Source organism: Pelodiscus sinensis, chromosome 15, assembly GCF_049634645.1.
Source record: "Pelodiscus sinensis isolate JC-2024 chromosome 15, ASM4963464v1, whole genome shotgun sequence".
NCBI lineage: Eukaryota > Metazoa > Chordata > Testudines > Trionychidae > Pelodiscus > Pelodiscus sinensis.
In genome coordinates, this window is record NC_134725.1 from 13,180,488 (window position 1) to 13,252,264 (window position 71,777).

The 71,777-nt window shown below is 45.0% G+C and overlaps 1 protein-coding gene and 1 long non-coding RNA gene across 3 annotated transcripts; both read left to right on the forward strand.

Annotated features, from left to right (window-relative positions):
- Positions 1 to 11,418: 11,418 nt before the first annotated feature.
- LOC142818476 (uncharacterized) lies at positions 11,419 to 19,949 on the forward strand. Its single transcript, XR_012895956.1, has 3 exons — positions 11,419 to 11,688; positions 17,650 to 17,768; positions 19,378 to 19,949. It is a non-coding gene; the product is annotated as an uncharacterized LOC142818476 (long non-coding RNA).
- A 3,070-nt stretch (positions 19,950 to 23,019) lies between these two features.
- TBX3 (T-box transcription factor 3) lies at positions 23,020 to 36,502 on the forward strand. Of its 2 annotated transcripts, XM_075898191.1 has the most exons (8): positions 23,020 to 23,129; positions 24,167 to 24,309; positions 26,028 to 26,295; positions 27,344 to 27,490; positions 29,599 to 29,675; positions 30,889 to 31,046; positions 32,229 to 32,896; positions 33,894 to 36,502. In XM_075898191.1, the coding sequence occupies exons 2-8, from the start codon at positions 24,287 to 24,289 to the stop codon at positions 34,326 to 34,328; spliced, it is 1,776 nt and encodes a 591-aa protein (XP_075754306.1). In that variant the 5' UTR covers positions 23,020 to 23,129; positions 24,167 to 24,286; the 3' UTR covers positions 34,329 to 36,502. The 2 variants fall into 2 exon arrangements, with proteins under 2 accessions (XP_075754306.1, XP_075754305.1); XM_075898190.1 differs by having other exon boundaries at positions 23,045 to 24,309.
- The last annotated feature ends 35,275 nt before the right edge of the window (positions 36,503 to 71,777 follow it).

Consider the following 71,777-nt stretch of genomic DNA (forward strand, 5'->3'; position numbering starts at 1 on the left):
GCAGGTCAAGTTGCACACAGCCCCTACTTGGATCCTGCAGCATTTGTACCAAGAAGTTATCCCCAATATTCTCCAAAAACTTCCTGGATTGCCTGTGAACTGCTGTATTGGTCTCCCAACAGTTGTCAGGGTGATTTAAGTCCCCCATGAGCACCAGGGCCTGAGATCTGGAAACTTCTCTCAGTTGTCCAAAGTCCACCTGATTTGGTGGCCTGTAGCAGACACCAACCACAACATCACTGCTGTTGCTTCCACCTTTAAACTTAACCCATAGACTCTCAACAGGCTTTTCTCCCTCTATATACTGGAGTTCTGAGCAATCATAGTGCTCTCTTACATACAGTGCAACTCCTCTTTTTCTCCCCTGCCTGTTCTTCCTGAACAGTTAATGCCCTTCCATGACAGCGCTCCAGTCATGCGAGTCATCCCACCAAGTCTCCGTTATCCCAATCAAATTGTAGTGCTTGGACTGGGCCAGGGCCTCCAATTCTTCCTGTTTGTTACCCAGGCTTCTCACATTGATGTACAAACACCTTAGATAACCAGTTGATCGCCCTATCTTCTGCATTCAAATCAGGGGTCCTCCTTTGTTGCTCGTTCCTCTTTGCATTTCTTCCCGGTATCCGATTTCCCCACTCCACTCAGGGTTTTGGTCACCATCCCCCAACTAACCTAGTTTAAAGACCTGCTGCAAGCCCTCATGGACCAACGAGGCCACTTCAGGGACATCATCGTTGGATGGTTGGGGAAGGGGCACGACGCCCACATCTTCAGCCTGTTTCAGAAAATAAATGCCAGCACTTTTTTCCCGACTGCACGCTCAGGGTTGGAGACATAGAAATGCCCATGTGCATCATGGGGGATGCATCCCACCCTCCCCTGGCTGATGAAGCCCTACGCTGGACACCTGGAGCTCACCAAGGAACATTTTAATTCCAGGCTCAGCAGCACCCTCATGGTTGTGGAGGGCAACTTTGGATGACTTAAAGGGAGCTTCTCCTGTCTTTTCATGTACCTGGACCTCAGTGAGCAGAACATCCCCCAGATGGTGGCAACCTGCTACATCCTGCACAACCTGTGCAAGAACAAGCGGGAGATGCTCTTGCCAGGGTGAGGGACAGAGGCCAGGTGGTTGGCCAAGGGCTTTGAACAGCTGCCCATGACTGCCATCCTTCAGGCACATTAGGGGGCTGTGCGCATCAGGGAGGCAATAAGGGAGAGTTTCGGACAAAGACGCTTGTGACACTCCCCTGGGCCTCCCCACAAGGAACCTATGCAGTGCCCCTCTGTGCCTGTCCTCCCACACCTCTCCCTTCCCCTGCCCTCCCTTGCCACCTTTCTCCCCCACTCTCTCCCCTACTGATAAAATAAACAAGACCTTTTGTTTTGGAACAATAAACTCAGGTTTTTTTTTTTAAATTGGGGTAAATGTAACTGGAGAAGAACTGGGGAAAGAACCTGGGAGGGGGAAGGAAGAAGGTGGAAGGGAAAGAGGGCAAGGAGAGGCTATGGGATGGGGCTAGGACTGGAGTCTGACTTGGGCATTCCCACCGCCTCGTGTGCAGGACACTTAGTGGCCACAGGGTGGGCTAGGAGGAGAAACCAGAGGGGCAATGGACAAGGGTGAGGATGAGAGCTGGAGCTGGGGCAGGAGCTGGGGCAGCAGGAGTGGGGGGAGGGGAGGACTGCCACACTGCTGTATGACAACCACCAGGCCATCAACAGCAGTGGTGAAAGCCGCCCACATGGTCTGGATCTGCTGCAATAGCTATGCCAGGTGGGCTGGCACAGCTCCAGGTCTGCATCTATCCTGAGGTCCTGCCACTAAAGAGACAGCTGCAGGGCACACAGACAGGCAATGTGCTCCTGCTGTAGGTGTTTGTGGGGTTGCCGGTGCCTGCAAATCTTGCAGGGTCAGGAGGATGTCATGAGAGATGTGACTCACGCCTTACAGCTGGTCCAGCTGTGAAGAAAAGTGACAAGGCCAGTTATCGCAGGAGACAGGGTGCGTGAAGCCTAATCCTCATCTCTGGGGTAACGCCAAAATGTCTTGGGTCAGACAAAGGTGATGTGCTTTGAGCGAGACTATCTGCAGTCTAGACTGCACATCCCGGGGGAGCCTCACCATCCCCATGTCCTGGGGACAAGCAGGCATGGGAAAGTGCCAGCCAGGCCAGGAGCCAACAGGTGGGAGGGGACAATGAGGCAGCTTGGCTTCCCTCTGTGCCATGCACACACTGGGTCTGGCAGTGGTGGTGTCCCTCAGAGAGAGGACTTGTATCCCTGCCCACTGGAGGATGCACGGGGAGGGTTTTGGGGGAAACGTGTGTGAGCGGCAGATGCCACTTGCCAGGAAGGGCATTACCCAGGGTCCCCCTCCACTTTCTCCCCTTCCTGGCAGGCTCTCCTGGCAGGGGCTCACCACTTTGCTAGGGAGCAGATGCTACTCCCTGAGTCTGTGCATGCCCAGGTGCAGCACTACTGTGTGTGCATCCATGATCCCAGCCTAGGAAGGCGTCCCACCATGGGGTCAGGAGTAAGGAAGGCCTGTGCAGGAACCCTGTCAGCAGGAGCACAAGGTTCCTGTGTGGCAGTCTGCTGTGCAATCCCCAGGCCCAGAAGACCAAACCAGGAGCATTCAGTCCCTCACTGCCCGCTGCTTCCCTCCCCCTCACTCCATGTGTCTAGGGATAGTAATGGGACTCACCTGGTGGTCCTTCCCCAGCTTTGTCCCATCCCTGGGTGACATTCTGGGAAGGGGTACCACATCCAGGGATAGGTGACCTCCTGGCTAGTGGGCATAGTGTCGGTGCTGGCTTCCTTGCTTTCCTCCTCCTGCACCTCATCTTCCTCCTCCTCATCCACAGCCATGCCCTCCTGGAGGCTGATGACAGACATCTCCTGTCCTGAGGCCACAAGTAGTGGGGCAAAGGGACTGACCCCCCCCCCCCAAGATGTGAGGGAGGTGCTCAAAATAGGGGCAGGAGGGGGGTGCTTCCCCTGAACAGGAGCTGCACTCCCTGGCCTTGGTATAGATCTGCCTGAGCTCCTTTACCTTCACCCCCACCTGCTCCTGGGTGTGGCTGTAGCTCTTCTGGCCCAGGCTGTCGGCCATCCGGCTGTAAATGTCCACATTCCGGTGCCTGGTGTGGAGACCCTGGAGCTTTTCCTCCTCTCCCCAGACCTCAATGAGATCCAGGATCTCCTCACCAGACCAGGATGGTGCCCTCCTCTTTAGCCCCTGGGCAGGGGCTTGGGAGCTGACTGCAGCTGGGCTGGCAGCTGTGGGGGCCTCAGATGGGGTCTACTATGGCAGAAGGGAGGGCAGAGCAGGATGCTGCTGTGTGGCACAGTGCGACCAGGGCCCCTCTGTGAGCTGCAAGCCCTTTCCCTTTGGCTGCAGCTTTAAGGACTGCAGGGGAAGAGGAACCATAGAGTTCTGATGAGTATGGAGACAGTGGCCACCAGGGCACCTGTAGGAAACCCTGGAGGCCCCTTATTTTGCAATAACCACAGCTGTCCTGTCTACACATGCCCTCCTTTGAAATAGGTGTTATTCCACAGGAAATCGGGGTTGCAGGTCTCGGAATAAGAATCCCATTATTTTGAAATAACAGGTTTGCTGTGTAGATGCTCACTTTGTTATGTCGAAATAACGCTACTTCCCACTTCTTCAGATGTGCCCAGGAAAGCTCATGATACTCTCTCTCTCTCTGTCTCTCTCTGCGTGTGTGTTAGTTTCTAAGGTGCTACAGGATCACTCATTTTTTAAAGTTACAGAATAACACGACTGCTCCTCTGAGACTTTATTACTGTGGGACTGTTTTCCTCCCTCCCAAGACTTTTTTGGTATGAAAGTGTCAGCTGTTGAAACTTGCTTTCTCGCTAGCTTTAATGTATCTGCTGATCCTCATCCGTCTTCTTCATCTGTATGGGGAGAGAGGGCTGGCATGTGTTGCATGCATTGGCTGAGTGGCCCTTGGCTCCATATACTCTACACTCGGGACCAGCCTGAGGACAGTTTTCAACAGGCACCCGCAGCTGGCAAAAGGTTCTTGGAAGAAGGGAATGTGGTCTTCCTCTTCTTGCCACTGCTGAAGATCAAGCTTTAGTCAGTCTGGATTCCTGAGGTGTCTGGATAGCTTCTGTCAGCAAGGTGCAATATTAAAAGGGTGGGGAAACAGAAGGGGTTCTCTCTCTTGGGTGGGGGGAGCTGTAGGATGAGAAGGGCCAGCAATCCAGACAGTTTTTCTGACTGTCTCCACACAGGTGTAGAAGACTGTATGTGTAGCAAGTGTGCTGTCAGAGACCTTCAGTAGCAAGAAAGCACACCCAAGGTGTTTGATGTGAGCAGTTGTGCATTGCCTCCCTAATGTTAGGAAGGGAACAGGGCAAGGGAAAAGCTGGGGTGTCTCTGTGTGTATCAGCTTTAGTAATCTCTTTCCATTTTGTGTAGTGCTTTAAAAAAAATAGACAAGTTAACCTACTGGCTTTCCCCAGACTGCCTGGCACCAGTGGTCATTTCTGTAGGCTATAAGGGCTGTCAATTTAAGCTGTAAGGACAGGTGTAAATCTGTCGTGACATTCCACCCTCCAAGCGTCTCCGCACCTGAAGAACTCTCATTTATTACAGAGAGCAAGCAAATAAACTCAACAATCGCTTTGCCTTTCAAACGACCCCCACCCCGCCGGTTAACATCTCTCCCGCTCCCCGCACTGTTTTTTATAGCGTGCCTTAAAGTAAACCCCCTTTAGCTGTTTGTTAAAGCAAAGCAAATAAGGGCAATTCCAGCTGGCACGCAAATCCACTTGTTTGCTGGAGACGGCGTTTCAACAGGAGGCAGAAATATAGTGAGGGAACGGGATACTTGCCTGCTATATTGGTAATAGACTCATCACTCCGAAGGCGGACAGGCTGCCCAGAAGTAGAGCCTGTAGAGAAATTTTAAGTGATGTTAAGTGTTTTTTTTCCTCCCGTGAAACAATTCTGACAAATTGTAGGGAAAGAGAGACAACTACCAGGAAGTTTTCTGTGGGAAAAAATGCGTTTTGAGAAATGTGAAATATGTTAAAATGCATTTCTTTAAAGTGGTGAGGGTGATACAACTTTTCTCTTCGTTGTTAAATCAATTTTTTTACTGAGAAAAATTGCATTTTTTCCTCTTACAAGTGTTGGAAAATCACTTCAGAAAAGTTATCTCTGAAACTTCAAGAAGTGCAACGTTCGACCAGCTGTGACCATCTGCATGAGAGACTCTTAGTTTTGCCACTTCCCACGTGACCTGCTACTACGCCCCTCTTTCCGTCCCTCCTCCCCCCAGACTGGACCTTTATCCCTCAGTGGAGTCCTTCAGAAGCCTGGTAAACTATTTTTGCTGCTATCTCAAGAAATTGTTGACCCTTTCTCAATCCAAAAGTTGTCCTGGTTTTCATGAGGACACTTGGAGAGAGAGGTTTCTCGTCAAAAATTGCTTTAATCTTGACCAGTTCTGAAAACCAAAGGGTTTCATTCCCCTAGGCCGCCTTTTGACTTATTTTTTCAACTCAGCATTATGGATCCTACCTACAAGCTGAACTTCTTACTGGCCGGATCTTCTCCAAAGTAGCCATTCTGTGGATGTAGCAAGCGCTAATTAATTATAACTTATCTCAGAACGTGTCAGCATCAGAAGTTTGATCCTGTTTAGAAACCATATTCCCAGGTGACCAAATACTCTGGGAATAGATTGATGAGGCTCGATAGTGATTTAATGGACGCATTAATGCAGAGTTAGATAACTATATAGGCGTGTTAAGAAATACATCAGGAATACTTCCCCAGAAACAACTTTGCAGCTCACTACAGACCTGCTAACTGATTTTTATCCCCCTTACTTTGAGCTGATGAAATGGACATTGGGAATTTCCCTACTCACACTTATGCTTAAGTCTGTTTTCTGCTTGTATTCTTGTTCGCTTGTTCTCTGTGTTCTTTTCTTTCTGTCTCGACTTTTTGGGCCCCCTGAGAGAAAGTATTTCACCAGATACACCACATGTTCTGTTTTTAATCTGAAAAGAGTGTGAGGGATCTTCTATGCCTAACCAAAAACATTGGGCAGTGGGGGGATGGAGGAGGAGAAGCATCGCCTAATAACAGGGTTTTTTTAACAAACAAACAAAACAAACAAACAAACGGGATTATTGATTTCCTTTGGGTGACGGGGATGCCGTTACAGTTTAACATGGGTCGCCTCTGGATATATATTAGCTCTATTTCTAGTATGCGGGTTTCAGGGTGATTTTGCAATGGCCGTGCCCCATTTGGACCGGGAACGCTCTGTCTCACCACGCTTCCCGCTGTCAGGAATGTGGATCTTCCCAAAGAAGCAGTGTGCCGAAGGTAAACAGCTCTGCGCACCAATTTCTTCTCAAGTCAGAGTCTGTTTCTCCAAGGGCCAAGTGTTCGCGGCCGAACAGCAGGGCTTACAAGCCTCCCCCTTACCCCGTGGCAGAAGGGAGTGTGAAGGGAACAGGAGAAGCGCAGCGGGACTTGCTCCCATTTCCAAACGTTTCCTTGCCCCTTTCAGAGGAGCTGGAAGGGAGGGTTTAGGCGAAAAGTTGCAACAGACCCTGGGGGTGAAACCGGCCTGCGAGCGGAGAGTTTGTGCGGGCGTTGCGAAGTAGCAGGCGGAGGAATTGGGGACATTGATCCTCGCGCCTGGTGGCGAAACGCGCGCACCGGCGGGCGGCTGGGTGGGCAGCACCGGGCTTGAGCGCTTCTACGCTTTCGGCGCTGCTGGACTCCAGCGCTCGGGCCGCGGGGAGCCAAAACAGCAGCATTTCCGGTGCGCGACCCCAGCGGGCGCGGGTGGGGCTGAGAGAAGCGACTTGCGGAACGTGGAGAGGGGGAGAGCCCTGCGTGGCCAGCCCATCCCTCCTGCGGGCCACACAAGCCAGCGCGCAGCAACCTGGCGAACTGGCTGGGAGTCAGAGCCACTGCGGCGCCCCGAGAGGCGGTGGTTAGCCCTCGCCCACAAGGGGATGTTACTGCTCAGACAAGCGCGGAGAGCGGGGCGAAGGAGACGTTAGTTAGGTCTGCAAATGGGAGGAGGAAGGCGTTCGGTTTGCGGCGTTCACTCCCTGCACCGCTTCAGCAGGGGGCAAGACCCGGGGATTCACAAACACTAATTCTGCTAATGCCTGTGCAGAATTAGGAAGATTCCCCGTCACCTCTTTGCTGTGGTCTCCAGCCCTGCAGAAATGTTCCAATCCCTGGCAATACGTGACGAGCTGAATCTCCTACCATACAGGAATAGCTCAAGTGTACTTGGTTAACTGGGGCCCCTCTCATACGATGACACTCCTGTGACACAGTGCCATTGGGTGGGTAGGTAGCTCCTCTCACCTGGCATAATATCCAACAGCTAAACAGTTGGGTCTCTCTTGCACTTTCCAACAGACATCAGAGCGCAAGTAACCCCCCGAAACCCTTCCACTAACTTTTTAGGTGACTCTGTTTCATCACACTCACCCCCAGCTGTGTTCAATGAGCGATGGTCCAGTTTGCACAGACAGGTGCCGAGCGCAGCCGAAATGGATTGGCTCTTTTCAGATGGTCTCAGCTCAAGTGTCTAATTGTGACCTTGGAAATAATCACTTCCATGAAAAATGGGTCGGGGAGGAGAAACTCCTGGTAATTCAGTCCTGAATTCTGTCATTGGATTCCACGTAGAATAAGGTCTCCCACACTACACACACACACACACACATACACACACATTTCCACCGCAATTGTGCTTTACCTGCCCGGGCTGTGAAAATCTAAAAAGGTAATTTCTCAAGCGCTTCGGACAGGGACCGTCAGTGACAGACACATATTTATAGATTGACAAAGGTACAGTTAGTGCAATTTCCTTCTAAATGAGACCCTCATTGAAGTGCCTGATTCCAAATTGTTTTCGTGGGTGGTTAAACCAAAAAGGTAATTTTGCTTTAATTACAGGCAGGAAACGGGAGGTGAGGTTGGGTGCTTTAATTTTTTTTATTTGGTTACTTATTTTTTTCCTAATCCTAATTTTTCCTAACTACTAATCGGTTTAGATGATCGAGTCCTTTCTTTCCTCATTGTCAGCTCGGAGATCCCCACAGCAGAATCATGAACAACTCTTAGTCTTAGAAACCAAATCTAAGGGTATAGGAAAATTCTGCCTGGAGCTCATAGCCCTCGGTTCTCTGCAGAAAGTGAAGTCCTGCTTGTCTTAACCCTGCAGGGAAAACTCAGATTGGTTCAATAAGCATCGGGCAGGAAAAAAAAGGCGTGCAGAGTTTGGCCCAGAGAAATTCAAATGAGAACTGTTTGTTCTCTTTGGCGCATGAAGCTAACACACCGGTGCTAAACACTTGTTGGATTCTTGAAAGGGGGCATATACCTTTTTGTGGCCCGAGTGGAGTTTCGGGGTGCCCCTTTTATCATGACAAATGTAAGCCAGCGCTCCTTTTCTGGGAGTGAAAAGGTACATGAGGAAAGCCTGTTTTGAAAAAGGTAGCCTCCTATTTTGCAAAGAGCCGGTCAAAAATACCAACAATAAACCCACTTTGCACGTTGATTTGACTAATTGAGGAGACCTTGGAACAATTTTTATAGTGCGGGTGCTGAAAGTCATTGAGCCAAACTGTAAACCCTGTGTGGAAACCTCTTCAAGGTAACATTCTCACCACCCTTATTTCCAGCATCTGTGCGAGGGGTTGATGGCTATTAGTATTCACTGCCTCCTTTGAACTGAAGGAAAGGTCCTACTTGTTTGAGGAAAGATGCACTTCATATCTGGGGTCTGCCTCTGACCCCAAATCAACAGTAGTCACTGCCAAGCCTCCTATCTACTTCTGCAGGTTTTCAATGAATAAATCCCAAGGCTATAAGGGAACGCTGTGCATCTAGCCTTATCTCCATAACCACAGACTGCAGAATGTTCTCAAAATAACTCCTGAAGCAGACAGTGATGGGGAACAACAAAAATCTGATCTTCATTTAGAAATGGCCAGCGATCAAACCCTTGGTCCAGTATTTTGAAAATGTGTGTCCTGCAGAACCTCCTTTGGTGAGAAGACTCCTTAGGGAGACACCATGTTAGTTCTTTCCCTGACTTCGCCACACTTCGACGGAGGAGGCGGGAGAGTTTAAAGGTGAGGTGGCGGAGGGAGGGGGGGGAAGGTGTTGTGGCTTGCATGGGTTCCACGTTGTTAGAAGCCTGGCCCTGCGCGGTTGTGTGTGCCACTACTGATTAAGCACTGTCCCGGAAAGATGGGATCAGACATGAGATAATGAGGCTCTGTGACAGCGCAAGGTCCGCTTTAAGTTTTCCCATGGACCAGAGCTGTCGCCAGTTCACAAAACTATAGTGTAAGGCAGCCGCACGCTACTCACATCCAATTTGTCCTGCACAAAAGCTGATCCCCAAATCTCCACTAACAACCCGGGACCCGGAGACAATTCCTATAATGTTTAGTTTTATTCGTTTCTAGACTAATTAACTGGCATCCCACCTCCCTCCTTTTTTACAGTGCCCAATTAATCAGCAATGCATGTCAAAGGTCTTTAGCCCACTGCAAAGTAGTGAACCTTTGTTAAGATGTGTAGCCCCCTCTATATTGATCTTATTAGGCGTTCCCCCTTCTGTTGCTCCGTGCAAGTAGTTGTGGGTTGGGATTTATGCGTGTAGCACTTCGTTTTCCAAATGTTAATAGGATTTTTCCAGCTCCTCCTCCCCGCATCCCTTTGGAGCTTGCTACAAGACATGGTTTTTAGACGGTTTGAGATGGGCTCAGAAGGGATACTCGCCAAATGAAGTTATCTGGACAGAGAACGAACCAGCTCATTTATGCAGCTCTGCATTTGCTGTAAAATGTTCCACATTTTAAAACAATTGGGAGGGAGGAGCAGAGGGAAGGAACCCGAAGGAACTTAATAAGGAGAAAAAGAAAAGTTTGAAGCTGACAGACTAGTGGATGCAATATTACCTTTGATTCTTCCGATTGTAGCGATTTATCGGAGTGTAAGGTGCATGGAGGTGCAGTGACAGAGTATTTTATGGGACTTCTCTACTAAGCGCTGTATCACTTTATTTTTTCATTAGCTACGGGTAGAGAAATAGTTTTTAAGCAATCGGAGGGAAGGAATATAAAAGAGGAATTTATTAGCTTTCAGCCCATCAGAGGAATAAGGATTGATTTTATTGACCTAATTATGCACCAAATGACCCCGGCCATCGATCATATAAATTAAGGGTTTTTAAAAAAAGGAGTTGGAGGAGGGAGAAATAAAGGGTATTTAAATTAAACTTGCAAAAGAAGGAGGAAAAAATAAAACAGAGAATTCATTTTAAAGCCCTCAAACAGGGAATATAATACAATTCTCCCAGGCAGGAGAGATGGAAAAATTACACTGAATGTCTTTTGTAAACTAAGGCTCTCATGCTGAATCAGATCCGGTCATTTTGGCTAAAATATCATTAAACAAATCGACACCAGTTTATTTCTCTTCTCCCCTCTCCCCCAATCCCCCAACTGCATTGTGAAGCCAGAGAAGAGAAGTAGCTGAAATGTAACAGGCAAACCACAATGCATAGAGTCAGTGTGATTGTAGCGGTTTTTCTTAACAAGGTTGTACCTACCAAGAACCAAGCATTCGCTTCCTTGTATGATTAACGTCCCTAGAATTTTTCTACGGGATCTAATCCGCGTTTTTTCTTAGCATTACAGAGGGATTAATTTTACTAAATATACACTTGAAAAAACACCTGTCCTACGTACGTAAATGTCTGTTCTTGTCCCCCCGTCCCCCCCCCGATTTCATCTTCAGTTGTGTGGGTTTTTTTTTACTGACCCTGCTCACTGGAGTGCGTGATCGGGTACTTGATTAGAAAATAAGCACATGATGGGATTTCGGTGTTGGTGCTGGTAGGTGTTGATCAAGGTCATTGCGATTTTTTATTTTGGATGATGGTAGGGTTACACCACCCAGGCGCGCGCACACACCGAGGAAATAATCCTATGCATTTGGCAGCTCACTTGTCCTCCGTTGCAGCGCTTTTAAAACAATAATCAGGTCCCATACACTGTCCTTGTATAATTCAGCCTTCAAAGAAAGGAATGTATCGGCCTTTTACATTCTTTTATCCATAATTCTCATTCTCTCCCCCCCCCCCCCCCCGCCTTTCCCCATTTCTCCGAGTTGGCCTAGAATGTGCCTCTTATCACACAAGCTCTTATTTCATACCGATGTTAAACTTAGAAACCATTCTTGTCCAGCTCTTGCACACTTTAAGTTTCTGGCTCTGCGTTCGGTCTCCTGACCTTCCTCCCCCACACAACTCCCTGCCCCGAACTCTGAAATAAGTTGAATAACTATTTTGCACGCCCCTACACCGCCTGGAGCGGCAAGGGGAGTGTGTGTGTGCGTGTGTGTGAATGGAAGGGCAGACCTATCCAGTATCGCGCCCGTGATTTCAGTACATTAACGCCTATGTCTCACTTTAAATAGACAGTCTATAGGAATTCCTGGAGATGAGCGGTCGCCCACTTGGAGCAAACAGCGTGCATACCAACAAACAAGCAATTCCTCCAACCCAGTTCTGCTGGGAGCCAGTTCCTTACAAGTGTTTTACCCCCTCTTCCTAGCCTAACAGTTGTTGCCGAAGAGGAACCGTTCAGGTAAGAAAAATACTTTTTTTTCTTGGAGAGACATGTACAGTGAGGGCCACTGGGGCGCCATCAAGCGGTCAGAGATGTGCAATCTCAAGGGATTAATTGGGCCCGCAAACAACACTCCAGAGAATAAGCAGAACTGCTCTGGTCACTAGAGGTGGTGAAGCAAGACAAGAGAAGACCCTCTTACAGGGTTTTGTGTCTGCACAGAACTTCTGCTTGTGCTCTCGGCTCTAGGTTCAGCCAGCGTTCATTCACTCCCCCTCATTAAGATAGGACTTTATGCAGAACATCTGCAAGGGAAGGCAGAATAAATGACAACACTTTTACACCACTTCCTACTTAACTTTTTCTTTTATGTGGCTTCTCTGGATTTTCCGTCCCTTTGTAGTATTTGACTCTTGTTTCGATGTGTGTACGTGCTATACTATCCCCACTAATTTTTGGGACTGCTTTTTCCAGTCTGTAAACACAATGTTTCTCAATGTACCCAGCTCAGAACAGAGCCTCTGTACTGTGTGTGTGAATGGTAAAAACACAAATACACCCCCTTTTACACCAGACGTAATACATACGTTGTTGCATAGAAAGACTACAAAACACTTGAATTTTGTGTCCAATGCCACACTCCTTAAAATCGTTATAATCCCATTTTGTACCTGAAATTTAAAGGATTTTTGTCTCAGGGTTGACACTTTTCCTGATGGCATTTAAATAAAACACCCATTAATCATGTATTAGCCTCTTTTCAATTATTTATAAATGTAACCTTAATATCTGGTATGACCTACATGTCTGATATATTACCCACGTGTCTTGCCTTTGTATAACCATGTTGTCATTCCTGTGTGAGTGAAGTAACAGGTAATTTTTTTGGGCCTATTCTTTGCTTTTCAGCACTATCCAACACCTATTTTACCTTTCCTTATCTGGAAGTTCATGTCCAGTACTTGTTTCCACCTGTATATTTTCTCTCCAGTGTACTGGGGGATCAGGTTTTGCCCATCTACCTTTGGGAATGTTACTAAGAGACATGATGTTTCCTTTCCCCATGTGTTGAACAGAATGGAAATGGCTACAAGGATGTAATTCTGGGAAGTAAATTGGCAACAAGTGTTATGTCTAGGTGAGGACTAGATACAGTGTGCATCGACCATTCTTGATGGTGGTCTGTAATGCTGAACTACAGACTTGGAGCCATAGGAACTCAGAAACATTCCCATGCGCTAATACAGTCAGATTCAAGGAGTTTACCAGGAAATAGGTATATATTCAGAACAGCAGGGAATATAGAGGAGCATATAAACCTTGGATTTAATAAAGAAAGAAGGCAATGCTATGTGTGTGCCTGTGTGTATGCTACCTCATAGTATTTTATTCTCCCAATTTTAAACAATACACTAAATCTTAAACCTGTAACTTTTCTCATTCAGATCAGTACAAACACGGCGTTGGGGGGGGGGGGGAGTGAAGGTTTGTATAATGTAGTGAGCACATGCATGACTCCTTTAAGAAAGTACTGTTTACACCTGCAATGGGAGGACGACTATATTCTGCTCCAACTGACTTTAATTGTAAATCTTTTCCTTATGCCCCATCTCCTGAATCATCTGTGTTTAATAAATTTTCACAACACCCCTGCTGCAAAAACTCCATGGCAGGAACCGACTCTGCCTATTCCACTGAACCCTAGCAGAACTGTAATTACTCCAGGCACACTAATGGCCTGCAACTTGCTCAAGGTACAGGAGTGGGGTGGGGTGCTGTGGAGTTTTTAGGCTAAATGGCTACTTTTAAATAATGTTTATCAGCTGAAATGCAAGGAGCAAGTGCAAGAGCAAATGTAAAACATGTCCTTTCTCCAAATTAGAGGGCTGTTTCAAATGGGGGAATTAAAGGTGGTATTTAACAATATAGATTTTTGAATCCCTCCCTTCCTCTGTAACCAATCTACCTCTTTCTCCCCTCCTAATTACCTTGCATTTTTCCACACTTGTATGCATTTTGGCCAATTCTTTCCAAAACGTGTTCCAAAAAAGCACATGTTTTTAAAAAGCCCACCTCCCCTAACACACAGATTAAAAAGGGAGATCTTTCCAATTCCCAGGACATAAATTTAAACTCCTCTTACTTTGGTTATCCATTGAATGGTTTTTTGGGGCGAGAGTAGGAGGTTGCCTTTGTGATTTTTTGTTTCTTAAATAAAAAACACAGGGTTAGCTGTGACCAAGATTTGGGGCCTTGGAAAGATTTCAGACAAAAGGGTACCCATATCGAGGAAAGATTTAATAGATTCCAACAAGAGACAGCAATTACCAGCGTCATTTTCTGTGATTCCACATAAAACTTACGCCTATGAAAATGAATTGTACACACCTCTGGTGGTAGGGGATCTGGGCAGATTCGAAAGCAGGATGAATGTGTCCCGTTCCAGAAGCTGGAACAGGCAGAGCGTGCAGGAAAAGTGGTGGGAATTGTATGTGCACAAGTACCGCTCCCAGACCTGGCTGTCGGGCAGCATGTCATCGTGACAATGTCGAGACACAAAAGCTTTCACAGACCTGCCCATTCCCCGTTTCTGTGAGGATGTTCTATATTTGACACTGCCGTCTGGATCCGTTTGTGGCTGGGAGACAGCAGGGGAAGCTGATACTATCACAAACCTTCACGCTTCCCAGTAATGGGATGGTGAACAATACAAATGTAGCTCCTGCGTCTTTATCTTAAATCTTTCCCCATGCTGCTCCCCTGGAGTCCCGTGATGGAGAAAAGTTCTTTCCTGGAACATTATACAGTGTGGCTCTCTATGCATTTAGCCTTTAACATGCAAATTGTTCATGTGCCTCAAAGGGGAACAGAATTCATTCTGACACTAAAAGTTTCTAAAGTGAAGATTTTATAAATGATTGGATTCCCTCCCCAATGATGTATGTAGGATTTTTAAATTAGAATTCTGACAATATGTTTTCCTTTTATCTCTTGATAATATATATAAACGTTTAGACTTTGGAATCATGTAACTGAAAGTCCTGTAAATTATATGTTTTCTATTCACCCTATGGCTCAAATGAATGCATCGGTATAATTGTAGCTAAATAAAGAATTAAGAGAAGAACACTTTATATTATATTGTTATATTATAAGAGCACTGATACACATAATAGAACAAGAGTATGACAAGTACAGCACGTATGTCTTATTTATTTATTTATGTGGTGGAGGGAGCAACTCAAGTAGTTAAGTTGAAATTGATCAAAGTTTTTTGCGTTTAATAATGAGCAGTTTTAGGTACATCTTATACTGGCAATCTAGATACATTTTTAATGATTTGGGGGGAAACTCCTTTGATACTGGACTCTGGAAGTCATATGCTTAATTAAAGACAGCTCTGGAGCTCTGAATCTATCTGTTCTACACAAGGCTTTCTGGTTTGTGTAGCTATACTGTAAATCTTAGATCTTCAATTACAGTCCTGCTTTGAAAACATATACAGTTTAAAAGGCTGACTTGAAAAAAGAACAACCGCTCGGTTCTCTATTAGTAAAAAACTTACAACTTTAAAATGCAAAGATACTAACCACTGAGATTCTTTTTTAAAAAGTTCATGACTTCTGGGCATTTAACTGCTCTTATGCAAATAGATTAAGGAGCATTACAAGGAACGGGAAACAAATATGCCTGTTAAAACCGTTCCTCCTTTGACTAGTGGGGCAGATTCTTGCTTCTTCTCAGTGACTTATTTGTATCTCTCAGAGTAATCCAATTGTTGATTTAACCGGAGCGAACAATGTATAAATATGGTGGAATCAAGAAAGAAAGTTAGTTGCAATACTTCAGGAGGGGAAATTGAAGTTCTCTGAGTTTAATGAAACTATTTAATTATCTGGCAGTGAACCCGTCTTCATTTTACCAGACATATTCTAGGCCTTGCATTGTATTGTGGTAGACTTCCCCTCCTTTCCCCCCTCAAGCGCCTTCCAGTCCTCAGGATAGATTTGCAAACGGTTCCCCCCTTTCCTGGCATGCAGCCTCCTCGGTTTATTCTGTAAGGGGGAAGTAAATAACTTGTATTTGGTGAAAAAGCCAGCGAGGAGAAAAGGACTTGCCCGCAGCTTCGTCTTCCCTTTCATTTATCTCCTGCCCTTAGTGCATGTTTTTTGTCTCTTTAATTGAAACCCAGTAAGGAAAATAGTAATGGATACCCGGCTTAAATTGAGAAAACGTGTCCGCTGCTACATGGTGAGTGTTAGTTCAGCAGATTTGAAGAAGCCAGTTCTTCTTCTGCCTGTCATTTAGCTATTGACAGTAGCTCCTATTAGATTTGCCATGCTCTTCTGCTACAGATGTCCCTTCCCCACCTCTGCTCTTCAACCCTCTCCCTCTTCCTCCCCTCCTCTCCCCCTGCGGAAAAACATCCTCCTAGGTAGCAATCGAGTGGCTAATGGCTTCATGGCATCTTGAAGAAAATGCTTAAAAACAAAAACAAGCGTATTAGTTTAGCTGCCAAAGGAACGAATGCCCCCACTTGGTTTATTCTTGCAAGCAACAGAGAGAGAGAGAGAGAGAGAGAGAGAGAGAGAGAGAGAGCTTCTCTCTCTGGGATACATAAGACTGTTTGGAAGCTTTGGTTTGTCAGTTTCACTCTGCTCGTCACTAAACATTGCTACATTGCTACTCTCTGCAGGGCGCTTTTCCAGACTAAGACAGAACTCTACACACCCGAACAAACAATAATTCTTGAGCACTTACCTTCATCTGTACAAAATTATTGAAGAGGGGGGTTTGGGGAGAGAAGGCAAAGAGTCTTAAGGGCTACGTCCGGGCTGAAAAAGAACACGTTTGATGGTCAAAGCTGATAAAAAAATCAGCTTCTTTGCTGTGTAATCTGGAGTGCTTTGTTTTACAGGGTATACAAGAAAAGTGTGTGGGGGGTATATGGGGGGAGAGAGGAGAGATCCTGCTGCATCTTACATACTACAGGATTCCTGTTACAGGAATCTTTTCAGTGTGTGTGTTAAAGTAATTGAAGAAAACTCTCTCTCACACACAAACATACTCCTAAAGCAGGCCATTGAAAAGATAGATCTGCTCGAAAATAGGAAACGACAATTAGCTCAACTTCCTGAGAAGACAACTGTGTGTATTTATTTGTCTCTTTTAACCTAATCCACATTGTCCGCTACTCATAGTTTCTATCTAATTACAGCTGGCGAAAAGAGGATGGCCCTTATCGCTCACTAGACTGCCCAGCAACCATTGGTAAAAAGTGGGGCATAACAAAACAAACACAAAAATCAACATGGGTTGCATGTGTGCCGAAGGGAGAGCCTAAACCCACAGGCGCCAGAGCGGAGCTGTAGGCGAAACATGCTGCAACTCCTAGCTCTACACCTCTGACTTTCTGCACACTCACAACACGCACATCTGACCATTGCATTAAATTGCCCTGATCGTTCATTCAAAGGCCCTGTAAGAGGACATGTAATTGTAGATTACAGGAAAGTTCCGTCGCTGTTTATGCTTTTATATTTGGCCAAATGGAAAGCAACTGGAGTAAGTCAAGGAAAGGGGGAGGGAATGCTGGTTTGGAGGGTGAAACAGGTCCCAGTTCTTGTCAGCAACCAGGGAGAAGGCATGGGAGAAAGGAAGCTATCACACAGACAATGTAGATTATTTTAATACACTAGTGAAGGCCCCGGAATTTAAAAGCTCCTGACGGGACCCAAGGCCACTCCTCACCAGAAGCGAGGCGCTGTGTTTGTACCACAAACTCTCGGGGCTCTCTCTTATGCTGGAGTCTGCTCCAAGATCTGGTTAGATAGGAACAGTCACAAATCGCATTCCTTCCGCCGCTGGGGGAGGGAGGCTTGGACAAAACGTTGCACCGAAAGGAGATGCTCTAGCCCCAGCCTGACTGGCAGAGCAGCCTTTTTTGTGCGTGTTTAGCCGCTGCTTCCTTTCACCTAGGTGCGCGATAAACTTCAAGCAAACTCTCCGGGACCTCCAGGGACGGAAGGAGTGTTGTACTGAGGGTCTATTGATTGGCCCAGCCAGCGCTTTTCTTGCACGTGTGACATTCTAAGCCGGTAAGGCAATTTTGCCAACCAAACTTGCTAACAAGCCCAGAGCAAGGGTGCTGCGGGACTAAGTCCTTACAGGCATCTTCAGTCGCAGTGGTTGGGGTTTAAAAGGTACTGAACACCTGCAGTCTTACTACTGATTTGGGAGGGATTTGTTGCGTGCTGGGCGCTTGTGAAAATCAGGCCAGTAGTAGTGCAAGGGCCTGGATGTGGGTTTTCGGGGTGTACCCGCAGGTGGAAAGTTTTGGCTTAACTTTAGTGTTCAGTTGTGCTGGCAATTAAAATAGGGTCTTGCCATTCCAGAGAGCTGGAGGGATTCCCCATCCTCTTTCCAGTAAAAGTTTATTTATCCCCGAAAATATTAACTAACCTCTTAAGGAACTGACTTAATTAGGACTGAGGCCTTCAACGAGAAGCAAGGGTGCAGTTATGTCAACACTCTCCCTATTTAGTGACACCTTCTGCTGAATGGAAATGGCCTGCAAATGGAGGTGGTGGTGAAAGTTTAAGTAGGAATAAGCGTGTAATCGTGTCTGGCCAGGCCTCACACGTACAAAGAAGAATATTTACAGCAAACTTGCCAAACCAGAGTAGCCTATTACATTTTATTTCAGATAAACAGCGGTCAGCCACCAAGAGACTGGTTCCTTCAAAGCTCGCCAGACAGGAGCGAGGGCTGTGGGGGCTAGGAGCAGGGGGTGGAACAAAAAACATGCTCACAGGTACATACATGTTTCCATACACAAACACAGGCCCAGGTGCACATGCCCTCCAGTGCACAAACACACAAACACTGTTTCACACACGTATAGGTATTCCCGCCCTAAATGTATGTCCAGAAGATGCCCACAAATGCACGTCTAAGCAAAAGTTGTAACATCCACTTAAACATACATATGTAGCCTAAGACTGACACCACACTCAAAATGACCTACACAAATTGCTGCATTACACACACTCGGAATACAGTGCGCACAGACCTCTAAACAGATAGGCATGCATATATATATACCTGGTGCATCTGCCCACATGCAAATGTGCAGGCATGTCTACTCTGTCGCAAATACACCTCCACATGGGTAGCCAAGCACACACAGATACATAGTGTGAACACACATATAGATACGCACATACATAATGCAGATGTATATGGAGCAATGATACAGCATATATACTCTCTCCTCAGTACACACACAGAATGCACACACACAAATATCCTACACAGGGTGCCCGTCGTGGAAACACAAGTGCCCCTCACATACATATATACCCAGTGCGCGTGGGCGATCCCACTCAGCACACACAAATATCCCACAGAGCGCAGGCATGCAGACTTAAAATGGGTTACCGAAGCCGGACGGAGAAGCAGACCAAGTGTCCCCAACAAGGCAAAGCTAAACGCTAGGCCTGCATGCCACAGCCTCTTCAACACATACCTCCAAAGAGGAGAGAAAAGCCTGACGCGAGTGGAGCGCAAGCCAAGTTCTCCTGAATGAAACCAAGTGTGTGTCTGTGTATGTGCGGCAAGGGCTCGTGAGAACATTTGCTCGGCTCAGGGTCAGAAGTGACAGGGAAGGTATCACTGTCCCGTTTTCGTTTATTTATTTTATTGCAGCCTTTGCTATCACAATCTCTTGTGCTAAAAGATTAGAGGGAGCCCTGGCCTGACCATTCCTCCAAGAGACAGAAGACATCTCAATGCCTCTTTGGAGAGCCAGATAGCGTCTAACATCGTTTCGTTCCCGGACTTCAGACAAGGCAAGGGATACGCGAGCTTTATCTCGCCACGTTATCCGCTCCGCTTCTGGTCCGCCCAGGTTCCCAGCCTTCCTGACCCATGTCCCCTCTCTCTAGCCTGGCGCTTCCATGCGCCCTTTGCTTTTGGGCTGGTTCTCGTCCCACCTCCCCTGTTGCTTTGCTTGCAAGAAAAAGGGCTAACAAGTAGCTGGAAACACTGGCCAATATTTAACTAAGATGGCTGGCCATCGGGTCCCTTTTGTTTGCTTGCAAATTAATCATCCAGCGCGCAGTCGGCGCCAGAGTAGATTTATCACACACAGGAGGGGGAACGAGGCAGCCTAGGAGAGACAAAGAGAGTTCGCACCTTCCTGCGTTTGATCCTAGATTAGTGCAGCCTCCCTTCATAATACGAGTCTCCGGGGGGCTTCTTCTGGGAGGTCACTCATAATTGGCGGAAGTTTGTACACCATTAGCAAGACATTGCGATTGGAAACCCTAATCCACAAACATTTTCCGTGCCTAGTAAGGGGGGGGGGGGGGGAAGGGCATTTGCAGAGGGAGGGTCGGCGTGGAAAAAAAATATAAATGAACTTCTTTCTTTCGTCCTCCCGCTAGGTTTGTTTTCCCTAGCAGTGGTGGTGGATTTATAGGCAACATTACTCCAAGGGGGTTAACACGCAGCTATGCACTGAAACTTAAAAAAACAAAACAAAAGCCATACTCACAATTGTCTCTTGTCTGTCTGTCTGTGCCTGCCACTTTGGGGTGTATGTAGGTTGTGTTTATTTCTCTGCATACACAAATGGAAATGATACAAACACAGAGAGAAGTGTGTATCTATACACAGAATAGGGACACACTTCAGATACACAACCAGACAAAGTCGTGCAAACACCCTTTCCATCGCCAGAAAACTCGTAGTTGTTGCTTTTAAAGAATTCCTAGGTTTCTGGAAACTTTTAATGCATCAAACAGTTTCGGGATTTATTTATTTTTATTGCTATATTAATTGTTTTTATGAGCATCATCCTGATAGTGATTTTCATGCTGAGGTGGTGACAGGAGAGGGCAATGACACAAGACTGATTTCTAGCAGAGGACGGAAGAAGGAACATGCCTTTTTCTCGGCCTCTGTCTGCCCTAACTAGCTGAAAAGTATAACCCGGGGGATTAGCTAGCCCAGAGAATCACTAGACTAGATCCAAGCGTTTGGGTTCGGGGGAAAAATGCGACTCTTTCCCGCTTCCCCCACCCTCCGCATTGCCTTTGAAGGCCTAGTCCCTGGTCTTCCTCCTTCTTCCCAGGACTGAGGCTGAAGGGGAGATATTTTGGTGAATGCAAAGTGATCCTAGACGCTGGTTACTACAGGGATTTCACCAGGCTGGCGCCAAGAGCTCTTAACCATGTGCGTCAAAAATGCAACGTTAGACGGGCTAATCACTTTAGATGTTCCGCTGCTATCTACATGCATTTACGCCACAATGCACGGCCGGCTGTCTCCCGCTCTTTGCTTTACTCACAGCATATATTTCCCTTTCTTTAAGCGGCGGAGGTTGGAGGAGAGGGGGGCCGAAGAGAGGGGTCCTTCCATAAAAATGTGTTTTTCTCCACCCCAGCTTTTACATCCGTATGATTTCCCTGGCTGCTCACTACCCCTCTCGTCCCACTCACGCAAGCCCCATTACCCCTTCCCACGGACACACTCAAACTCCACTCCCCATATTTTCTGCTCTGCCTCTCTCTCACACAAGCTCCATCCGCATGATATGACTTGCAGAGATACACTGGCATTCCCAAATGAACACAAGCTGCTAATTCAGAGCCGCTCTGATCTTCCTAAAGCAACACCGAAGGGGTGGGAGGACACAGAAGAGATACCGAGTATCCCTGTGGCACCTTGTTATCTGGGGCCCGGTCCCGCATTCCTTAACTACCCATTGAAGTCAGCAGGAGTTTGGGGTGCTACGGGGAAGGCCTGAATGGGCTTTATTTAAGGATACCCCTCCCCAAACACCATTAAATCCCCCCACCGCCACCCATACACACACACCCCAACAGCACGGAGAATTGCACTGCACTTCCCGTCTTCTCCTTGCGCACCCATCTGGAGGAAGAGTGGTAGGAAGCACTGGGCTGCAAAATAACCCCTTCGGCGCCGGCATGCACTGCTAGCATAATCATGGCTTTAAAAAATGACACCCCCGTCTTCTCAAGAAGCCACTGGGACGAAGACTCAGCCACATCAGAGGCCAGAGAGCAAGATTTCAGAGTTTGCTTTAGAAGAAGGGGGGGGGGGAGGGATCAGTTCTGATTCCTGTGCAGATAAAGGAGGGGTGAAGAAAAGAGCAGGCAGCGAAACTACACATCATAAAGGCGATCCCTGAGCCAGATATCCTCCACTCCCACCCCTGCTGCAAGACTTGGCGATAGAAGGATAAAAAGATTAGAACAAGAACCAGGCCTTGGGACACTTTCGCCTTCAGAATCAGGCGTTAGCTCAGACCCCATACCAGGCGGGTCCCCCCGCCCTCCCCGTGTCCTGTTGTTCTCACACACGTGTAACATCGTCTGTCTCTCGAGATAATGCATCTAGAACATGCATCTCTAACCAACCCGGCATTCGACTGTATCCGAACCATAGCGTGTCTCGCATGCAGAATATTCTCTACCAGTGGGTCTGACTCTAGCCTCATGCAGCTTCGGCATCATGTGTTTCTGGCGGTAACAGAATGTAGACGAGCCATCCCATGTATCTGCCCTGCAGGCTGGATGCAAAGGGCTGCACACGGGAGAAGATAGCGCAGAGTACTTACATGGCTGAGAGTAATGTGTTTAAAATGGGAGGTCCTGCCCCGGGGGACCTTAGCCTCTGCGGTTCTAACGAGGGGCTGGAGAGACAACACCCCCAAATCCCCAGAGACTCAATTCATTAAGGGCCCGCTCACCGGACGCAAAGTGCGCACCCCCATCGATTGCAGAAGGTGCCGCTAGCAGCGCCGAGCAGGCTGGGCTCGCTTCTCTTGCTATCGCACTGCGAGGAGGCGAGGCGAGGCGAACCCTGCAGCGCCAGGCGGCTGCGGAGTCGAAAATGAGATGGCCCGGCGCGAGCCAGCCCTAGGTCTGGCCAGAAGGACGGAGTCCTGCACTGTTCCAGGGACCGGCGAGACTTTCCCAGCCTCCCCCCTCCCCCTCTCTAGGGCTGGAGCGGCTCGAGCCGGGTTATAGGGGCGATTTCATCTGCGAGAAGCCACCTAGAGGCGGGTTTCTCTCTTCCCCCTCCCCCCAGCGGCTCATTGCGCCCTCCCCTCTGATCATGTTGACATATTCACACGCCATGGAGTAGTAGTGATGCTTTGCTGCAGCGTTACAGTTTCCGACACCTTCTTTTTATAACTCGGCTCTGTCCCCCTCCACCCGACCTGTCAAAACCACGCCTATGGAGCCACACAATTGGTCCGAAAGCGTCAAAGAGCCAATCAACTAGGCTCCAGTTCCCCTGCGACCCACAACACATCCATACAATCTGGGGCAAGGGAAGCAGACTCACAGGGAATTCTTGGAGCGGCGAGTCTGTCTCGCTCGCTCGCTCTCCCCTCTGCTGGAGTGTGTTGGAGCGGAGACAAGAGTGTAATTCCTTTTTTTTTTAAAAAAAAGGCAGGGAGAGAGAGAGAAGGGAAAGGAAAGAAGAAGAGATTCTTACTGGAATCAGGGCACCGTGAGAAGGCTCTGCGGGGGAGGGGAACGGAAGCAAGATTTTCACAACCAAGTTTTGTGGCTGCCGCTTGCTAGAAGAGCGATTCAGACAGGGGGTCCTTTTTTGTATTGTGGGGAGTTGTGTTTGTTTTTCTTTTCCCCCTCCTCTTCCCTTTCCAGGCTCTGTTCCGCAGCCTAACTGTGTAAGGGAGAGCAGAGGGAAGGGATACACAGACTCACAGCAACAAGAAAACAAACCACAGAAAGAAAAACTGTCTTCGAACCTTCAGCCTTTGCAACCAACGGAAAGCAGGGGGTGGTTGGAGAGAAAGAGGGAGGAAAATAAAATACATACATAGACAGGCTCCAGGAGCTCCAGTATCCAAAGCGGAGACCTCAGGCAGCAGAAGCGACATCACTGGATTTTTTTTCTTCTTCTGCATACTTTTCAATTGCAAGAACTTCCACTCGGGGGGAAAAACCCATAACACTTAGCAGCAGCAGCAGCCACTAGGAGAAAGTGTCTTGAATGATTATGTCTCCCGACTGGGCCACTTCCAGTCTGTAGAGTTTTTCTGTTTCCTGTGCTGTGCATCTATCTATAGTACTCCTCAGCACCATCCCCCATTTGGGGTGATTTTTTTCTCCCACAATGTACTGTTAGAAACCACTCAAGGGCTGCTCCAGCAGTAGGAAAATCGGGGGTCGGGTGGGGGTGGATGAGTATATCGATGAGAGATCCAGTAATCCCTGGGACAAGCATGGCTTACCACCCCTTCTTACCTCACCGGGCACCGGACTTTGCCATGAGTGCAGTGCTAGGACACCAACCTCCCTTCTTCCCGGCTCTTGCTTTGCCTCCCAATGGGGCGGCTGCTCTCTCCCTTCCCGGGGCTCTGGCCAAACCGATTATGGATCAATTAGTCGGAGCGGCAGAGACTGGCATCCCTTTTTCTTCCCTGGGTCACCAGGCGGCAGCTCATCTGAGGCCTCTAAAAACGCTGGAGCCAGAAGAAGAGGTGGAAGATGACCCCAAAGTGCATCTGGAAGCCAAAGAACTTTGGGAACAATTCCACAAAAGGGGAACAGAAATGGTGATTACTAAATCAGGAAGGTAGGTGTGTGTGTTTCTCTCTTTATTCCCCTCCAACCTACAATGCAGGTCCAAGGAGAGTCCATGACTTCCCCATAAAACTTGTTTCATCTAGAATTATGAAAAGTTTCGAAGCAGCTGAAATGCTGCGCCTCTCTCTAAGACTGCAGGGCCACACTTGTCAAGGCTCATTACGTGTGTGACTGTGTATATGTACACACACGTGTGTGAGAGACGTAGCTTAGTATTACTTTATTGAAATATTAGCAGAACAAAATTAATATGGTTAGGATTTTAACTGGCTTGATTTCAGTTTTAGTGCTTCTTGTTCTTTACAACAATAATAAAATGGCATAGTTCTACTGTTGAAGTAAAGGTAGTAATGTTAGAGGAAATCACTTATCTTTATCAGTTGCTTCCTAAATATTTCTACTGTGATCTGTGGAAAAAAAATTGTGCTAATGGTATTTGGAAATATATAAGCTGATTAAAAAAGAAAAAAATCTTACATACACTGCATAGTTATAGGTTTCTGTCTTAGGGAAGGTTTTGCAAGCAATGCTGGCATCCTAAAATATATACATTGATGAAGAGAGTTGTATACACACATACTTCTTCATTTATGAGTGCACACGCAGACGCATATTAAATATGAAAATGTGTATTTTATATGTGAAAGTATTATTAATTGTGCGTACTAATAACACATGTACGTATGTGTTATACCTAAACGTATTTCTACACAATTATTCCTACTTAATTTTATTATGAACACGTCATATAATTCATATGTAATCTACAAGAGCAAATTACTCCGAAGGAGCCATTACTGAGAAGTAATCCTATAATACTTATAAAAGTAATATTTAATTTATAGATTTTATTGCATTACTTGTATAGCCACAAAACTGAAAGCGAGAGAAAATTGACTCTACCGCCTCCCCCATTTTTCTGTGGCCAAGATTTTGCATGAAAGATTGGAAGAGTATTAGGTACTTGTTTGTTGTAAAATCATGTGTTTCCTTTTAAGTGAAGACTGCTAAATGCCAACCACTCGATATATTAAACAGCATATTTGTGGTATCCTATTGCAGCTCAGGACTGGACTGAGGAGCATAGGGGAATGCGGTTTGCAAAGAACTCTGCTCAGATATGTTCTCTACATTGAGACATTATTGGATTCTGAATCTCTCACTTATATACAACATTGTGGCTTTTTCCCAGCCCCAAAAGAAATCCTGTTTCGACCTTACAGTTAATAGAATGACTCCTAAAATGTAGAACATTTACTCAGTTAACTAATGTTTTCCCATCTTTCCTTGTTTAACACTCAGGGAAATAAAATCAATAAATAAATACAAATCACTTCAAGATCCACATGCCATGTTAAGCTTTGAAGTTTTTTGAGTGGAGGGCGGCGGGGGGGACGGGGGGCGGGAGAATGTAGATCGTAGGGAAATGTACACATCCTCGCTACATGGTTTTCCGAGGAAAAATTTTCTTTTGAAACCTCTAAGCGACTGGGAAAAACCCCACATTTTCTGTTGGAGGAATAAATCCATGTTTATTTGTGAGCATGTTGCTATTGAGACATACAATTATTAGTGGAAATGGCACTGGGTTACAGGAGTTTACTCACTGAGATTTGTTGATGTTGTTGATGTTGTTGTTTGTTTGTGTTGTTTTTGTTTGCTTTTATCTTGTCTTTTCTCTATCTTCCTCTTTTTCTCTTTTCATAGGAGAATGTTTCCTCCATTTAAAGTGAGATGCACTGGGCTGGATAAAAAGGCCAAGTACATTTTATTGATGGATATTGTGGCTGCTGATGACTGCAGATATAAATTCCATAATTCCCGGTGGATGGTAGCCGGCAAAGCTGACCCTGAAATGCCAAAGAGAATGTACATCCACCCGGACAGTCCGGCTACAGGAGAACAATGGATGTCCAAAGTCGTCACTTTCCACAAACTTAAACTGACTAACAATATTTCTGACAAACATGGATTTGTAAGTTCATTTTCCTTTTGATTCCTCTCTTGTTTTTTATTTAATTCCTATACCTCACCCCCATAATACAGTTTTCACCAGAACTAGTCAATAAAGTTTGCAGAGGCTGAAGCATGGGAAACTATAGAATCGAATAGCTCTGGAATATTGCAGAAAGAGCTTCCAAAAGGGAGGGGGGGGGGGGCGTTTGCACTGATTTTTAACTCGGTAATGAACAGTTTTGTAGAAATAAATAATTAACCCTTCTCTGTAATACCCTCCTGTCCATCTCAGCAAAATTACTAGTTTCCTTTTGATGACTATTTTAATCTTTTGGTACATCTAGAAAACCATTGGAGCACTAGTTTTAAAATATGGATAATCCTTTTTTTACTGTAGGAAATTGTATGAGTATGTGCATTAAGGTTTTCAATGCCTGGGAATGCAAATATTTAAATATATATTAATCAAGATACTGTAATGCAAGTCAGAGAGAAAATAAACAGACACAAAAATGAATGGTCCCCGTTCATTTTTACTCACTCCATTACATTTACTGTGTGAGCAGCGATAAAACCTAACTTAATACATAAAACAAACAAATAGGCTGATAAGTGCTAAAAGAAGGGTTTTCTCTCTCCTAGGGAAGATTCTGCACAGGACTAGGGAGTTGGGAAATCTCTAATGTTGTGAATATTACATTTGCTTGGCTGTTGGATTAGATAATACGTTTTTTGCTCTTCCCAGAAGGTTTTAAATGGATTGGGATGGCCTATTAGTTACAATTAAGCCCCTGAACTGTTTTTTCAAATTAAAATACATGTTGTCCTTATCGCAAACTATTCCTCCAACCTTCAGCTGCTGCCAAAATGCTGTTGGCTTTCACCAAGTATAGGTAGATGTATAGGTAGATCGTTTACAACTGAAGATGGTAGCTGTCCATGCGTGTGCGCTGTAAGGTGTGCGTTGGGAACCGAGAGAGAATGAGTCCATCCTTGCCAGCGCTCTTTCGAGTCTGAGTGCCGGGTTGTGTCTGATTGTATCGCCCTCTTTCCCCTTCCAATTGCAGACCATTCTGAACTCCATGCACAAATACCAACCGAGGTTCCATATTGTCAGAGCAAACGACATACTCAAGCTGCCCTACAGTACGTTCAGAACCTATGTGTTCCCTGAGACTGAATTCATCGCTGTGACCGCATACCAGAATGATAAGGTAAGGCGATTAGGGAGGGATTGTTTTACGTGTGTTGGGTTTTAATAAAGCTTTTCCTAGACATTGTTGCTTTTACAAATCAGGAAGTCTGCTTTTTTTTTAAACCTTTTTTCCCAATGCAAACCAGGCTTCTCCTATCGCGTGTCCGATTTGCCTTGGAAAAGTATTTTAATGGGAGTATACACAGACTCTGCGTGTGCGGGAGGTGTGTGTGTGTGTGTGTTTTCGGCGTGGATTTAGTGCGAGACATGTGCGGGGAGGAGACTGGGGCCGATCGGTGATTATAAAGACAGGCCAAAGCTGTGTGCTGCATGCAGTTTGCCGTGTGCTGTAGTTTGTAATGCCTTTGGCCTTTGCACTAGTTTACCTCGTTTAACAACATTGGCGATAAGGATGCAACTCACCTTTGTTTCCTATGATCATTATTATTTCTATCCTGCAGTGGTTTTATTATTGATTTGAGTGGGGGAAATGTAAGGGGAGGGGAGCTCTGGAACAGAGTTGAGCATTAAGGGCTGAAGAAACCAGTGTGAAAAAGTTGTAGAGTTTCAGATTTTCCTTTTCATTCTGCCAGCGTGTTGGTTGCATGCAAGGAGTTATGTTTGGAAGACTGGCGAATGCTGAATTTATGATAATGGGGGCGGGGGGGGGGAGAACAGGGGGCAAAAAGCCAAAACAAGCTTCTTTTATTTTCCTCTGTACGCATTGTAACTTTTTTGTTAAACTAAGAGTGCTGGATTTAAAGCACTGAGTTGCTCAACTTTTGCGATATGAAATCCTTGTATTTTCCCTCTCCTATTATACCAGGAGATTTTTAAAAGTTGGAAGATTCCTCACCCCTTAATTATTATATGTTAAAGAGCTATTTGTCATCTGAGGGAAGGAGAGTAGTTTACACTGTTTCAGTAGGCGTATTTTTTTGTAAGTAAATACAATTAAATTTTCTGCAAGGCAAGATGGTTTTGCTAGTAACGGTTGTCGCTTGGGGCCGTGACTTTGTCGCAGAATAGAAATAAATGTACTTGTCTTATTGCCATGAAATTGCGTGTGAAGGGTATTGTAATAGAAGCGAAGTGCCCCTTCTAGTGTACTATCTCAGCAACACTGCCCTAGAGGTCAGAACCCACATTCCGCAACTCACCTAGCCAGACCTTTGATAGTTTCAAGAAGTACTTTTCATGCAATCGCAGGGTCATGGGCTTAACTTTATAGACCGAAGAGACGCTATGAAAAGTTCCGAGAATCCAAACCAGAAGGCATAAGTTACTCCTTATGGAACTGCTTTGCTTTCTACGCGGAGGTCGTTGAATTATGTATGCATGTATGTATGTATGCATGAATGAATGAATAAATACATAAATAAATAACCCCCGCCCCCGATTTTGTAAATGAAACCATTGGTGCATTTTTCTAGTATAAACTCCGCGCCTCTTATTTACAAGAACTCCGCAAACTTGGGAGAGAGGCTTAAATCTGCCCAGTGTCTCTTAAGACCTCATGGGCTCCACCGGTTCTTTAAACGGGCTTTAAAAAATGTAAAGGGGTAAGCGAAAACAAATGTTTTCAAGGGTAACTCAGTTCTTTTAATCTGAAAAATCTTGATGAATTACGAGGCGTTTTCAATAAAATCAGCTCTTCTGTTCGTCCCTTCCCCTCCCCCCCACACTGACATGTAACTATATAAAGTACTTTATTATAGTAAGGGGTGGTATGATCCGTTTGCGGTTTAATTATGGCATTTAAAGAGTTTAAACTGAGGCATAACTTTAATGGATAGCAGTGCACGTTTACTTTGGTTCCAGCGCAATATTTGCAACACTGGGTTGTCATTTTCATGGCAAGCCCTGGTATGCTATTGACTAAGCCCGTACCTGATGAGACAAATATGTCCTTAGAACTATGCAAGCCAACGTATTACGATGTTTAGCGTCACCAAGTAATCTGCTTGCACCTACCAACACAAAAAAACTTTGTACCTCCACTTATTGATTTTTCGTGCTGTATGTTCCTTGAAGAGTAAACCTACTGCTGTATTAATTGCAGGAAAGGGAGGAGATTTTGAAAATATAAGTCGCTTACTTGTGGTTCTCTCCCCGCTGTTTTTTTAGATAACTCAGTTAAAAATTGACAATAATCCATTTGCCAAAGGTTTTCGGGACACCGGGAATGGAAGGAGGGAGAAAAGGTAAGTCTGAAAAGCTGGGTCCTGTTTTCTCTTTTGCCAACTTTAGAACATATCCAGAGGGCAATATAACTTCCATCTTGCACCAAACTTAGCCCCTTTCCACATCAAATTTAATAACGAGCGGGAGTCAAACCGATTGCAGATCTTGTTTCTATCTTTATTTCGGCATCTTCAGAAAAGAATGACACGTGGCCAAGGATGGAAATCTCTCTTAAAAGTCGAGGATATTGAAGTACGTGTTTGTAGCTGGTACTGAAATATAGGGAGCAATGAAGTATAGATTAGAAAGCCCATAGTTAAATATAGGTTATTGTTCGCATTGGGATCTTCCTCCCGATACTAAAAAATACCTAATGTATACTGAAGAAAAAATATAATACATCTCTTTTATAGTTGGTGCCCTGATTACAGAATTGCCTAGGGAAATGTCTATGAAGTAGAAGTATTGAGTATTCTGGATAGAAACAAGCAAATCATTTTTATTGTGGCAAAAGACTTACTTTAATGCCTCAAAAGAGAGACTTTCCTTACTGGGGAGGGATTATTTTATCAATTTACGATCAGTTTTCAAAGCTAAAAATAGTTTTTAACCCTTTCCCTAATGCCCATACTACCATGCCAGCCCATCAGAGAGTAAAAACAAACCCCATACTGAAGCCACAACACGGAAATTATTTCTAACGTCTCTCTAAATATAAATAGATTTCACTCCGGGTTAATTGTTGGTGAAAAGATTACATAAAGTGCCTAGCAAAATAACCACTTCCTAGCAATCTTAGCAACCATTAAGATGCCTGATATCCCAGGAACACCCTAACATTTTAAAAGCCAATCGCCTGGGAATGTTTTCCCCCCTCATTTATTTAATACTCTGCCCTCTCTAAGTACTGATGCTAACAGCTTCCAACAATCTCTTCTCATTAACAGACAATCCAGAACGTTTTAATTCTGTCTGCAAAAATGTGTTCTCTCCATGACTCCTGATCTGTAATAAATGGGGTCCAGTCCCCGTTAAAAACGTGAAAAAATGCAGTAATGTAGTACAAAGTCATTATTACTACATAGGGTGACCCGGTCACGCTGCATAGCCAGGCTGTGCCCGCTGCGCTGGCGGTAGTATGGTGCAAGAGGGCAGTTGTGCTAGCAAGAGGATAACTTGAACTCCTGGGCGAGCGACAAGCCCCGCTTGAAAAAATTCTCACTGTCCCCGCAGAAAGCAGCTGACTTTGCAGTCCATGAGAGCTTACGACGAGAGGCAGAAAAAGGAGACCGGCACCTCCGATGAGTCCTCTAGCGAGCAGACCTCCTTTAAGTGTTTCGCTCAGTCCACATCCCCCGCTGTGTCTGCGGTGGGCACATCCAATCTCAAAGGTGAGGTGTGACCCCGTCTCCTCCCCGCATGCATCTTGAAGGTCCCTACACCAGACACCGGCCATTCTTCATCTGTGTGTTTTGTGTTGGGTTTTTTTTCCTTTTTGGCTTGAAGGAAAAGTTTTATTCCTGACCAAAACTTCTGGCTACAGCGAAGCAAATGATTTTGAACATGCATCCGCTAAAGGCTCTTTAGATATACAGACCCACATCTCTTCCCTCACCCCTCCCTCTTTTTTTCTGCCGCTGTGTTTTGAATCATTTTTTCCCTTCCCCTCCCTCTGGTTCTCAAAGGAGCCAGCCCTGAGTCAAGGGAGCAAAGGCAGACCACGGGGCAAAAGTTCAAAACCGGAGCCAGTCCATTAATATTCAATCTGTTATTAAAGGAAGACGTTTTCCCCCAGCTCTCCTTTATAAAATCCCACTTTCTTGCAGCAATAAAAAAACACTGATTTATTTTGCTTCCTCTTTCTCGGTGTCGGTTTCGAAATCTTCTTTGGGCTTTTGGTCTGTTGGCAGGGACACTGGATTTCTCTTTAAATTCTTTCCACATCCCCACTCTGATTTTTTTTAAAAATTATTTTTGTTGCTTAAAGTCGTGCAGAGGTGGAGGTGGGAGGAGGCCTACAAACCAGACTCGCCGCTTAGCACCTGGAACACTTAGGTTAGGAGATAAAATGCCCAGGAATCTTATGCAGGGCCAGGCGGAGTGGAGGTGGGGCTAGGAGGGAATGAGTTTGTTCAAAGCCTACAACAGGTTTCCTGTCTTTAAACTGGGGACTGGTGTGCGCCCGAAAGTTATTCAGAAATTTTTTTTAAATCCCCTATTTACTTACATTTGAATACGAACACAAGGATTTGGCTTGGTATAAACACATTCATAGTGCGCACCACGACCTGATCTCAAATTCTACCGGAGCAACCAATACAGATTTATGTGGAAACTAATCCGGATTTGCTCCGGCGTATCTGAGATGAAGGCTCTGGGCCGAGACATGTTCAGTTCGGGGGCAATTTTACATGTACGTGTGGTGTTGTGGAAGGATTAGGGTGTTGTTGGGGGTTTTTTGGTTTTGTTTTTTAACGCAGGTTTGCTCGGAATATTCGCCCCAGAGTAGCGCCCAGAGCGCTGCTGCCTGTCGGAGCCAGCTTACGCAATAGCCTCTGCTCCTTGCCTTTCAGACTTGTGCCCCAGCGAGGGGGAGAGCGATGCCGAGAGCAAAGATGAGCCGCTGCTGGAGGCCGGTGACTCCGGCAAGATCAGCACCACCACCGCGGCTGCGGAAGATCCCCGGGAGAAGGGCGGCAGCCCAGCCAAAGCGCCCTTCTTTGCCCCGGAATCGGCGGCCAGCAAGAGCAGGGACGGCCCCGGCCGGACTGAGAAAGCCCCCCCTGACTCCAGGCACAGCCCAGCTGCCATTTCCTCTAGCACACGGGGCGTCGGCCGCGAGGAGCTCAAAAGCCCCCTCCGGGACGCCCCGAAGGTGGAGGAGGCTAGGCTGCTGAGCTCCTTTGCTCCGCTCACTGTGCAGACAGACAGCCCGGCGCATCTGAGCCAGGGGCCCTTGCAGAACCTCGGCTTCCCCCCTGGCTTGGCCAGCCAGCAGTTCTTCAGTCCCTTGGGCAACGGGCACCCGCTCCTCCTGCACCCCAGCCAGTTCGCCATGGGGGGAGCCTTCTCCGGCATGGCTGCTGGCATGGGGCCCTTGCTGGCCACCGTTTCCGGGGCCTCAGCCGGAGTTAGCGGACTGGACAGCACGGTCATGGCCACAGCAGCGGCTCAGGGACTTTCGGGGGCGTCGGCAGCTGCGCTACCGTTTCATCTTCAGCAGCACGTCCTGGCCTCTCAGGTAAGCGCCCTCAGGCCTGGGGCGTCCTTTCCCTTCGCGCTGCTGCGACACTGGTAATCGCAAGTCAGGGGTCTGGATTGCCTTTCCTCTGCACCGGGGCTTGATTTCCACCCCTGCGGTGCACCTAAGGACAGAGCCAGAACCGACCCCCAGCCTAACAGGGTGCGGTTTCATACAGTGGCAATGGGTTGAAAAAAGCGCCAGGCGGTATAAAACCTACCCTGGAATGGGAGAGAGGGTTTTTCTTTTGGAGTCTTTCACTGGTATTCCCCCCTGGGAAAGTGGCGTGTTTGATATAGATCTCGGTTCCCTTCCAAACTCAATGGCTTGGAACTTCAGGTAACCCTTAGTAACCCCGGGTCTGTTGTGTGTGTGTTTGGAAGAAGCGCAGCGAATTTGCTTGGAGGTGTGGGAGGAATAGGTGCTAGTTGAAATCCATCAGTCAGCTCTGAGAGAGAATGTCGGGATCTCAAAAGCACAACAAAGTATGTTGGGCAAGAAGTGAGGGATTTCCCTAATTTCCATTAGAGACCACGATCTCTTTCATCTTCATAGGCCCACAGTTCTCAACTTTGGGTACGTACAGTCAAGTCGCATTCCTATGTAAATGGCCCGATGGTCAGAGGTGATGGGCAGGGAGGTGTGAATGGGGGTGCTCAAGACCTTCTGGAAAGTCCAGGAGGCATTTCTAAATGAAGTGCTTCGACTTTTGGGAATCCAGGCTGCAAATCCTGGCTAGCAGGTCTGGCTGTGACCGTGGGTTCTCACTCTCCCAGCTGCTTTGCCTTTGACATACAGGCCTGTGGGTGAGTCCCCTGTGCCATAAAACAAACCTCCCCCACCCACCCACCATTACCAGCCGGGGGCATGATTTGTGGCAAGCTGAGTCAGCGGTGTTTTCTCTCGGGCTCTTTTGGTTGCATAGGAACTTGGGCAAAAGAGTGAAAACCACTGACGGTTTCCCCTCCCCCTCTTTGCTTCTGTTTTCCTTTTCCAGGGCCTGGCCATGTCTCCCTTCGGAAGCTTCTTCCCCTACCCCTATACCTACATGGCTGCTGCAGCCGCTGCCTCCTCCGCAGCCACCAGCTCGGTGCACCGGCATCCTTTCCTCAGCGCAGTGCGCCCCCGACTGAGGTACAGCCCCTACTCCATACCTGTGCCCCTGCCAGACAGCAGCAGCCTCCTGACCACTGCTCTCCCCAGCGTGGCCAGCAGCACAGGGGAAGGCAAATCGAGCAACATGGCAGAGTCCGTAGCTTTGGACTCTGGCTCAGAACTCAACAGCAGGTCCTCCACTCTCTCCTCGGGATCCGTGTCCTTGTCCCCTAAACTCTGCTCTGAAAAGGAAGCGACCAGCGAACTGCAGAACATCCAGCGTCTAGTGAGTGGACTTGAATCCAAGCAAGACAGATCCAGGAGTGGATCTCCTTAATATCCCCTCCCCCTCTCTACTGTACCCTCCCTTCCACTCTAGAGGTGGGAGGGAGAAGAGAGTGTTAACACGGGAACTCCCCTTTATTGTCTCATTTCAAATCACTATTGCGGTGCACTTTGTTTGAAAGAAACCACATTGTCCTGCGTACTGGGCTGGCTTGTCAGCAAACTTATCTTGAAATGGGGGAAGGAGAAAGGTGGGGGTCTGGGGATGGCAGAGCTGGTTTGAAAGCTGCCATGAAAGAATCATACTGGTCATAGGAATGACATTTGGGCCAGATAGGTGGTTTGGTGGGTGGTGTTCATTTCTGCTTCACTGTGTAAAGCAAACAAACATATGGATTAAAAATAAAGTAAGAAAGGTGATTTTTTTTCTAAAAAAGTGTAAGAAACTTGTATATTAGTTCTTTAAATATTGTTTTGGGGGTTGGGTTATTAAACATAGCTCTTGTTAGTCTACATTAAGGGAATCTGTGTCTTTTGACATTATTGTGATGTCTCAAAGCCACCTTATGGCTTTTTGCATGTTCCATAGTAGTGTGGGGGGGGGGGAGAAGAGGGGGGTGTTTTATTTTTGGATGCTTGTTAAAAATCCCACGGATAAAAAATGAAAAGAGAGAGAGAGAGAGAGAGAGAGAGAGAGAGAGATATCCTTACCCCTTTCTTCCCACTCTGCCCCTTTGTAGCAACAAAAATAAAAAATGTAGTTGGAAAGAGAAAAAATATTTTATCTAAAATCCTCTGTAGCTTGACTGTAGGTTTATTACCCCTTTCCCTCTTTACTATATATGCAATAACAAGGTTTAAACATAATAATGAGAAGAAAAAAGTGGACCCTATTATTGAAACAAAGTATTTATGTAATTATTTGATAACTTGTAAATAAGTGGAATATGAATACTCAAAATTAAACTTTAATTTATTGACTGTACATATCTCTGTAAATATGATTGCAGCTGTTTTTTCTGTTTTAGTTATTTTCAAGTTCATATTTCTTTAAATAATACACTAAAACCAACAAATTAACTAAATAGACTGCATTTATAAGTGCTCATTTTTCATTTTGGTTCATCACCATACAAAAACTTAACTGATTTTTTAAAAAGAGCTGAATGCAAATTAAAAGAAAGAAAATAAATCAATTAGCATAAAAAAGAGTGAAAGAAATGTGCCATTGTAGCATTTAATCCCTTTTTAGCGTTGAAAATGCTACTTTCCATATAAAACTTCAAAAATATATATTAATAAAATGACAACACACTTCTCCAGTGACTTGAAAAAAAGCGACAAAGAATCTAGGTTTTTCTTTGTTTGATTTTTAAACTATGATTTTCCAATTCCCTTCATGTATCTAAATCTCATTGGATTTTTACTACTGTTATGCTTATTGTTGTCTTTGTTCCTGTGGGTGCATATTTTAATGGCTTGCAAGTCAGGTGCTCAGAGATGGTTAAAATAAAAATGAAGGTATATTTTGTGTTATGTAATTGTCAAGAAGTTCTTGTTTTTTCTGTAATCTCCCCTCCTTTTAAAAGTCACTGAAGTTTCAATAAATTTTTATTGAAATGTATTTGGGCCTCATGTGAAATGCCTTAATAGAAACTTTCCTAAAACTTGAATTGAAGGGAGAACAGAGGCTTTTTAAAAATATATTTGCCTTTTCTGTCTCTCCCTGTTCCTTGTTCACTATCAAAACTAAGATCTTCCATGTGAAATGAGTTGAGAAGACTCTTTTTTAAATCAACCCAGTAAAGATAAGGATAGCTTTCAATGTTCCTGTGAAAATACAAGTTTTAACGAAAGTATTAATAAGTTTCTTCTTTTTCTTTTTAAAACATGGATACACATGCAATACAGTCAAGTCTTTTAATGGAAAAATATTATATGACATTTGAAAAGTTAATGAGAATGGCTCAGCTATGCTTTTATCCATCATAAATTAATAAAGCAAAACTGAAGAATTAGAGAATAGATCTGTTAAAATTTAATGCAAAGGCCACCTCAAAAGTTTGCAGGTAAAGTGCTTACAATGTGGTGTGGTATTACAATTTTATTTTTTTCAGTCTGTTCTTCAGAGCAGAATAATTCCAATTTTACCCTGAAAACATACTTTTCTTCCTGCAGCTTGTCTTGTTTTTATGGTTGTAATAATAATAAAGACATATAAAATGACTGACGCAGGAACACAAATTCTGTATTTAATAATTGGGTTTATATTCTAGTTACTCCCACCTGGCCTTGGAGGTCACATCAAGAATAGAAATAAAGAGACCTGGCAGCAGCTCTCTGTACATTTGCCAACTCCTTGATCACATTCTCAAGCAGTATGTATATATATTTTTACTTGTTAAAAAGATTTTTTTTATAGTTAGTGGCCCATATATTGGAAAGTGATTCATCTCCAGCCAGTAATAAATATTATAAGGATTCACTTCCAGGCTGTATCCTGTTTTATTCTCCCTCCGCCCTGCAAGGCCTCTGAATTGAGTCGCTTATAGATAAACAGTGGTCCAGTTGGTGAAAGTGGATATATACACAACAGTCTTCTACAAACCTATTAAAATCTCTGTTTTCAATGGACACTTGGCCACTTCCCTTAGTGAGTTCTGCTGCTGAAAACTTCATGCAAAACAAGAGGATTAGTCACACTTTGGGGTTCATTTGATCCAATCTTCTTCTGGTTTTGGAGAGAAAAGGGATATTTCATCTTAAAATTCAATCCCAATAAAAACAGCTTTTTCTTTCTTTATACTATAGGATACAAACTCAAAATGTTGAGTCCAGCAGGTTGAGTTTTCTGTGCTTTCTGTGCTCTGTAGAGGGACTAGAGAAAGATGACAGGAGTTTTAGGAACAGTAACATATACAGCTATACACAGACACAAAGACATTAACACTCATACTGCACACATAAATTCACACAGCACAAGAGTCCTGTAGACATCCTGCATATTGCACACACATTTACACACTGCAAACACATGTACACACACACTCATCTTAAACATACATCTTGCACTTACATTCCTGACAGAGCTCAGTCTCCATTCACTTGAGGGTTTTTCCTAACATTTGAGGCTCGTGTGGATGAGTTTGTTTTAAATCACTGCGTGTTAAATTTTGCTGGATCCCACTGGTATAAGGAGCCAGATCGAGCGCTTTCCCTCCCCCCCCCTTTGGGTCTCTTGGAAGCCCGTTGGGAGGACTAATAAATCATTTCAATGATGCACCACTTAGTTGGACTCTAATAAAACCCAACTCGAAAAACATTCGTCCTAAATATTCTTATGCCTGAAGGCTGATGACTGGGAATGGTTCGAAACCACAAAGTTGTGTGTGACACGCACAGCTCCTAAAGTAGTCTATCTCCATTTGGTCCAGCTGCCATGCAATTCACGTGCTTCTGGAACGTACAATAATAGATACACAAGAAAATGGCAATACATCTCCACGTTCGAATATCACTTAAGCGGTGGGGGAGGAGAGTGTGTGCAAAGAAATTGCACAGTCTACTACTTTCGTAAAATGCAGGACAATGTAGTACTTTAAAGACTAACAAGATGGTTTATTAGATGATGAGCTTGTGTTATTCACGGAAGCGGTGCAATTTACTCTGGGGCCCATAAGTAGTTGTACCTTCTTTTTGCAATGCCTTCTTGGGCGGAGACCTTGAAATACTTTCGGGTAGAGAGGTTTTGGGAGAAGAGTGAAACTCATTGTTGATGCCGGGTGGAAAGCAATTCTCCCCTCCCCTATTTTTGCCCCCCCCCTCCCCCAAGCTGCCTCAGGCAGATCAAGCCAAATGCCTTAGTGGAACTGGAATATCTAACTAGTCCTTAGCAAAATAGCTGTGTCCCGCGTATAGCCCCATAAACTCGGGGGAGGGGTTCTTCAATCCTCACACCTGGAGATCAGAAGTAAGGACAGCTATCTTGCCTGGTTGCTCTTTTCCCAGGTCCCAGCCCTGTAAAAGAAGAGTAATGCACCCCCAGGTGGAATTCTGGCTTGCAAATGGCTTTATCTGTTGTGTATCTTATTTGTATATAGTAACGTTAATAAGTAACTATCGTGGCGCTTGTGGATGGAGGTAAACGGCGCGCAATCTCTCTGGATTATCCTGTCTATTACTCACCTGGCGCCTGAGTTGATATCCCCAATGGTTTTATGGGATTTCTGGTTTGTGCAGGCGCCCTGGCTGGCTCTCGGGGAGAGTTTAACAGAGGAGGAGCGCCACCTATCTAATCGCAAGGCGATAGGAGATAGGAGCTCATCTGACTTCAAGGGAGCAATCGGGCTTTTGCTAAGGGGTTAGTTTCCTTCTCTTGGCAAAGGTAGGTAGCTCGATGCACATAGACCTTTCTTCTGAGATGTGTGTAACTAGGCTTTTGAACCTGAGGCTCCGGATGGCTTAGAGGACTGCTTCCCCCGTCATATTCGGTGGGCGTTTTGCCTGACGCATGCATAGCTACTATCAAGTGCAAAGTCTATGGGAAAGGCGGCCACCAGTCTGCCTCCCAGCCCTGTGCGTTGAAGAACAGCCCAGATGCAAGGCGTGAAACAAGTTGTGTGTGTGGCATGTGCGCACACAACAGAGGGAAACTACAGTGTTCATCAGAGGTGTTTGTTATTTTGAGCTAGAACGAGTACCTTGTTGCCTGACAGCATCACTCAGTTTCATGTTATTTTTCTCCTTGGTGACAATTAGTCATTTTTCTTATTCGAGAGGCTAATCATTCAAGGGCTTAGTGAACCCGAACAAATCAGTTGTGACGTCTCCCCGCAATATGACTTTCTTTCTTTCTTTCTTGTCCCCTCCCCCAGGAAAGAAAGGTAGCGGTCATGAGTTCACACGTCTGTCCTTGTCCCTCTGCAGGCCAGATTTTTCCACCCAACAACATACACTTCCGTTTTTTTTGTTATTTTGCGGTCCCTGCCCAGTCCGGTCTGACCACACGACAATATTAGTTAATTATGTATTGATTACAGCTGAACATTTATTACACCCAAGCGTTTTTTGTCCGTGGATCCTATTAAAACCCTTTCCCTCCTCCCCTTAAATAGAGCGGTTCCTTCCTGCTTAGAGACCATACTCTGCGCCACGCTTGTACAAATAGTTGCACAGGGTTTGTGTTGTTGTTGGCCTTTGCAGCTTCCAGTCATACTCAGTAGTGCAGTCGCAAGCTCCAAGCCCACCAGCTGATATTCTATGACCCGGCGCGCCTTGCTCGCTTTTTTTAAATGCATAGATACTCCCCACTTGCTAACATTGCCTTTTCCCTGTTATAATCTCCATCCGTAATTTCATTTTTTTCATTTGCCAGAATAAAACAGGATATATGTCGCCTACGGAGATCAAAGAGATCTCTACATTCTGTGCAAGGAAGGAAAAAGTTTTGTTCATTACCGTTTGTTCTTTAATGTCTTAAAAATCAACGAGCAATGCAGTCAGTCAGTCTGTCTGACTTTTTCTCCCTTCAACCTCCTCCTTCAACACACTGTACCCTGGGCTGCAGGATTTCTTGAGCTATGTATGCAACAGGAAGTAACTAATAACACAGCTAAAAGTTTTGGAGCTTTTAAAAATAATTATTTTTAACCTCAGAAAACAGAATTAGTCCATTCTCTATACCGTGGTTGAAGACGCTGGTGTGCTGTAAGAAACACAGAGACACCATATATTGCACACACACGCTCACAACATTCTTTCTTTCTTTCTTTCTTTCTTTCTTTCTTAAATATACATAAACTCACTGACCCATGCCACAAATATGAGATTGTGGCCAACAAAAAGTTACTTTATAAAGTGCTTGTATTAGTATTGGCATATGTCTATATCAAAAAGTATACGTATGTCTCTGTGCATGTGTTCGTGTGTATCCACATATATCTATGTGTTGTTGAGTTTTGCATTCGCGGTCAGTCTAAGACCGGAAGCCCCAAATGCTTGTGTAACCAGAGTGTCTATAACCAAATCAGGACGCACACATCTGCCATGGATACAGCATTGTGTGTTTATATCTACAGAGGTGGGAAACCAAAAGCGCACGGCCCAGTGACTGACCAGATCTCCTTGGAGTGGATGAGAGTTTTGCCCACTAAGGTGAATGAGCTTCATAAATAAATCGTCATACAGCATTTCCTCCCGGACACTTCTCAGAAAGGGAGAGTAGAGATGATGAAACCTAACACACTCGATCCGATCCTTCAGTTGTGTGCTCCCCCACAGAGCCCCCTGAAGACCCCCCCCCACCCCTCTCCAGTAGAGAAACACACTTTCTTGCCACTCCGCCCCGTTGCAGACATAGCTGTCTCTGCTTGCACCCCGCCGGCAGACACGCTCACGGGTGCGGAGACAGCCTGCGTCTGGAGAGATCCAGGAGGGTGCACTTGGAAATGAACTCGGTGATCTCAGGAATTGAGCGCTCCAGCCTCAAAAGGGACTGGGCATGTGCAGCCCCTATTCGGGGAAACACAAAGTCTTGGTTTATGTTCCCCCCCCCCTCCTGTTGCCTTGGTGGGGCTAAGGCAGCTGTAGGGGGCAGAAGTAAGTTTGCTCCTAGAATCGATTTAATAGCGCCCGGACGTGACACGCGTGTGAGCGCGCTTTTCCTACAATGCTTATGGAGCGATACATATACCCTCTTTCACCTAGACACAGATGGGTTTTCTCACCCATCCACCCAAGACGAAACACACACGCTCTCGTACACAACCACCCCCTCCTGAACACACTCAGCCAGCCCCCGCGGGAACGCACACAAAGGTCAACTCACACTCCGTTACACACAACGTCCCACACAAACCCCTCCTACACACCTTCCACCCCGTCACACTCGAACAGGTAAACAGACATGAAAAGTGACATTCCAAATCTTGTAGTTGAAAGATCGGATCGCTTTATCTCTCTGACCTAGTGACCTTCCTCGCAGTAGCCCAGACCGTCTTACATTGTTGGAGACTTTAAAGAACTGACGGTCCCAACCTCGAGCCTTTGACTCGCGCGTGAAGAGAAAGCCACTAATTCATCAGAAACCAGAATTGAAGCGAATTAAACCTCTTTCCCTCCTTTTAGTCCCAATCTCTGCACGTGCGTCTAAACAAACCCTCTCTCCCTCCCCCTATTACACATAAACAATCAAGACTCGAAAGGCGTGTAAAAACATGGAGAGGATAAACTCTCTATGAAACCGATAAGGCGGTGCAGCCCTGCAACTCTTGCTCCGAACCAGCCTGACACGAGAATTCTAATCCGGATTTGAACGTCTGCAATTGATAAAAAGTGAATTCAGTTGCGGACAAGTGATTCGGAGGGGCTGTTCCAGATGTGTTACTTTGGATTCTGTTCTATGGGGGACATTTGAGATGTTGCTAGAAAATATAGATTAACAAGGGGATAGGGAGTCAGGTGTTCACATTGAGAGGATGTTAAGATTGTAACGGGCGTTCCAAATTCGCAGAAGCCCCAAGCATGCTCCTCTATTTGCATTACAATGCTTGATCTAAAGCAACACACTCAATGATACTGAGGAGCTAATTTCTGCTATTGACGGTTTTTCATCCCATTCAGGTCCTCCCTCGTTCTCCTTTGTCCTTTCTTCCCAGTACAGTTCCTCGGTCAGTTTCGGAAAAAACACTGTTAAGGCAACTTTTTAAAAAATGAAATAAAATTCCTACAGCAAAAAGGGAAAAAAACTCTCGTCTAATACAATTAGCTTGAGGACAGAATTCCGGCTGAACATGTTCCGGGTGTTTCCTTTTTTCCTGGAGATGTCCCTATTCCCTCTCCTCCCCACACACACTTTCTGCAGTCATCAAGGAAATCTTTTTGACATCTTGACTGGCATGGGGTTGAAAAGTCTAGGACTGCAAACACGCTACTCTTATTTTGCATTTGGTTCCAGTCGGCTGAGTGTTTCAATTGGCTTCTAAGACAATCTTGGAATACCTGTAGCGGTGCTGTTGGAAAAGTTGTTCATTTCATTCTCTCATGAAACCAACAGTTAGGCGGTGTTTGTGTTTGTGTGTACGTGTATCTAGCGCTCTATAATTTATTGAAGAAGCAAGACATATTGAGTGTGAGGACATTTTAGGCGTATATTGTTTTTCATTTGCTTGGTTCTGCTAACATATTTGATGCAAGTTTGTTGCAAGAGTTCAATGACAAAATTAGTCTAAGTACAAATTTAATCGCAAAGAAAAGGCATATTTGGGGTGGGGGGGTGTAAGAAAACTCCAACGAACTCATTTTGTACGCGCCCATAAACAAAAAAGCTTAAGGGAGACACATCACAGAAGTAATGGGAAAAAACCACAGGGAAAATACTGCTTCCCCTTTTAGCTGAAGTGTTAAAAATGCAGGACATTTGTTCTTATAAAAGATCAACTGAAAAATTAGATCGTCGCCATTTGTAATGAGGAAGAGGGAGGATTTGTTTAAATCATGCGAGTAAAAATGTAAGATATATTTCTTTTAAGGAAGAGGAGACTATTTCTGAGCTGAATCGGAGTTTCTGCTATTTATGCAAAACAGCGTTTTCTTTTACAAAAGTAGCAGCTGGGAGATTTAGGTTTGCAATCAAGTTCCCCCCTTTACCTCCTTAGGAACTTAGCACCGCAATTAAATCTGAACCTCTCCCTGATTCTTTTAAATCAGTTCTGGTATTTCTTTTCTGGTTTGTATTTCCTTAGAATTATTTTTTGATATGAGTTGTTAAAAAATTCCGGTTAGTTTATTTTGAGAGCTACTTCATTTTTCCATAGAGTCCCAGTTCAGCTAATGTCCTCTCTGAGCCTCGGTTTTAAACTAAATATTTTAAAAAAATAATCAAAATGTAGGGACTGATCATCAAAGTTATCTAGGAAAAGTGAAAAGCTCGATTTACAGAACGGCAATTGATAAGTCTCATTTAAGGGCTTATGACCCTTTCCACTCTTTATGGTTTATTTGTTTCACTGTCACAAGTCATCGGTCATGATGGGGATTTCAACTTCGCAACTGCGTTGTTGTGTGCGTTTTTAACTGTGACTGCAGAGTTCTCAATACAAATCCAGATGGAAAAGAGAAAAATACCTCGAGGTTTAGACACCAGAGGAACACGTGTGACGCTATCTCCGATTCTGTAAAATTAGGGATAGATCCTGACCTGCAACAGAAATAATATACTGTGGGGAAAGAGCAGACTGTGGCTCCAATGAGGCTTGGACTACCCGGAGTTGAGCAGAGAACGTGTATTTTTTTCGGAGTGCCAGAGAGAGATAGAAATTGTAAAATGAAGATTGTGGCTGAAATTGACTCCGGTGAAAAAGGAGTGGGAGTGGGTAGCTTTGTAAAATGCACACATACATATTAAGCGATATTAACTGCCATAACATTCAAAACTTGATGTTATATAAGTAATGCATTAAGTTGTATGTTATAGGTAATGTTTAACATATAATATCGTATGTCATGAGAAATATTTCACACTGTGTATGTGTATTACTTGCATCAAGTTATATAGACATGTTGATGTATACATCAAATATAAATATATATTGTATGGACACGCACCTATAATTATGTAGATCAAATACTCAAACTGAGGTCATTTTTTTACATTCATCTTTAAATGCGTTTTGTCACCTCTTTTTTCCATCATGGCCACATGCAACTACAATGTTCAGCAATAAGCGCCCCTAAATTCTCCCTCAATTTCTTCTCCCTCCTCTGCAGTTTTTTAGCTGTACAGCATCAATACGTATATTTGCTAGTGTAATGCATCCAAGGCTAAACTCTGGGTCCCTCCCTCCCTCGCATTCCAATTCTCTCCTTCTTTGAGAAGTAGACATCATGTTTAGCCCCTCTCCCGTTTAGCCCCTGGGTAGAAGCGCTTTTGATGGCACCCCTTCACTCGATTGTTGATCCCCCCCCGTAATAAATGTTTAAATAAGGGTGGAAGGGAGCCACCTAATACATGTTTAATCCCTCCCTAACCCGTGGCTGCAACTGCTACTGTCAGGAAACTTCTCTAGGATTGATCGAATATTTCGGAATGATTTACTTGCACTTAAACTCGTGCAGCCATGACGGATCAGAGCAAGCAGCTGTCTTGCGTGGCAGATAGTAATCAATAGAGTGAAGTACTCTAATCAACAATTCCCCCTGTAAGTAAGCAATCACTGACCATCTTGCACCTGAAACCCGCATGTTTTGGGGTCCCAAACCAAGCTCCTTGTTTTTGCATTTTTCTACAACCCTCATAAATCAATTATCTCAATTGGAATCATTCTAGAACAGGGAGTAAATCAACATACCTGCCTAAAAGGGACGGGGGGCTAAAGTGAATCGCAGTTCACATGGAGTACATTGCATTTCAGTGCCTGGCCAAAGTTGTCTAAAGTAAACTGTTCTTGGAGTGCCATCTGCTGGTGGTTGCTCGTAAATTCAACTCCTTTGTCTTAATTGGAAAGAAGTTACTCAGTCTCCTGGCAGATTATGTGACAAAGAAAATTCACAAAGAGTCACTTGTCTGTTGTTCTTGTCACTCCCTAATTCACTTCTTCAGTTCCCTCCTACCTTCAAAAAAGATAAACAAGGCATGAAATATCCACACAATTGTTACTCAAAGATCGCAATCGTATGAAAACTAGGTTGCAGGATTTGCTTAGTTATTAGAGACAACTTCAAAGTACTTTATCTGTAAAAATCAGATTAAATTGTTTGTTGTCCAGAAATGAAAAGAAAGGATGGGCCTGTCTAATGTTGGCATTACATATATTGCTACATGCAGTTTCTTTCTTTGGACTGAGTAAATGTGTATAAGTGAGCCTAGTCATATATGGTTTGTCCAATAACCCACTGGGAGCAATGGAAAAGCTCTCAGTGATTTCTGTGGATTTTGGATCTTTGGATGGAAAAAAAGTGTTTGGCCCTATATGTTTACAAACAAACTACAAAAATACTCTGTGTGCTTAGGAGGGAGGGAATTTTTTAAAACGGAGATCCTCCCCCTACTCTATAAATTTAACACTTGAGTTAATACAAAAGATCAGTAAAGAATAGGTCACCCCCATTTTCAAGTATTTTTTCTTACTATAGTTTAATTACTCTATATTTCTGTGCCCTCCCCCCCTCCTCCATCTCTCTCTCAGACACTGACTCACTCACTCTCCTGTCTGAGAAGCGGAAATTTTGCAACCATTTTTCTCAATGCTACTGATCAATTTGCTGAGGGAGGCAACTAAAATTTGGAAACAACCATGTAAAAGCCAGAAGACAGGTATCAAACTTCAGGGTAAACAAGGGGAATGATATTGATTGCATTTTAATATGCAGTGGTCACACAACTAGAAAGAAAGCCCCCTCAGTGTTAAGGAGGTTAGCTCCTCTGATAGAGCAGCCATGTATGTTTAACTGACCTTTGTATTCCAGGACCCAACCTGAACATTTCTGGCACAGTTGAGAGGTCCTAGTGATGCAGTCTTATGTCAGAGGCTCTTCAGGCTCAGCAGAGCTACCAAATAAATTGCTGTCCTAGTTTCCAACTGTCCCTGATTATTCATTAGAAATTCCCATTGTCCTTTCTGAAGCTGGTGTGCACTCTCATTAAGGCCTTTGAGTGGTGTACATGGATGGGAGTACCAGGGTTGCAGTGTAACTTCTGCAAGGATCAACATGCAGGATTTTTGTGGCAGGTAATTCCTGCTATCCAGCAGGCTGAAAGATTTATGAAGGAGTTAAATCCTTGAGAGTTTCATGTTAATTCTTTTGGGGGAGGTGAGTGTGGGTGTGGGTGTGGGTGTGGGAGGGCAGAATGATTGTCATGCTGCAGAATAACAGATCTTGCCACAAACATTTAGTGTAGTTGTGCGAACAGAGCTTTGGGGGAATTCACAACTAGATGGCCAGCAATTTTGCTGGGAGTAGAACGATTAACTTGAGATGTATCAAAGTAACCACTCTTAATACCTCAGGTGTTGGTTTTTGATCCAAATTGACAGGGGATATGCAGTCTGGAAAGCATAGCAATTCCTTACATTTCTTAATGTGTTATCTAAAGTCCAGATCACTTTATGTCCGGTGAGGATGGCGCAATATGCGAGGCAAAGTGTCAGAAAATGTGAAAGCACATCTGCTCTTTCCACTTGGATAGCTGCTATCAGTTTGGATAATGGACATCCTGTTCAGATCCTTAGGGGGATCTTTGGGACACTGTGTTTTCACTAAAAGGGGACATGCTGATTTATTTATTGAATTATAGCCTTACTTGGAAGATAATTGATTAATTGAGCCCTTTTCTTCTTCATCTTTTTATGTATTTTCCAGTGAAATCCAGAAGAAAAAAGAATATATAAAATCATTTAAAATATTTTCATGTTGGGTTGGCACACATTAAAGGGAGAGGATGATAGAATTAGTTATAGCCACATGTAGCATGGAAAGTGCCCCAAATCTTTGATGTTTTGGCACCTTAATCCTGGCACTCAAGGCCCCTCTATTAGCCCAGTCCTGGGTCCCACACAGCTTTACCAATAAACACTGGATAACATTTCCCAGAGCAGTGGCACTTAGGCACTTTTGAAAACTGTGCTCCTTATTCCTGATATACAGTTATATTATTCCCAGTATTGCAGTCCTGGGCTCCTTCTATGCATTTTATTCCTGGCATGCAAGACCTAGTCCCAGGCCCACACATGACTCTGCTCCTCCTTGATTTGCAACATCTCCTTCTTTTACAGACTGTACTCACCTACCAGTGCCCATCATTTTAGAACTGAGTAAAGACTGTTGATTGAGCCAGTTGATTTGATAGCTTTTATCATGTGGTCAAAAGTCCATTAGGGACCACAAGATTAATTTCTGATAAGTAATTGGAAGAAGGGTTTGAACCCAGATCTAGTGGCTTAATGCTCTAACAGCTTTTCTCCACTGTGACTCTTCTCCACACTCTTGCTCTCTCTTCTGAAGGAGGCTAAAATTGTACCATAACAAGCAGTGACAGCCAGCCTAGTTTTGCTTATTTGGTTGGTGCCATCAAGCATCACACAGGTGTTTCCAGCTCCTGATGGGAGAAGTTGTTGAGATGGCTCAGGACATGCTGGCTCAGGACATGCTCATCTGGTGTCACTCTCATACCAGAAACTGGATCTGAGTTGCATGGGAAACCACCTTGATATGCATACCCCAGTTACAGGGATATTATATTAGTCTTGTGGGAAACTGCCTGACCAGCTGTGTTGCAGGAGAATGAAGGAAGGAAAGGCATCTGCCCAATGGCAGGGATCAAAGCTCGAGAGGATCTCAGAAGCAAGGGAGGGATGAAAATCCCAAAGGGTATGTCTAGACTACATGGCTCTGTCTTTACTGCTGCGCTGTGCTGACAAACAGCGGATTGGCACAGTGCAGTGGCCATTTTTATTTAAATGAAGCAGTGATCATTTACCTTTTCGAGTAAACTAATCTACATGGCTCCCATTAGAATTAGAGGGAAGGGTCAGAAACAAATCAAGACAACACTAGAAAGAAGATTCTTAAGGCTTTTTACACCTTAATTCCTCCCATCCTTTTGATTTATCTTATAATGATGTCATCCCCCACCATTGCTCTACCGACATGCTCAGCCTTTGCATTCACCCCCTTGAATGGCTGTAGACCTTCTCCTACTTAACCCTTCATCCATAGGAAAACTTCCTGATAACATCTGTGCAGCTGTTGACTTCTCTTCCTCCATATCACTGCTGCAGAAAGACACCTGCCATGAACCTTACAAAACCCAGTCTGTTCATTAGGACTAAGCAAGGGGTAAACTCAGAATATTGGAGACTCCTAGACTTCAAGGTTATAAGTGACCATTTTGCTGGGAACAGAACTTCACTCACCTGCTCCTATAATAGGCCCATGACCTCTGGCTGAGTTACTGAAGTCCTCAAATCTTAATTTAAAGACTCCAAGTTACTGAGAATTCACCATTTACTTCAGATTAAGCCAGCAAGGACCTGGACCCCAAACTGCAGAGAAAGGCAAAAACCACCTGTCCCTTTTTGCCTCCTAGCCACTGTTCTTACCACCTTTTCTTCTCAAACATCTCCCCACCTGTAGCCCCAAATTAAAAGTTAAAAAAATAATAACAATGTGACAAGCTGGGCCAATTCCTCACCAGATTAGTTGGCTTGCATGTTACATTCCCATACTATATCCTTTGCCTGTTTGTGTCTTCCAGGCCAGGGTTTCTCTCTTATCAATGTTTGCACCTAGCACAGTGCACCCTTATCTTGATTGGGCACTCCCACAATATACATGTCTACTTGTATGATTATTATGACTGCTAGTAAGGGTTTATTGGTGCCGGGTCTTGACAATTATTGTTTTTTCATGCTTCCTAGGAATAACATTTTCAAAAGCACCTCAGGTCCAGATCATCCCAGGTATTTAGGCTCCCAATTTCTATTGATTTCAATGGAAGTTAGGAACCCAAATACCTTTAAAGAGCCTGGTGTCAATGACAAAGGATGTGTCTGCATTACAGTGGCACAGATAGGGGCACTGCAGTAGAATCACAGCAGTGAGATTATTCAGACACTTCTTACATCACCAGAAAGGGGTTTTCCATCACTTTTCTTAATCTACCACTCTGAGGTTGATAGAATAATTCTATAGGTTGATAGAATAATTCCTCCATTGACCTGTCTGCATCTACAGTGAAGGTGAGGTCAACCTAACTACAGTGTCCTGGGTGCAAATTTTTTTATAGTCCTGAGCAATGTAGAATATGGATCTAATATTTAGGTGTAGACCAGTAGAAGACCAAGTCTTGTTGACTTTCAGTGGATTTTAGACACCTAAGCACATGGGTGCTTTTGAAAAATATACTCTTTAATGTCATGTTTCTGAAAAAGTGAGATGTAAGGATTAGCTGGTGCGCTGGTAATAGTGTGTGGACAGATCCCTAAATTGCTCTCCGTCCCTCTTTTTGCATTTAAAAAAACAAGGCCCAGTTCCATCAAGGTATTTGGACTTCCATCATCCTAAGTCACTAGATGTTATGGTTGCAAAGCAAACCTTAAAAATATGACCCTAATACCTTTCATACTCACCATCTGCCTGGGTTTGCACAGAGCCTGAGACAACAGCTCTGAGGCGTGAATAATGTATTCATATCACTGGACGTTAACATGGTTGGCAATGCTGGTACTTTAAGTGCCAGCTTGGTTGGTGGTTTCACCAATCAGCAAACCATATAGGAAAATAAGAATTATTACAGTGTGAAGATTTACTTCAGCATCCCCCAAAACATGTGTATGGGTAGATGTGGCATGATGTATAAAACCCACCCTGGCAGTGACAAGGCTAAGGGAAGCAGTAGCAACCCATAAGTATGTTCTGTGGCATCTGGAGGGCAGCCATAAAATTAAGGACTAGAGTTACCTGAGAAGAACCAACCTGCGTGCTTCTATAAAGTCCTGCAGGGTTAATAGATGAGCACTGAGAGAGGGAAGCTGCAGCAGGGCTGTTCCCATGAATGGGTTGGAAGGCTGTCAGTAAGTTAGGAGCCACCCTGGGGAATTTCCTAGGTAATAAACTGAAAAGTTGCCCAGAAAGATGGAACGGCAGAGAGAGAAAGGAGTGGAGGGTGCAGCTCCATGACAGATACTGGCAAACAAGCAAGGGTATGAGGCAGCCTAGGGGCCTAGTGAGGAGTGATAAGAGACAGACCGTAGCTGCTTATCACAAGGCTCTTGGGTTGGGAACCTAGTGGAGGAGATGCTGATTTCTAATATTCCCTTGCAGGAAGAGTCTTGGGAGTCAAGGGGCAAGAGGATGGGACCTGGTATGTGATCACTAATGCAGGTTGTCTTTGCGACCTGGGAAGAGTAAGGTGTGAGTCACAAGAAGGAACAAGCTAGGAGTGACAGAAACTAGGGGATGTCTGTGCCGCGCTCTGCCACATAGGAGCACTCCAGCTGGGGATGGAACCTACAGGCCATGCAGTGATTTTTGGGGGGTGCAGAAGGTGCAATTGTTGAGGTGGGCTGGCCTTTAAAAACCCATGGTTGGGCCCACAGGGGATGGGTGAAATTGCTTACATTTCCTTGATGTGGGGGTGCTGTGTCCAAATACTGCTCCCATGGAGAGAGTGTATTTTTAGTGGCTGCTTTCTCCTGGGGGGTGGGGTGGAGGCAGAGAGACTTGCTGCAGGGAATGGGCAGCAAGACAGGAGTTTTTCACCTCTTGGTCACAGTTTGAGGCCACCCTGGGAAGTAGAGAATGAAAAATGCTGCCATTAGGCAGCTTTTGTCCAGTCAGACAGGTTTCCAATTCCAGAAATCTCCCTCTAATTGGCAGTCTTGTAGGGAGAGTTGGCAGAGAGGCAAAGGAAATGGATGATTCTCTCCTCTCTATAGCTGGCCTCTCCAGGTTTGCACTGAGGACTTGCAGCTGTGCCTGCAATGGGAGACGACACTTAGTCCTGCTGCCATGAAATCAGTGGCAAGACTCCCCTTCTACATCCATATCTGAGCACCTCTATGGCCCCTTTATTGGAGTAGCTGAAAACCTCATACCACTGCTGTGAGGAAGGGCAACAGAAATGTCCTGGTTTTCCTGATAGTGTTGTGAGAGACAGAGTGAGAGCAGCTGACCTCAGCAATGTTACTGAGCATGCTAGGTCTGCACGAGCATGCTCATTGCAAGCCAAGCTGAAAACCTGGACGGGAGGCAGTACCCATCTGTGTCACATCTGCAATACAGCACTTTATCCCCTTAGTAAAGCTATAGAGCTGAGGCAGACAGGGGCTAAGGTCACAAAGGGAGCCTGCAGCAGGACTGTCATATGAACCCATGTCTATCAAACACTAGACTAGCTCCTTAGCTACTCACTCTCTCATTGGTTCTGGAGCCAGCATAAAAGGCTTGAACTTGAAATGTGTTGGGGGTGACTCCTGGGGTGCTGAACCATCAACTTCCACTGTCGCCAGTGGGAATCAAGGATGCTCAGCCCTCTGCAAAATCAGAGTGTCAATCATTCTTCAGGGTTGTCCACCTGGCACGATCCACTTCCCATGCACTAAGGCCCCAATTCAGCAAAGCACTTCAGCGTGCACTTGAATCCCATTGAGGTCAATAGCCTGTAAGGCAGATAATTGTATTGGGGACTCTGTTTGGGCAGGAGGGTCTGCATGAGTGGGCCCTGTGCAAGCTCAGAGGCCTTTGTTTGTGGGCTATGCCTCATTCTTATACCTCATTCTCAGCAAAATTAGAAACCAGTTCCCTGAAGATTCCAGTAAGTCTGCTGCACGTCAATATAAAACTCTTCTTTCGTCCTAGGCCAATACACGTGTTTCTTTGGGAAAGGGGGGGGGGTTGGCTGAAATTATTATTATTTATAGTTTCTATAGCACTGAGCTGCAGAGGTCCACACGGTTGCGCGGTGGGTGAAGTGTGTGAGTCAACCGTCCATGACTGGAGGGGCTTACAGTCAAAAGGCAGGAACTGAGAACACACAGCAGAACAAATACTGAACGGATTGCACGCCTCAATCAAAATGCGCTCTTTCTTTCATACACACATACACACACACTGTCAACACTCCATGTTAATATGTCACTCACAGCTACTCCAGCAAAAATGTATCAGGCTTAATAGGCTGAGAGGATTTGAAGACAATTCTGTCCTTTTCCATAACAGAAGCCAGGGATTTTTGCAAACCTTCTCCAAGCCTATTTAGAAGCTTTTATTAAGACCAAGAAAGGCCTTAATGAGTTACCCATCTTCAAGATCAACAGTCATCTCCCTGCCTCTTTGTCCTGCCTCCCTTGCTTTGTCTGCTGCCTGGCTGGCTGCCATGACCCCTGTATGTATCTGACCATGGTTGTCTCTGCAGTCGCAGACAGCAGGGACAGAGAGAGGGGGAAATAAAGAACCAAGGCTCCCTTGAACAGACATCAGTTAATGAGATGAGGGGCGGAAGCAGCTGAGTGTGTGGCAGATAATCTTGCCACAAAGAAAAGCAAAATAGGGCCCCTAAAATTCTAAGCACTGCCTGTGCTGTGTTTTCATTCTCTTTTCCGAGTGCAGGAGAATTTGCTTGCAAGGCGGAAATTACTGAAGAATGCCTGGCTTATTATTTTGCTTCTGGGTTTGAGTGGACCACTTTCAATTTAGGGCAGGTCACCCTAGACTAATACTTCAGCCAGACCCCAGCATCTTGAGAAATTAATTAGGAAGCAGAAAGCTGCTAGATTGGAGAAGTGGGGACGGGGGTAATTCCCACTCAAAGCTTCATGCCTGGCTGATACAAGAGATGTGAAAATCAACACAATCAAAGCAGTGGTTTTCATACTGACTGAAGACCTGGATCTGAAAGGTGTTTCGGCGCCTAACTCCTATAGAAGTTAAGCCCTGAGGCTAGATCCTGAAAGGTATTCAAGTGACTTAAGAGACTTTCAGTGGGACTTAAATGCTTTTGAAAATTCCACCCTGTACATTTACACCAAACCTGAACCTCCCAAACTTTTAAAAATGAGTGGTACTGTGGCCTCTGAGGGTACTGCATTATTCCAAAATATCAAACAGCGTGTCTACGCTGCAAGCCTTTATTTCAAAATAATGTTGAGCTGCAGGACTTCATACTCCGACTCCTGTAACCTTCATTTTATGAGGCGTGAGGGAAGTTGGAAGAAGAGTGTTCTGCCTTCAACTTCTTGCTCTGTAGACAGCACCAAAAGCTGAATTAAACTATTTCGACTTCAGCTACCAATTGATGTAGCTGAAGTTACATAGCTTAATTCAAGTTTTGCCCTGCTCTGTAGACATACCCTTAGAGACTAACCAAAATATATAGAACCATGAGCTTTTGCAGGAAAAAATCCACTTCATTAGATGAATTGGAGTGGAAATAACAGAAACCATGTATAACAGCAGAAGAAATACCTGTCAATTGTAGGACCTGTGTTAATGTGGCTAATTAAGTGGGCTGGATGTGTCCTATACATTGCTTTTGATACTTTTGTGAGACTGTAAAACATGTGGCCAACTTGGTTTTCTTCCTTTTCCCCTTTCTTGCCCCAGGACCAGACATATCCTGATACTGACTGTTCTCAGGGCAGGAGGGAAATAGTTCCCTTCCCAGGAGAAATATTGTAGGAAAACTCCATTCTTATGTGACTTCTTGGAGCAAAGACTGAACACACCTATTCTTCCTGGTCTCACCCAGCACCTCATGTCACAGTCTCACAGGAAATCAGCACCTGGCTCTGATGGAACTGAAGTGAGACTGAAGTGAAAGGGAAAATTTCAAGGAACTCCTATTGCTGTTTGTGGTTGATGAACCCACACATTTATTTGACTTCTGACATGGTGGTAACTGTTTGCCACCACACTGATCTCTGCTGTCAGCTGCCTTGTCTTGAGGATCTAGTTCCTGGTTCTGCTACTGATCTCAGCTGTGACTCCATGTAAGTTAGTTCACTCCTGTTTCCCCTCCATGTACTGAAAAGCTCTTCAGGGCTAAATCTGTCTGAGTATGTTTGTACAGCACCTAGCATGATGGAGCACTGATCTCATGCCTACCAAGCCTTACTACAATCCCAATACATACAGCCCTGCATGAATACAAAATTTTCATCCAGATCTGCATCCATTAAAATGAGCCATGGCTATCAACTTCCACATTTGCAGATGCAGATATTTGCAGATACAAAGTGGCTATCTGTGGCTTTGAATGGTTCTACCAGTAAGTCTTGTGATATTCCTGTGCTTCCCCAAGCACTTGAGTGTGGTGAGACGTATCTTCATTCTCTCCCAGCTTGCCAGGAATCCTCCCTGGATTTTCCTCAGCAATGAGAACCTGGTCTCTCCCTGCCCCCCAATCTTTTAATTCAGCTACATACTACACTGTGGTGGTGGACTCACTGGTCAAAAGACAGAGGGGGCAACACAGAAGAACTTTCCACATGTGTAAAATGCAGCAGCCTGTCCCCTTTGCAGGGAAAAAAAACTGTTCATGAACATATGACATCATCCAACTGGCCTCAGGTTCATATCTGGTGTTTATTCAAGGCTTTGGTCTTACTCATTATGTCATTCAATAGGTGAGGGGCCTGCCTCTATAGCTTTGTGGAGTTTAAGGCCAGCTAGGACCATTAGATCATCTACTCCAACCTCCTGCATATCACAGACCATTAAATTTCACCCAGTTAAACCTGCACTGAGCCCTATAACTTGTGTCTGGCTAAAGCATAACTCCCAGAAAGTCCTGAGCTGGAGACATCAAGAGAGAAAGAATCCACCTCTTCCCTTGGTACTTTGTTCCAACAGTTAATCACCTTCATTGTTAAAAGGTGGGTCTCATTTCTAATTTGAATTTGGCTGGCTTTAGCTTCTAGCTACTAACTTCCGGTTTCCTTTCTCTGTTGTATTAACACCTGGTATTTTCTCCCCATGAAGTCATTTAGACACTGTACACAAAACTCTCACTCTTCTTTATGGCAAGTTGAACAGAGTTCTTTATGTCTCTCACAGAAAGGCATATTCTCCAGGCCTCAGATCATTTTGGTGGCTTTCTTCTGCATCTTCTCCAATTTTTCAACCTTCTTTCTAAAATGTGGACACCAACCTGAATGCTGTTTTCAGGTATCCGTCCCACTGGTGATGCATAAAGAGGTAAAATGACCTTCTCATAGCTACTCACTACTCCTGCATTTGTCCATCAAAGGCTCACAGTGGCCCTTGTTCCCACGTGGCTATGTCTACACTACAAGTTTTTGTGGCAGAGAGGATGCTAAGGACGGACTCATTAGCATGAGTTGCAATGTCATTAGCATATTTTTGGCCATTTCTTTTTGCACAAGGAATTTTTTTGCAAAAAGAAGCAGTGTAGCCGCTTCCATTTTGCGCTACTCCCCCCCTTTTATGCAAGATCCTTATGTCTCTCTGGATCCTCTCTGGCATAAGGATCTTGTGCAAAAGGGTTTTTTTTTTGTGCAAAACCAAAGCTGCCACACTGCTTCTTTTTGTGCTAAAACCCCTTGTGCAAAAAACATGGGCAGAAAATATGCTAATGACATGGTGACTCTTGTGTCCCAAAATTTGGGTGAATCTCCTGTCAAAAGAAGTAGAGGTGGAAGAGTGGGGTGAAGTCAGGGCTACAGCATAATCCACCCGCAGCACCTACGGACTACTGTGGTGGGGGTGGCAGCATATGTGAACAGAGAGAATCACAGGGATTAGCAGAGACTGTAAGGGCCAGCTAGTCAGGGTCCCAACATGTGAGATCCAGGGGCTAGAAGTCAGTTCTATAGAGCTTGGGTCAGCTGGTAGCACTAGAATGCTGGCAGGGGCCTTAGCAAAGGCTGCTTCTCTAGTGATACTGCCTGCCTCAAAGCCTCTTGAAACTGCTGCTGTTGAAGAGCCTCTAGTCCCCCCTCTCTCACCCACACCAACCAACCAACCAATGAATAACAACTCAGGGCTTGATTGTCCATTACCCTGCACTGGAATAGTTATTGGCACCAGTGCAAAGTAGGCATAAATGTCTATGGTCCTGATTTAGTAGTGTTTTTGCACTTTCCTCACCCCAAGTGCAAACTGTAGGAAAATAATCAAGAATTTTTTTGTAAAGGCCCTTTCCTTCCAAAAAATCTACTGCCTGCAAGACTATGCATAACCTGCAAGAGTGGATTTATTTATTGCCTGCAGAGTTTTTGTAGTGTGAAAATGATTCAAGTTCCTTTCTTTTGGCTGCTCTAGTTAAAGCAGGTGCCTCCCTATGGAGCCATCTAGTGGTTAGGCCTATGCTATTGTCAGTATTTTGTCAGACAATAAGTCTATCACCTCTTCATGCAGTAAAATTACTCGGAGTCTCTTCCTTGACTACTGGCTGCAATGGGAATAATATGGCCACAGCTGTATTCTGGATGGTAGGCACCATGTAACTAGGCCTGCCCCTCTAAAAACAGAACTAACTGCATTGTTTGTAGATGATGCATGCCAGCAGTCCCTGAAATGGACTGCAAGAGCTAAAGAAACAGTCAAACAAATGACAGAGATGTAAGCAGTGGGATATTTAACACTCACATTGATGTTTTAGGCATATGCTTGCTGTGTGTTAAAAATGCCCCCTATGGTGGGATGTTCACCTCACAGCAGCCTTTGAAGGGTTAATGGGGCTGAGTAGGGGGCAGGTAACATGACAGATCACACCTGAGAGGAAGGCTTGTTCAGGAACCCTTGACTGAGAGCAGAACCCAGCTGAGAAGGAAAAGGCAGGGCTATGATAAAGCCAGGAAATCAAGGAAACCAAGTAGAGAATGGAAGCCAAGGGAAGAATGCACATTGGGGAGAGTGGAGAATGAGTCTGATAAAGGCAAACAGCCTGATAAAGATGAAATAAGAGCAGTTCAAGGGAACAGCAGCAAGGTGCAGAAGGAGCAGAGCTTGCCTGCTGCTTTCAGGGTCTTTGTATAGGAACCTGGCATGGGCCCAGGTTCTCCTACTTACTCCTGGTCTGGGGAAATGGAACAGAACAGAGTGAGAAACATAAAACTGCCTAGGATAGTCATGTAGTGGGACTTTGACCCCTCAAAGAGAAAACATGAAGATTTCTGGGAAGAGAGCCAAGCCTCAAAGGGAGAGCAGGAGCACCCTGAATTGCAGAAAGAGAAGTAGGTGGGCATGTAGATGAGCAGCAGGAGTGGGTGCTGGGCCTGGAAAGACTAAGTATAATGACTAGGAAGAGGTATAAGTTTCACTAAAGTTAGTACACTAGTGCCATTTTAAGGGAATAAGGCCCCCTGTATATTAGGGGAGATGCACCCCTCGAGATGGTATGATTGCTTTGACCCTTGTAAGATTTCCACTACAGTCTTTCCTATGACCCCATCAGAGCCCTGCTAGTAGAGACGATATGCTCAATGGCTGTGTTTAGACTGGCATGATTTTCCAGAAATGCTTTTAACAGAAAAGTTTTCTGTTAAAAGCATTTGCGGAAAAGAGCGTCTAGATTGGCACGGATGCTTTTCCGCAAAACCACTTTTTCCGGAAAAGCGTCCGTGCCAATCTAGACGCACTTTTCCGCAAAAAAGCCCCGATCGCCATTTTCGTGATCAGAGCTTTTTTGTGGAAAACAAATCTAAGCTGTCTACACTGGCCCTTTTGCGCAAAAGTTTTGCGCAAAAGGACTTTTGCCCGAACGGGAGCAGCATAGTATTTCTGCAAGAACACTGACAATCTTACATGAGATTGTCAGTGCTTTTGCAGAAATTCAGGCAGCCAGTGTAGACAGCTGGCAAGTTTTTCCAGAAAAGCAGCTGATTTTCCGGAAAAACTGGCCAGTCTAGACACAGCCAATGAATGCATTATCCAGCCAACTTTTACAAGCCTCTCTCTGGGCAATGCCACCCACATTTTGGACTATGCTGCCCCTCCCCCCCATTGCTTCTCATCGTCTCTAACAGAGTAGTCTGCAGACAGCTCTCACATCCTCCTCTCATACGGGAATTGACTTCAATGGAATTACTCAGCATATGTGAAGTTAAGCACCTGGGTAAGTCTTGGCAGGATCAGGGCCTCGTTTTGTGGGCTTTTTCTTTCCTATTCATTTAGTGCCATTATTATACAACTTCCATTGTCCTGCTTCTTCTGTAATTAATTAGGCCAGTGCAAAGTAGGTGTAAATGTCACTACCCTGACCTGCTGATGTTTTACATCCACTTTGTGCTTGCCTTGAAAGTGACAGAACAAGTTGTGGAGCTCAGGAGAGTTGGACCCTTTGGCCTTCACTCCAGGTATGTCTACACTAGAAAGCTTCAGCAGTGGCAGCAAGCTGTAAACAGCCACTATAGAGTATAGATATGCCTGAGCTCAGAAATAGTTTTCATGTTGATTTAGACCTACTGAAATTAACTTTCCAATCATTACATTAAAAAAGAGCAGCCATGTAAATGAATTAATTAGCACACAGCATTGTATTTCATCTGTTTTTGTCCTCTATATCAGGGGTTCGGAATCTAAGACCCAGGACCCTGATGCAGTCCCAGCTTTCCTGGATCTGGCCTCACCTCCTCCCTAGCATTGGGGACCTTTCACTGGCACTTCAGTGCCCCCTGCTGTCCCTCTTCCTTGGGTCAGCGCAGCCCCATTCCTGTCTTATATGATGTCTTCCACTGAGGACCTAGAAATCACTTTGCAAATGATGGCTCTATGCCCTACTGAAAATCCTCCCTAAGGCCCTCAAAAATAAATTAAGAGGGGCACAGATTATTGTCCAGTAGTTTCTCCCACTAGTTAATTAAGCCTCATTATAGCCCTTTGAGAGGGGTAAGTATTCTTATCTGCTAGGCTCTATTTTATAATTTAGATGGAGTAAAGGTGTTAACATTAAACAGTGTTAAATAAGATTGGAGGATTTGAATACAAAAGCCTCAGCCTGCTTAGTGCCACGACAAGCACACCATTAAAAAATCACCCCTTCTTTTATTACAGATACAGAAAATAAATAAAAACAGAGAAAGCATTTGAAATGGAAAGTATTAAGTAAGGCGTTCATTTTCACAACATTTCTTGTTCCTTTAACTGGAGAGAGTTTTAGCTGGAACCCGTCTCCCCAGGTTTTATAGGGTCTGCGTTGGTATCATAGCTAGTAATAAGTATCCTTTGGGGAAAGTGAAGTTCTCTGAGGTGAGTTGGTGTTGTTGCTGCAGCTGTTATAAAGGCCCATCTTATTTTATCAGAGGTGGTGTTTGGGGTTCCGCTGTAGCTGGTAGGCTAAGTGGCAATGTCAGCGGGGTCCCTCTTTCTGGATTGAGCTGGTCCTGACCTCTTCCAGGATTGGGATAAAAAACAATGAAAGCATTTAAAAAGGAAAGTCTGAAGTGAGGTGCTCATTTTCACAACATTTCAAAAAAGATCAGGGCAGAGTTGTATTAATAGCCTCCATCCACTCATCCTTTTTGGCTGTATTTTTTCTTTTTGGGACTTTTCCCCATCCCAAAGTCTCTCTTTAAGGATCCACAAATATAGCCCATCCTCTCATTATATTGTCTACCAATTAGGGCTCGTATCTGACACTGCTTTCGGTGCATTGTCATCAGCCACTATATCACCTGTTTTAAGCAGAGTAATATCAGCATGGACTTTTTGACTGAGGCTAATGTGGCTTCGGGTTTTTGGCTTGTTTTCTTGTATCTATTCCCATCAACAATTGTTCTAGATAGTGGCATTTTATGAACTTTCATTTACTTCTTACAAGTAGGGTAAATCTGTAGTCTTCATTATTACAACAGATCATCTGGGCTTATCTCACCTACCTATCTCACAGCAGAGGCCCTTAGAAAATGGTGTACTCAGTTTTTCATGTTCACTCCCTATAGTGCACACAACTCTTATCTCATGAGGACCAAAATGCTCTGGTTTAACTGGAGTTATTGGGTTGTCTATAGAGGTATTTGGATGAAATGTAATACCCTGAGAAATGCAAAGGTCAAACTATTTGATCCAATGGTTCTTTTGGCCTGTAACTCTGTAAAGCTTTGAATCTATTTTCTCTCCATTTAACAGAAGAAGAAACTGGTGCAGAGACACTACTCAGCAAGTCAGTGACATGGATGGGGCCCAATCTGTTGCCTTAATGAGAAGCTCAGTTTACCATACTATTATGGTTTTTATACATATAGGGCCACATATGTTTTACATTTTGCATATAGAGGCAAAGTCATGGGAAATACATTGCTCAGGGTTGGACAAACTCAGCATCCCACTACTTCACTTGTAGGGTATCCATTCATGCATCAACAGAGCAGATATGATAGTCACCACTTTGGCTGAGGCACCGGGGACTGAATCAGGGACCACCCTCTGATTTTTTCCATCCATGTGCAGAATACATTTTGTTCTGTGCACCAAGGCATGTGCGGATGTGTGCCACCAGCAGAAATACATACTGCTAGCTGTGGGTACTATGGGCGCTCTGCTAATCAGCTGGGTGGCTTTGGCCATCTCACTTGGGTGGCCTCCAAAACACTCAGTTTATAGGAAACACTGGTTGTTACAATTTGAGGTATATTTATATTCAGGACTTGACAAACTGCGGCGAAATCCACTCACCAGCCCCACACTGCTCATGCGCCAGACCTGCACTGCGCATGCACGCACCGCCGGTGAACAGGGCGACCGGCTGAAATCTACTCGCCCCGGGCGAGTAGATAACTGGTTTTGTCAAGCCCTGATTATATTTATAAAAGAGGGGGACCTGACTCTCTCTCTGATACCTTTACCCCCCACCAATGTTCGGGGACAAACCTAAAAACATTTGCAGCACACAATAGTCCTTTCAAATGATTATTTCTAGGATTTCCCAATTTGGAAAGCATCCTGGAATGGTTACAATCATTGACAGGTGTGGTAGGGAAAGAAAAACAATATTTCCTTTCTGAGAGAAGCCTTGACCCTGATCCTCAAAGCTCTTTAAATCAATTAGATCAATCTTTGAATCCGTCAGTCTTTGAAGATCTGGGGTCTTGTGTGAAAATAACCCTATGCTTGATTTGCCAAAACCTGCCTGTCTTCTCATTTGATTTTTATCTTTCAATGCTCACTGGGTCATTGTGAGATGTGATAGTGGGTATTTTCATTCAGGTCTGCTAGAACAATTTGTATAGTGGGGGTGCTGTGAGCCGTTGAACCAAACTGTAAATCCTGTATATAAAAGAAAATACTTCAAATCAAGGGGTACTGTAGCACCCCTAGTTCTAGCACCTCTGCTTTAATTTTAAATGATATATGGATGTCTATATTTAGAAAAAAGATATAATAAACATGGCCACTAGATAGCACTAATGAGAGTCCTGTTGATCTAATGCCAAAAGGGATTCACTCCCAGAGATTCTTCCTAAACTCTGAAATCCTGCAATAATCCCTTGGCTTCTGCAGCTCAGCATCTGTCTCAGTTTGGGGCTGCATAACCTGTTTGAGAGTAGTTTCTTATGCCTTGAGGGGCTTCGTTATTAGTGAAGGCTTTTCAAGCTAAAAACAACTGTAACACAGGGAAAGCAATGGGAAAATGCTTTTACCATGAGCTGCAGAGAATTGAGGCCAGTGCTAGGCAGGCATTTAAATCTGTTACACAGTTAGCACCTTGGTTATGCATTTCTGAACAGTCAGTTCATGCCACCAGAGGTGGTTCCAGACTGCACCCTTAGAGCCCAACACCCCACATTTGTTTTGGAGAGGGGGATGAGTTAGAATCCAGCCCTAAGTTTGGATCTGAAATTCCCCAGATCTGACATGAAACACAAGCCTCGTAAGCTATGTGATTTCCTTTTCTTCCGAAAAACATATGAAGGATCAGACCCTCCTTTAAAGTCAATTCCCTGTACACAGAATCTACTGGATACTGAAGGGGCTGCATGCTTTCTGTGTTGTACATGAGCATTGAGTTGAAACTTATTTTTCATATGAACTGAGCAGGGTATGTGAGACAGTGGTACCAATCAAGATCAGGACAGGCACCGTGGAAATAGGCAAGAGCAGGCCTATATGTGGGGGGCGGGAGGGGGGAGAAAGGGTGAGGTACGAAAGATGTGAAACAGCCCCTCTTCCCCCGCCCACGGTCCTCCAAGTAAGCATGAGTCTGGGACAGTGTGTTGCCTCAGCTTCCCTCCCACTGTGCTCTGGCCAGCCAGAAGAAGGCAGAAGCAGTGCATTGCCCCATCCTCCCTCCCCCGTGCTATGGCCGACTGGGGGAGGGATGGCGCTGATTTTCCCTCCACTTCCCCAAGAGCAAGGCTGGGGAGGGGCTGAGTTGCAGGTTGTGGGGCAGCCACCAGCCCCTCCCATGGCTCATTCCCCCACATAAATTCCTGAGTATGGGCCTGAAGAGCTGTGAGGGGAAATGGCGGCACCAAGATAAGTGTCTTATCAAGGTCACAAAGCAGATTTACTGGGAACCGAACACAGATCTTGAATTTCCCAACTAGTGCCTTAGCCTCAGGACTGAACTGACTGTTACTGAGGCCAAATGAGTTACACCATGAGAAGCAAGCAAAAAATCAAGCACCATTGTCTCCAGGCAAACTTGCCTTTCCCATAATGTGCATAGATGTTATCCTGTCCAGGACTGGACTTACCATGAGGTGAACAGAGGCAGCCACCGCAGGTACCAGACAGTGGGGGGGGAGGAGGGGGTGCCACTAGGACCCAGAATGTAGAAAACTGTGTCTGCTGATGGTGCAGCGAGGGAGCATGGGGGCATCATTTGAGCTTGCCTTCTCAGGTGCCAAAATGTTGTGGGCTAGCCCCGATCCTGTCCCATCCCTGTACTTTTCAAAGCTAAATTCTCCTTGGGGACTAAGGCACCTTTCATCTGGAGATATCAGAGCACTTCCCATGGGTGGGAGAACTGCTCTTATTAGAGGTCACATATTGTGTTGTAGCCAACTCAGTCCCAGGATAATAGAGAGACAAGGTGGATGAGGCAATATCTTTTATTGGTGGGAGAGGCAAACTTTCTCCCTGTTCTCCTAGTTCTGCAGGCGAGCACTGACACTGATTCTAATTGCTATACCATGCTGGGCCACCTGTGTGCCTCAGGTCAGCAGCATTACCCCAGGGGCATGTCTGGCTCTCTGTCTCTGTTCCTCCTCTGCCTTATGGGTTAATAACACCTCTTGGGGCTATTGGGAGGCTTAATTAGTCATTGGGTGTAAAGCGCTTTGAAGATCAACAGTGCTGGGTAAGTGCTAAATGTCATCATTACTACATGCCTGGGATTGTGCTTGTGGCAATGACAAGAGCTGAGGAGAGAGTGAGAACTCAATGATAGGAGCTGAAATCTCTCCCGTGAAAGCTTCCTTATCTGAGGGAGGGCAGCTGAGGTCTAAAACAAGGCCTTTAAAGTACATTGTGCTGCTTGGGGCATATGCCCCATTGCCAGCAGAAGTTAAAGGGGCACAGCAGGGAATTAAGAGACCCGCTCAGAGAAAGAGAGATTGCAGGAGGTGTAGAATGACTGTTAAAATGACTGCAAGGGGCTTCTGGGTGACTGTCCAGGCCCTGCTCCATATCAGATAATTGACTTCCATTGATGCACACATCTGTAACTCAATGTGTGTGCACTTCTGAGGGCAGAATCTAGCCTACCTTTTCTGATTCAGCCACTGGTGGTCTGACACTGTCATAGAGCTCACATTGTTACCCGAGGTAAAAGCTACAATTTGTACCTGTTGCACTTATCCAGAGCTTGAAACTGGATCGGAGGGGAAGGTAAGTAGGGGCACGCGGGTGTGCAGCTCCAGCAAGAACTGGCAGAGCATAGGCAATCAGTAGCCTACGTGGGGGGAGGCTTTGCCTTCCCAAGCCACCAAGCATGGCTCCACCCACACTCCAGCCCAGAATGTTCTGCTGTCCGCATTTTGAGGGCAGAGTGTTGCTGCCCGTAGTGCCCACCCTCCCACTACTCTTGCCCAGGGAGGCTGGAGCCGCACAACCTCCTCCCTTCCCAGTGCTGGGGCTGTACCACATGCCCTTCTCCTTACCCCACTGCTCTGGGGAGGCAGGAGATGCACTGTGCACCTTCCTCCTTCCCACTGTGCTCCAGGGAGGAAGGAGATGCACCGCAAGTCCTCCTAACTCTCCCGGTGCTACGGGGAGGTGCACATATACTCACCCCCTCCCATCTCTTCCTCTCCCCAAGGGGGATGCCTGCTTGGCATGCTGCCCTGCCCATTCCCCATGGGGAGGGCAGGGCCTCATCAGAAGGGATGGGGCGGTAGGTGGTGCTGGGAGCCTGCTTTGCTCACTCCCCACTGCACCAACTGCCCACGTGGCTGAGCTGCGGCAAAAGCCAGCAGGGAGCTATTTAAAGAGCAGCCTGGGACCCAAGTTGCACTAGGAGAGTACCTGTAAGAAATGTTAAGTTATTTTCACCACTAAACTGGATTGAACCCAACGAGGGCAATTCATGGCTGTCTTGCTGGCATTTGACTTTTGTGCTGGTGCAGTTACACTGGTGGGGGCAGTGGGACAGAGAGACATACACTGGGGAAAACAGGAGTGAAGTCTCGCCTCCTCCTAAAAGATAACTGCCCCCTGCATAATACCTCAGCTACAAATAACAACTGCCTGTCATGTTCCAACTTATCCAGGTTTGGTGACTGCTGATTCAGTATTTTGATGGGTATCATTTATTTCTTCAGGGCAGTTTGCTTTAGCTAGTGCAGCATAGCTTCTCAGCTAATGCCAACTGGCTCAGCTCCATCGATGTTGACACCAGCTGAGGATCTGGCCTAGGATTTTAAACCTGAAACCCAAAGCACCTGTAAGGAAAAACATGTTCATTGATTATTTTGGAGACTGGCACAGGGCCAGCGGCAGAGGAAGGTGATGCCTTAACTCACTCCACCCTTGCTGCCAGCTTAGAATGGGTGAGAGAATGAAGGCAAGAGAATATTATGCACGCCACGCCAAATGCTCTGCACTTTGCACAAATAGCAACAGACACCAACCAAGCACTGTGTCCCTGCATCAAATAGATAAGGAGTGGGAAGGTGATAAAGGCTCAGAGAGGAGACATGATTTGCCAAAGATCAAAAAGCAGCAATAGAGTGGAGGTGCCCTCATTCTCAGCCCATGCACTCTCCACTAGCCCACGTTGCCAATCAGTTAAGTAGGCAAAGCCGTCTTTCTGAAATGCTTATAGTTTGGAAAGGGTCTGTGGGGGTGGGAGGTCCCACAGCCAAGCCAAAACTCTTAGGAGGTAATATAGCATTCTGCTGGAGGTAATATAGCTTTCAAATTTCTTTGGCCTTCTGCAATGTTGGAACTCACTGATTTACCTGATTTTCTGGCTGTGGATATAATTATGACCAGAATGGTTAAAATTACATTGAAAGCAAGTTACTAGAAATAACCTGTCTTGTACCATCCCTGGGAGGGAAATTATTATAGTGTTCTGCCTCAGATGGCTTATGCATTGTTTCTTATATAACTCTGGGCATGTCTACACAACAGGGCTAAAGCCAAAATAAGTGACACATGTTGAGCTACATCAATTGTGTAGCTTAAGTCGAAATAGCTTATTTCAGCTTTGGGCGCTTTCTACACAGCAGGAAGTCTGAGGTAGAGTACTCTTCCTTCAACTTCCCTTAGGGTATGTCTACACTGCATCCCTAGTTCGAACTAGGGATGCAAATGGAGACAATCGAAGTAGTTAATGAAGCGGGGATTTAAATATCCCGCGCTCCATTAACATGATCTCGCCGGCGTGCTAGTTCAAATCACAGCTGATTCGAACCAGGAAGTGCGCGCCGGGACGTGTTAGTTCGGACTAAAGCCCTTAGTCCGAACTAATGTTACTCCTCAAAAAATGAGGAGTAACATTAGTTCGGACTAAGGGCTTTAGTCCGAACTAACACGTCCCGGCGCGCACTTCCTGGTTCGAATCAGCTGTGATTCGAACTAGCGCGCCAGCGAGATCATGTTAATGGAGCGCGGGATATTTAAATCCCCGCTTCATTAACTACTTCGATCGTCTCCATTTGCATCCCTAGTTCGAACTAGGGATGCAGTGTAGACATACCCTTACTCCTTATAAAATGAAGGTTAAAGGAGTCGGAGTAAGAGGGCCTCCAGCTCAATATTATTTTGACATTATATAAAAATAACTGCTTGTCATGTATAATGTCAGTGTTTCCAAAATAACACTGCCGTGTAGACATATCATAAGAAGGCAGCTAAGATATTTTTCTTTTGATGACACCTTTGATTTCAATGGCTTTGTAGCTACTAGCTCCACTGCTCCTGACAAATTATATATACCTGGAGGTGTGTGAATAATTGATTTTATTTTTGTGTGGTAGGGGTTCTCTGGCAATTTGGGGAGGCAGGGTTCAAATTCATTTCACAGCCACTTGAAAACAACATCATATATATAGTAGCCCAAAAGGAGAAAAGTGGAGCGGACGCAGAGGAGACAGATAGGAGAATGGAGGAGACAGAGAGGAGGCAGAGGACAGCAAGAGAGAGAGTACGAGAGATGCAGCAGAGGAGGAGAAGAGAAACACAGAGTGAGAGGTAGGAGGGGGAGAAGAAAAAGAGAGAGACAGAGTGGAGAGAGAGTGAGAGGCAAGAGGAGGAGGAGGAGAGAAAGGGAGAGTAAGAGGCAGGAGGGAGAGAAGAGAAAGAGAGAGAGACAGAAGGCAGAGGAGAGCTGAGAGACGGGGGGGGGGGGGAGGGGGGGGGGAGGCACTAGGAGGAGGAAAGAGAGAGACACACACACCGGGGCAAGAGACCTGAAAATCCTGGCTTATGACAGGCTAATTAGCTAGTTTTAAATAAATGTTCATTAATTTAAAAGATTTTTTAAAAATGTATAGCTTGTTCCAAAATGAAATGACTAATTTTTATTTTAAGCTTTGTTTAACACTAACATGTTAAAAATCAAATTGAAGGAAATTTTCAAATCAGAAAAAGGTTTTGAAGCAAAAAAAAAAAGTCAAAATGAAAGATTTTAGTTTGAGGAGGGGGATTTTTCTGTTTATTTTTTCAACCTAAACCAGGGAAATTAAACACAAATTTGCAAATATTTTGTTTGGTCTGAATCTATCTTTTTTTTTTTAAGTTTCAGTTGAAAAATTTCACCTTGCTGTCTGCTCACTTTGGCACCTGCATGCTTCATTCTGAAAAGAGGGCTAGATTTTTAAAAGAAGTCAGAAGGCATAATGAGATGGGTGAGCAAATTTGAAAAAGATCTGCATTAAATAGGTCATAAAATGAAGTTTTCTCCATGGTAATTTTTGGCTTTTCATCCCAGTTTTGGACAATATGAATTTATATGGTGGGACTTATTCCACTCCATTTATCTTGTTCTACACTCTTCCTCGTTTTTCCCAACTCTCGTTTTTTCCCAGGTAGGCCTCAACCCTATATGGTACAAAGCCAAAGCATAATTCATCCTCTTGTACTGGTGCAATTATTCCTTTCTTTCTCTTTACTTGTCTCTCTCCATTCCCTTAAATCAGGGATAGGGAAACTTTTTTGAGTCAGAAGCCTCTGACTCACAGAAAAATCCATCAGGGGCCACACATTAGTGGGAAGCAAAAAACCCCATCTCTCTGACATGGCCCTTGACTGAGAAGGAAAAAGACACTCCCCACATTCCCCTCACACCTCAGAGCCTACGGGTCCCCAGGCTAGTACATTTGTGTGCTCCAGCCCTATGGTGGGGCAGTGGCAAGCGGGGGTTAAAGTGCCAGCTCAGGCCCCCCCACAATGCTTGGGGAGGGGAACACAATACCTTGGGGGTCAGATCCAGGGAAGCTGGGGGCACATCTGGCCCCTGAGCCTTAGTTCTCTACTCCTGCCTTAAATGCACTTTAGATCAGAGCTCTTCAGATTTGAAGTAACCTAGGCAGGATGTGGAAAGGAGCCAAGATCTGGCATGAGCTCAGAGACAGCAAGAGCTCACAAGAATCAAATCCCAGTAGAGGTGACCCAGATCCCAGACCTAGTACCCTGGAATCATGGGATCTTATGTGGCTGGGTTCTCTTGGGGAACATGAGCCTAGTCTTGACAAAATGCTTAGAAGTAGCTGGGAAGCAGATGGAGACAGAAACTGAGTTCAGTGTAATGCTGGTTTTATGGTGAGCTGGCTCTCCCAGGACTCAAAGCCCTCCCAGCACTCTTCCAGAACTGCAGCCAAATTGGTCCTGGTCTTTTCTTTTTCTTGTGCCCCAATGGAATGGTGTTTCAATAATGGTGAATAATATGATTTAAAAGGAATTGTAATAGTCCCTTTCCTATGCTTTATGAAAATATGCTTATGAATATGTATATGATAATCGGAAAATGCATTTCTGTTCTGAAATTAGGAATGTGTCATTTCTGATCTGAAATTAGGAATATTAACTGTAGATTTATCATCAGTGTGTTCGTGTTAGGAAAAGCCCATCAGGAACACAATGAAGAAGACAGCCACAAAGCTATAAGCCCATTAGCAAAAGGCAATTGATTGGGAGAGAATGTGCTACACTAATTCTGTCCCGTGGATTCTGGGCTGCTAAATGACATGTGACCATGTCATCTGAGGCTGGAATCGAGCTTGAATTTTGTACTTTTCCACAGAGGTGTGGGGGAACTGAATAAAAGCTTCCCACTCTAAGGAAATTCTATATAAGGCAAGGAAAGTAAACACTGATCGTCTTCAGCTGACTTTACCCCTGAGCGGATACATGAAAACACCTGAGGGGAAACATAAAAATGCCTGAAAACAAAAGGACTGGATGGAGGATCCAATGGAGAACTCTCGGGGTGAAGGACCCAGTGGAGGACCCACGTCAGAAAGGACATTTCTGGACTGAGAAGAACTTTACCTGACATAAGAATGAAGGTGAAAAAAATTAATGTGTAACAAGTTCTTTTAGAATATTAAGCTTAGCTTACATGTTTTGTTTTATTTTGTTTAGTAACCTACACTTTTCTGTCTCCTATATCTTATGACCAATTAAATCCTACTTTTTATACTTAAAATCACTTTTGTTTATTAATAAACTAGGGATGTAAGTGACTAGTGGCTCAATTAGTCTCCCCGCCACACACACACTTACTACCTCTAGCAGGGGGAGAAGCAGGATCTGGTGCTGTAGGGAGCTGGCTTAAAAGGGCTCTTGCTACATTTCAAAGCAGAAGTGCTGTGTGGAACGTGGGGCAAGCTAGGGTGTCAAGCAGTCCCCCGTTGGCCCCGTGCTCCCTGCTTTTGAAATGTATGAGAGCCCTCCTAGGGCTCTTGTTCATTTCAAAAGCAGGGAGCACAGGACCGGTGGGAGACTGCTTGGTTGGGCTCCCCGTGGTACATCCGCCTTTGAAATGTAGCAAGAGCCAGTAGGGCTCTTTGACTATTTGATCAGTTGATTTGATCAGTTGATTACATCCTTTTGATAAACTCAGTGTACATAATTGTTACTTGGAGGGGAGCAAGTATCTCTGTCTATCACTTTTTCATTGATAAAGAAAGTGAAAATTTTATGAGCTTACCCTATATAAGCTATACACAGAGTAAGATGGTTTTATCTGGGCTCCTGGTTCCATTGGGACTGTACACCTAGGTTCTGTGGCAAGTCCTTTTGACTGAGCCTTCCCAGAGTGGAATTGATCAGAGTATTCAGATTACTCTGCTGTCAGCTATGACATCCATCTCTGTCCCAGTGCTGGAGGAGGCCAGAGGTCCTTATGTAGCAGGACAGGGTGGTGGGGTACCCAAAAGGGCAGGTAGGCAGGGTCACTGGTATTTCAGTCTTAAGGGCAATCTCTGTGACCAAACCTATCACAGGGATCATGGATGAGGAAATTGCAAGAAGTGAAAAGCAAGAAGTTGTATAGAGTTTTCAGAGAATTGAGTTAAATCTGATATTCTGGGCTCATTTTGCCTTCTATATGTGGCTTTAACCCTTTGTGCTTTCTCATGGAGCTCAGCGCTGCACTGCAGCACTGAAGTGCCAACTTCTCATTCATGTCTTTTTCAGTGCAAAGTTTGCCTTACTTCTCTGTCATTAGGTCCAAGTTGTTACCAGGATTTATGTTTGGGTCCTTCACAGCGTCATCACCCAGACCTCTGCCACTTGAGCTAAAGAAGTGGTTTCATAAGGTGGTGACAGTAGTAGGCTGTTATCCACCACCCACAAGTGAGAAAAACACTTTCAATTTATATTACACATGAACCAAATGAAGTCCTTATAAAAGTACTTCACTATTTCTGTTTGACTGTGAGTGTGTTGTGCCCATCACCAAGGCACCTGATTGATACTGTCACTACAGATTAAAGTTGTGTTGCTGCAGTGGCTTCGACTGTTACTGTATTACATCGTGTGTCATTTCCTGAATAAGACTGTTTGTCTCCTCATCCTTCAAACTAAGGGCGAGATTGTTTCTCTGTTAGTACAGAACTGCGCTGCTCCTGGGACAGCATCAGGCAAGTAACTGTGACTAAGAGAGACAAAATTTCCTCCCTGTTCCCTTTTGTCCAGGGGGAAGTAGCTTGCTGCAGCATTTTACTGAGTGCACATTCCTTGCCCTCAGGAGCCCAGCCTTTTGCTCATGAAGGGCTGTGTGTATGAGGCACAGCTTATTTATCCTTGTGCCCTAAACTACAGACTGGGGGTGCAGAGGTGACTATGACTCCCCATTTTGGCTGCAAGTGGGGCCATGATGTTGCCGTACATTAGTATGTAATGATGAAGGCAATGCTCCCCGAATGAAAACCTACTTTTCTAACCTAGCTCAGGAAAGGGGAAGGGAAAGAGGAGTTCTACAAGTGTCAAGGTGAGATGGAAGAGTTATTTTCTGAGATTTAATTTCCGCCCAAATAACTTTCTCAAGCTGTATAAACTTTCTTTATTGAAAATAAATACCTTCCAAAACACATTCAGTGTCTCTGGCCCCATGAAAATGGTCCTGGTAACAACTTTTGCCTGCACTTACCCCTTTGCCAAAAGCCAGCAGTTTTACCTTTTCCCCCATTAATTTGAACAGTAAATTTCTTTGAGCAAAATCTCCTGCTCCCAGACCACAGAGTGAATTTAAGTAAACAAGGTGTACAATAACAGACTTGTGTTAGGGCAGGTTTTACAAATGGCCTCTAGTATAAGTTCTAAAACTTGCTACACTATGGAGGGGTTGATATGTTTGTCTTTGTGTAGAGGTGAGGAAATGATTGACAAATTCCTCTAGGTAACTGAAACAACCTGCCTCATATCCAGCAAAAGTGGATGAGATGTCTAATGCCCCAAAAAATCAGGTGAAAAATAAGTGGTTGGAGTCCTATCAAATGTAGGCTGTGATTTCAAAGTGATTTCCAAAGACTTTGAGAGCATGCATTTTGGGGAGTGTCCAACCTGTGACACTTAAAAGGGGACCAGACTCTCAGAAAGTGATGACCCCCACTCTCTGAATGCAAGGTCCCTAGAAGGTGTCCCAAGTTGGGCTCTCAAAAATGGAGGCAGCCAAAAATCACTAATTGCTTTGAAAATTCTCTGACAAGTTAATCTTCAAAATTCAGCCCAGAAAAAAATAATCATCCTGAGGAGAGGTAATGGGAAAGCAGTAAGAAATGAGACAGGCTCCCATTTCATAGCTATATGTTGCAGAACTGAGGGTATGTCTACACTACAGCGCTAATTCGAACTAACTTAGTTCGAATTAGTTAATTCGAACTAACGCATCCAGACTAAAAAACTAGTTCGAATTAGCGTTTTGCTAATTCGAACTAGCGCGTCCACATTAAGTGGACCCTGAACAGGGCTTAAGGATGGCCGGAAGCAGTGCCAGCAGGGTATCATATTAGGACTTAGAGCGTGGAGCTGCTGCCTCAGGCTAGCCGAGGGCTGTGCTTAAAGGGACCCGACCCCCACCCCGGACAGACAGTTCTAAGGGGTGCCCCACTTGAAAACCAGTCCTGGCTTGGAGTGCCCTGAGTGCCCACACTGG

What these genes read in the sequence shown, in the direction of transcription:
- TBX3 (XM_075898190.1), top strand. Translation starts at nt 23,915, where the DNA reads ATGAGTATATCGATGAGAGATCCAGTAATCCCTGGGACAAGCATGGCT. An exon ending in TTTCTGACAAACATGGATTT is followed by an intron (nt 26,296 to 27,343) that starts GTAAGTTCATTT and finishes TTCCAATTGCAG; the next exon opens with ACCATTCTGAACTCCATGCA. An exon ending in AATGGAAGGAGGGAGAAAAG is followed by an intron (nt 29,676 to 30,888) that starts GTAAGTCTGAAA and finishes CTGTCCCCGCAG; the next exon opens with AAAGCAGCTGACTTTGCAGT.